Raw genomic sequence first — 72,089 nt, forward strand, 5'->3', positions numbered from 1 at the left:
AGAGAAATGGGGATATAGGTATACTATAGGTCATTCACTTTGTTATAAAGCAGAAACTAACACACCCCTGTAAAGCAATTATACTCCCATAAAGATGTTAAAAAGATAAACAAAACATAGATTAAGGATGTAAACAAAACAAAACATAAAGCTGTCAGTAACAGGTATATGTCAGGACCGGTTGCACTATACAATAATACCTTGTATTCTCCAGAGCTGCCCTCTGCTGAGACCATATCCAGCTTCGGTCCTTCTTCTGCTTTTTCATTTCCATCCTCTTTCTCTTCCTCAGCATTTGCATAATGATAGTCACTCTCTTCTTTAGTGTCGAATGATACGGACCTTGGCATCCCAAGGTGGTGGGAAACATTTCCCGATTTAAAATCAGCAGCAGAATCTAGTTCTCTGCTCTCAGGAGGATCTGGAGAAGAGAAATATGTCAGAAAATAAATAAATAAATAAGAAGACTAGCTGGTCATGTTCCCACTGGTTGATACAGCACTTCCTTGGCCCTCACACTTCTGCTGCTTGACAGTTTTCACAACATTTTCCCCCTCTTTCCAGGAGATCTCACACACACTGTGCTGCTGATTATTTCTGGCCCTTTGGAGAAGGGATCGAAATCATTTGATCCTGAGAGCAATTTTGTATGTTTCTGCCAGAACGTCACTGGAAAATGTTCACCCCATTTCAAGACAAATTCTACCGCGAACCTCATTGATTCCTCAACCACTGAAAAGTGCCCCTGTGCCATTTCATCATTTTCTCAGGTCATCCTACTAAGAATCTTAACATTTCTAGAAGCCCGTCAACCAAAAGTGAGGTATGCGATTCGTTTGCCCTTCAGTTCGTAGAAGGCAGCATACTTTTTCTCAAGATCCTAAAGTTCTTTAGAGAATTGGGCTTCTACGTGTGCATATCGTGCCTGAAGGTTTCTGAGAGCTTTGACCCGCTGCTTAACCGCCAGAGGCCAGCGCTGAGTGCACCCTGCCTTTGAGGCCGATGCCCAGTCAGGGGCTGCAAGGGACAGGGGACTGGGCCGCCCCTCGCCAGCCTCGGCCCCGTCGTCGGGTCCACACGCCCCAGCCTCCCAGGACTCGGAGGCATCAGCCAGGAACTCGCACGCCCAGAACTCGGCCCCCACTACCGCCGCCGCAGGTTCCTCTGCCTTCTGGGATGCCGCCCCCTCTGCAGGTTCCCGCAGCTCCCAGGGCGGGGGGCCCTCTGCCTGGTTCTCGCCTCCCCAGACCTCACCTGTCTCTCCCAGGGCTTCCTGACCCTGAGGAGGCGCGGCATCCTCTGCAGGGTCTGAGGGCCGTCGCGAGCAGCGACTGACCATCACGAATTCGCCGTGGGGCCCGGCCAGGAAACGGACGTGGTAGTTGTCCTGGGGCACAAGGCAATGGGCCACATCCCGGCACAGGGACTGAAACTGCGCCGCGGGTGCCCCATGGCCCGCGACCACTCCCGCGCCTCCCTGCCCATGCTCGTCCTCCTCTTCTGTCTCTTCCTCCTCCTCGACCTCTTCCTCAGTTTCCTGCCCCTCTTCTGACTGGTACTCAGCCTCCTCCTGGTCCTCGATGTCTAATTCAAGCTCTTCCTCCTCCTCCTCCTCCTCCACCAGCTCTGCATCCCAGTCTTCTTCCACTGCGGCCTGGGCAGCCTCCTGCCCACCATCCTCCCCGTGAAGGGCTCTGGAGAGCCCCAGGGACGCCAGAAGGGCCGCGTCCCCCTCGACTCCATCCATCCCTCCCGAAGGGGAGGCACGGACCCCGAGGGGACTGGGGTTGCCACCCGCCCCGCCTCCATCTCCATCCTGGCCACCTGGGATCGGCCCACGCTCCTCGGTGGCAGACATGGCAGGAGGGACACGCCAGACACGGATCGGGCTGCAGTGACCACCGCGGGGAAGATGGCGGCCACCGGGCTGGGTGTCGCTGAGGGAGGGGACGCTGTTGGCAGCGGGGTCTCTGGGACAGGGTGAGGGCTGCAGAGAAGCCGCCAGCCCAGGGCACCAGAGTCAGAGAAAATGCCTCTGGGAGCCCCGCTACGAGAAGAGCAGACAGCCTGCCCGCTGAGCGCCCCGGCGAGACTGGGCCGAGGCCGCTGCGCACAGGGCGGGAAAGAGCTTGATTGGCTGGTGACGGGACGTGAAACTTAGAAGGGCCAACGAGGGGCCACTTCCTCCAGCGCCGACTCTAAGCTCATTTGCCAGCAGCCAAGGATTGACAGCACCACCGTCCAATGAGTGATCAAGGTCTTCAGTTTCCCTGGAGGCCTTAAAGGCCCAGCTCACCCTCAGCCTCTGTGAGTGCACAGGAATCCCTTCCTTTTCATTCCACCACTGCAAGAGCAAAACTACAATGCGCCTAAAGGGCGGCGCCCTGGGGTATGGGAACCTGCATGTGTTCCCCAATTGCCACCCTGGGGCAGCTCACACTGATACAGACACACTTAGTTCAAAAACGAGAGAGAGAGAGAAGGTGCGTAGATCAAATCTCAGCAACGCTTAAAACCTCCCACAGGAGACAGCAAGAGAATTTGGACGTTTTAATGCTGTTAAGGCTCCTTAGAAAAGGACATACAGAGTCGATATGGATGCAGTGAGAATGGAGAGTGGAAGAAGCAGTAAGACAGGAGCTGGAGAGTGTTTCATCAGGGCTCCCCAATTCCGTTGCAGCCTCCAAGAAATGAAGACAGAGAGAGAGAGGGAAGAGAGACAGAGAGAGAGAGAGAGAGAGAGAGAAAGAGAGAGAGATATTTCTTTTAAAGACTGGGCTGAGCACCTGCTCTGCACTGGATTGTGCACACCCCTTGCCTCCCAAATTCATACGAGAAGCCCATCCCCAGCCCCACCCCACCCCCAGGAGATGGTATTTGGAGACTGGGTCTTTGGTAGGTCATTCAGTTTTGCTAAGGTCAGGAGGCTGGGGTCCACACATTGGGATTATTGCCCTTACAGGAAGAGACTATAGATGGTACTCTCCTCCCTCCACCCCAAAGTGAAGCCACAGGAAGAAGGCAGCTATCTTCAAGCCAAAACGAGGGCCGTCACCAAGAATTCCACCATGCTGGCACCCTGACTTTGGGGTTCCTAGCCTCCAGAACTGTGAGAGAATAAATTTCGGTTGTTTTAAGCCACCTGCTTTGTGGTAATTTGTTACGGTCAACCTAGGAAACTAACACCTCCCTCCGGGAGGTCTTTCTCTCAGGCCCCTGAGAATTCTAGTACCTTCCTCAGTCCAGATCTTACCATCCTGTTCAGTTTACCTGCAATAGTACCAAGTCAGTGAATTAAGGCTGGTTCTACTGTAGGTGTAGTTAAACGTTTCCCCCACTGCTCTAAAGCAGTGGTTCTCAAACTTTAGTGTGCTTCAGTAGCACTTGGAGGACTTGTAAAAACCTGATGGCTAGCAGCCTACCTTCAGAATATCCAATCCAGTAGGTCTGGAGCAGGGTCTGAGAATTTGCATTTCAAACAAGTTCCCAGCTGATGCTGATGCTGATGCTGATGCTGCTGCTCCATGGCAGGCCAATAGCACCATCTGGTCCCCAGGCAAGCTAGGTCATCCATCAGTTTCTTTCAATAACATATACTAGAGGCTGGGCCACCATCTCTATCATCACACAAGTTGTTTATAATCTAATATTTTAATTTATTTGAGGCTGCTATAAAAGGATGTCAAGCAGGCTTACCAAATACTTGAAAGAAATCCCTTTCAATGACAGTAAGGTGGGCCGAAATAAATAGAACAAAGATATATTGGAGTCAGTGTTATTTATGTTAAAAAAAAACCCTCTGCAGCTTATTCATGTCAAACAAGCTTTTATTTTCAATGTGAACAATACTGTCAAATTTATATGTAAAACGTAAGAATAAAGTCAGATAGCAGTTAATATCATTTTGGGATGTTGAACTTTGAAACAAAATCTGTGTTGTGGGCTAATGAAAACTAGAATCTCCGTGAAGAACAAATTCTTCTTTTCTTTCACTGTCCACTTCTTTTTATGTCTTCCAACTGTAGGATGGGATAAGAGTCAATTAACAATTGTACACCAATAACATGCACCAGGGACTTTCTAAATATGAGTCAATACTATGTACACCTCCTGGCTCTCCAAGGAGAAAACAAAATGTTTTCTTCTTGCAACCCAGACCCTTGGTTGTCAGGGTGCACATCATTTCATCACACCAACCACATCTCTCTCTTGCCAACCACTATATATGTTAGTTTTTTTTCTTGAAAGGCCACTCTGTGATTTAAATGTCTTTCCACCTTAAGAGCCTATGCTCCTTACCAAATCATAAATCCCTTATAATCCCCGACCTTCAGTTTCCGTATCTGTATAATGAGAAGGAGGCTGTTATCAAACATCCACAGGTGTGAAAATTAAGAAAGGGAGAAAGAAAGAGTGTGATACTGAGAGAGAGAGAGAGATGAGAGAGGGAAAGGAAAAGATGAATGGGTAGCGGAAAGAGAAACTAGGATTGAATTACCAACTCAGTGAGAGCCAATAATAATACTGTTGCTAATTTTCTTTCCTTTTGAATAAAACATCTAAATTGAACTAATATTTGTGAATTACTCATGAAATGCAGTCTTATTTGAAATCCTTAACTTTTTACTACTTTGTAAGGAGTCACCGTCTCAAAGGCATTGCTATAACAAGAGACTTCATTTCTGTGGCCAGGTGATGAAGGTATAGCTAGTGCACAGCTTAGTCGCTTTAGCTGCTTCTCCTGGTGACCAGTCTCTAAAACTATAGGTCTCTATATTTTAGACCTCTAAAAAAATATAGGTCTCTATATTTTAGACCTCTAAAAAAATATAGGTCTCTATTTCCAGGTCTGATAAATTTCCCATCTGCAGTAGACTTAAAGCTCCAGGACAATGGACTTGTGGCTGTAAATGAAATACATTTCAGAACACACTTCTTTCCATACCATCTAGAATACAAGTACATTATTAACATTAAACTGTTCTTCCAAAACTAAATTTCAACAATTTTTTCTTATTTACTTTACAAACAACATTAAAAACATGATAGATAGCTAGTGGGAAGCAACTGCGTAGCACAGGGAGATCAGCTCGGAGCTCTGTGACCACCTAGACGGGTGGGATAGGGAGGGTGGGAGGGAGACGCAAGTGGGAAGAGAAATGGGGATATAGGTATACTATAGGTCATTCACTTTGTTATAAAGCAGAAACTAACACACCCCTGTAAAGCAATTATACTCCCATAAAGATGTTAAAAAGATAAACAAAACATAGATTAAGGATGTAAACAAAACAAAACATAAAGCTGTCAGTAACAGGTATATGTCAGGACCGGTTGCACTATACAATAATACCTTGTATTCTCCAGAGCTGCCCTCTGCTGAGACCATATCCAGCTTCGGTCCTTCTTCTGCTTTTTCATTTCCATCCTCTTTCTCTTCCTCAGCATTTGCATAATGATAGTCACTCTCTTCTTTAGTGTCGAATGATACGGACCTTGGCATCCCAAGGTGGTGGGAAACATTTCCCGATTTAAAATCAGCAGCAGAATCTAGTTCTCTGCTCTCAGGAGGATCTGGAGAAGAGAAATATGTCAGAAAATAAATAAATAAATAAGAAGACTAGCTGGTCATGTTCCCACTGGTTGATACAGCACTTCCTTGGCCCTCACACTTCTGCTGCTTGACAGTTTTCACAACATTTTCCCCCTCTTTCCAGGAGATCTCACACACACTGTGCTGCTGATTATTTCTGGCCCTTTGGAGAAGGGATCGAAATCATTTGATCCTGAGAGCAATTTTGTATGTTTCTGCCAGAACGTCACTGGAAAATGTTCACCCCATTTCAAGACAAATTCTACCGCGAACCTCATTGATTCCTCAACCACTGAAAAGTGCCCCTGTGCCATTTCATCATTTTCTCAGGTCATCCTACTAAGAATCTTAACATTTCTAGAAGCCCGTCAACCAAAAGTGAGGTATGCGATTCGTTTGCCCTTCAGTTCGTAGAAGGCAGCATACTTTTTCTCAAGATCCTAAAGTTCTTTAGAGAATTGGGCTTCTACGTGTGCATATCGTGCCTGAAGGTTTCTGAGAGCTTTGACCCGCTGCTTAACCGCCAGAGGCCAGCGCTGAGTGCACCCTGCCTTTGAGGCCGATGCCCAGTCAGGGGCTGCAAGGGACAGGGGACTGGGCCGCCCCTCGCCAGCCTCGGCCCCGTCGTCGGGTCCACACGCCCCAGCCTCCCAGGACTCGGAGGCATCAGCCAGGAACTCGCACGCCCAGAACTCGGCCCCCACTACCGCCGCCGCAGGTTCCTCTGCCTTCTGGGATGCCGCCCCCTCTGCAGGTTCCCGCAGCTCCCAGGGCGGGGGGCCCTCTGCCTGGTTCTCGCCTCCCCAGACCTCACCTGTCTCTCCCAGGGCTTCCTGACCCTGAGGAGGCGCGGCATCCTCTGCAGGGTCTGAGGGCCGTCGCGAGCAGCGACTGACCATCACGAATTCGCCGTGGGGCCCGGCCAGGAAACGGACGTGGTAGTTGTCCTGGGGCACAAGGCAATGGGCCACATCCCGGCACAGGGACTGAAACTGCGCCGCGGGTGCCCCATGGCCCGCGACCACTCCCGCGCCTCCCTGCCCATGCTCGTCCTCCTCTTCTGTCTCTTCCTCCTCCTCGACCTCTTCCTCAGTTTCCTGCCCCTCTTCTGACTGGTACTCAGCCTCCTCCTGGTCCTCGATGTCTAATTCAAGCTCTTCCTCCTCCTCCTCCTCCTCCACCAGCTCTGCATCCCAGTCTTCTTCCACTGCGGCCTGGGCAGCCTCCTGCCCACCATCCTCCCCGTGAAGGGCTCTGGAGAGCCCCAGGGACGCCAGAAGGGCCGCGTCCCCCTCGACTCCATCCATCCCTCCCGAAGGGGAGGCACGGACCCCGAGGGGACTGGGGTTGCCACCCGCCCCGCCTCCATCTCCATCCTGGCCACCTGGGATCGGCCCACGCTCCTCGGTGGCAGACATGGCAGGAGGGACACGCCAGACACGGATCGGGCTGCAGTGACCACCGCGGGGAAGATGGCGGCCACCGGGCTGGGTGTCGCTGAGGGAGGGGACGCTGTTGGCAGCGGGGTCTCTGGGACAGGGTGAGGGCTGCAGAGAAGCCGCCAGCCCAGGGCACCAGAGTCAGAGAAAATGCCTCTGGGAGCCCCGCTACGAGAAGAGCAGACAGCCTGCCCGCTGAGCGCCCCGGCGAGACTGGGCCGAGGCCGCTGCGCACAGGGCGGGAAAGAGCTTGATTGGCTGGTGACGGGACACGAAACTTAGAAGGGCCAACGAGGGGCCACTTCCTCCAGCGCCGACTCTAAGCTCATTTGCCAGCAGCCAAGGATTGACAGCACCACCGTCCAATGAGTGATCAAGGTCTTCAGTTTCCCTGGAGGCCTTAAAGGCCCAGCTCACCCTCAGCCTCTGTGAGTGCACAGGAATCCCTTCCTTTTCATTCCACCACTGCAAGAGCAAAACTACATTGCGCCTAAAGGGCGGCGCCCTGGGGTATGGGAACCTGCATGTGTTCCCCAATTGCCACCCTGGGGCAGCTCACACTGATACAGACACACTTAGTTCAAAAACGAGAGAGAGAGAGAAGGTGTGTAGATCAAATCTCAGCAACGCTTAAAACCTCCCACAGGAGACAGCAAGAGAATTTGGAGGTTTTAATGCTGTTAAGGCTCCTTAGAAAAGGACATACAGAGTCGATATGGATGCAGTGAGAATGGAGAGTGGAAGAAGCAGTAAAAAAGGAGCTGGAGAGTGTTTCATCAGGGCACCCCAAATCCGTTGCAGCCTCCAAGAAATGAAGACAGAGAGAGAGAGGGAAGAGAGACAGAGAGAGAGAGAGAGAGAGACAGAGAGAGAGAGAGAGAGATTTCTTTTAAAGACTGGGCTGAGCACCTGCTCTGACACTGGATTGTGCACACCCCTTGCCTCCCAAATTCATACGAGAAGCCCAGCCCCAGCCCCACCCCACCCCCAGGAGATGGTATTTGGAGAATGGGTCTTTGGTAGGTCATTCAGTTTTGGTAAGGTCAGGAGGCTGGGGTCCACACATTGGGATTATTGCCCTTACAGGAAGAGACCATAGATGGTACTCTCCTCCCTCCACCCCAATGTGAAGCCACAGGAAGAAGGCGGCTATCTTCAAGCCAAAACGAGGGCCCTCACCAAGAACTCCACCATGCTGGCACCCTGACTTTGGGCTTCCTAGCCTCCAGAACTGTGAGAGAATAAATTTCGGTTGTTTTAAGCCACCTGCTTTGTGGTAATTTGTTACGGTCAACCTAGGAAACTAACACCTCCCTCCGGGAGGTCTTTGTGTCTCAGGGCCCTGAGAATTCTAGCACCTTCCTCAGTCCAGATCTTACCATCCTGTTCAGTTTACCTGCAATAGTACCAAGTCAGTGAATTAAGGCTGGTTCTACTGTAGGTGTAGTTAAACGTTTCCCCCACTGCTCTAAAGCAGTGGTTCTCAAACTTTAGTGTGCTTCAGTAGCACTTGGAGGACTTGTAAAAACCTGATGGCTAGCAGCCTACCTTCAGAATATCCAATCCAGTAGGTCTGGGGCAGGGTCTGAGAATTTGCATTTCAAACAAGTTCCCAGCTGATGCTGATGCTGATGCTGATGCTGCTGCTCCATGGCAGGCCAATAGCACCATCTGGTCCCCAGGCAAGCTAGGTCATCCATCAGTTTCTTTCAATAACATATACTAGAGGCTGGGCCACCATCTCTATCATCACACAAGTTGTTTATAATCTAATATTTTAATTTATTTGAGGCTGCTATAAAAGGATGTCAAGCAGGCTTACCAAATACTTGAAAGAAATCCCTTTCAATGACAGTAAGGTGGGCCGAAATAAATAGAACAAAGATATATTGGAGTCAGTGTTATTTATGTTAAAAAAAAAACCTCTGCAGCTTATTCATGTCAAACAAGCTTTTATTTTCAATGTGAACAATACTGTCAAATTTATATGTAAAACGTAAGAATAAAGTCAGATAGCAGTTAATATCATTTTGGGATGTTGAAGTTTGAAACAAAATCTGTGTTGTGGGCTAATGAAAACTAGAATCTCCGTGAAGGACACATTCTTCTTTTCTTTCGCTGTCCACTTCTTTTTATGTCTTCCAACTGTAGGATGGGATAAGAGTCAATTAACAATTGTACACCAATAACATGCACCAGGGACTTTCTAAATATGAGTCAATACTATGTACATCTCTTGGCTCTCCAAGGAGAAAACAAAATGTTTTCTTCTTGTAACCCAGACCCTTGGTTGTCAGGGTGCACATCATTTCATCACACCAGCCACATCTCTCTCTTGCCAACCACTATATATGTTAGTTTTTTTTCTTGAAAGGCCACTCTGTGATTTAAATGTCTTTCCACCTTAAGAGCCTATGCTCCTTACCAAATCATAAATCCCTTATAATCCCAAACCTTCAGTTTCCGTATCTGTATAATGAGAAGGAAGCTGTTATCAAACATCCACAGGTGTGAAAATTAAGAAAGGGAGAAAGAAAGAGTGTGATACTGAGAGAGAGACAGAGATGAGAGAGAGAAAGGAAAAGATGAATGGGTAGCGGGAAGAGAAACTAGGATTGAATTACCAACTCAGTGAGAGCCAATAATAATACTGTGGCTAATTTTCTTTCCTTTTGAATAAAACATCTAAATTGAACTAATATTTGTGAATTACTCATGAAATGCAGTCTTATTTGAAATCCTTAACTTTTTACTACTTTGTAAGGAGTCACCGTCTCAAAGGCATTGCTATTCCAAGAGACTTCATTTCTGTGGCCAGGTGATGAAGGTACAGCTAGTGCACAGCTTAGTCGCTTTAGCTGCTTCTCCTGGTGACCAGTCTCTAACACTATAGGTCTCTATATTTTAGACCTCTAAAAAATTATAGGTCTCTATTTCCAGGTCTGATAAATTTCCCATCTGCAGTAGACTTAAAGCTCCAGGACAATGGACTTGTGGCTGTAAATGAAATACATTTCAGAACACACTTCTTTCCATACCATCTAGAATACAAGCACATTATTAACATTAAACTGTTTTTCCAAAACTAAATTTCAACAATTTTTTCTTATTTACTTTACAAAAAAAATTAAAAACATGATAGATAGCTAGTGGGAAGCAACTGCGTAGCACAGGGAGATCAGCTCGGAGCTCTGTGACCACCTAGACGGGTGGGATAGGGAGGGTGGGAGGGAGACGCAAGTGGGAAGAGAAATGGGGATATAGGTATACTATAGGTCATTCACTTTGTTATAAAGCAGAAACTAACACACCCCTGTAAAGCAATTATACTCCCATAAAGATGTTAAAAAGATAAACATAAAATAGATTAAGGATGTAAACAAAACAAAACATAAAGCTGTCAGTAACAGGTATATGTCAGGACCGGTTGCACTATACATTAATACCTTGTGTTCTCCAGAGCTGCCCTCTGCTGAGACCATATCCAGCTTCGGTCCTTCTTCTGCTTTTTCATCTCCATCCTCTTTCTCTTCCTCAGCACTTTCATAATGATATTCACTCTCTTCTTTAGTGTCGAGTGATACGGACTTTGGCATCCCAAGGTGGTGGGAAACATTTCCCAATTTAAAATCAGCAGCAGAATCTAGTTCTCTGCTCTCAGAAGGATCTGGAGAAGAGAAATATGTCAGAAAATAAATAAATAAATAAGAAGACTAGCTGGTCATGTTCCCACTGGTTGATACAGCACTTCCTTGGCCCTCACACTTCTGCTGCTTGACAGTTTTCACAACATTTTCCCCCTCTTTCCAGGAGATCTCACACACACTGTGCTGCTGATTATTTCTGGCCCTTTGGAGAAGGGATCGAAATCATTTGATCCTGAGAGCAATTTTGTATGTTTCTGCCAGAACGTCACTGGAAAATGTTCACCCCATTTCAAGACAAATTCTACCGCGAACCTCATTGATTCCTCAACCACTGAAAAGTGCCCCTGTGCCATTTCATCATTTTCTCAGGTCATCGTACTGAGAATCTTTACATTTTTCAAAGCCCGTCAGCCAAAAGTGAGGTATGCCATTTGTTTGCCCCTAGGTTGGTAGAAGGCAGCATACTTTTTCTCAAGATCCTAAAGGTCTTTATTGAATTGAGCTTCTACTTGTGCATATCGTGCCTGAAGGTTTTTGAGAGCTTTGACCCGCTACTTAACCGCCAGAGGCCAGCGCTGAGTGCACCCTGCCTTTGAGGCCGATGCCCAGTCAGGGGCTGCAAGGGACAGGGGACTGGGCCGCGCCTCGCCAGCCTCGGCCCCTTCGACGGGTCCACAAGTCCCAGCCACCCAGGACTCGGAGGCATCAGCCAGGACCTCGCCCGCCCAGAACTCAGCCTCCCCTGCCCCCGCCACCGGTTCCTCTGCCTTCTGGGATGCCACCCCCTCTGCAGGCTCCCGCGGCTCCCAGGGCGGGGGGCCCTCTGCCTGGTACTCGCCCCCCCCAGACCTCACCTGCCTCTCCCAGGTCTTCCTGCCCGTGAGGAAGCGCGGCAGCCTCTGCAGGGTCCGAGGGCCGTCGGGAGCGGCGCCGGACCATCACGTGGCTGGCGTGGGGCCCGAGAAGGACACGGTCCTTGTAGTGGCTGCGGTGCAGAAGACAATGGGCCACATCCTGGAGCAGGGAATGAAACTGCACCGCGGGCGCCCCGCGGCCTGCAACCACTCCCGCGCCTCCCTGCCCATGCTCGTCCTCCTCTTCTGTCTCTTCCTCCTCCTCGACCTCTTCCTCAGTTTCCTCGCCCTCTTCTGACTGGTACTCAGCCTCCTCCCGGTCCTCGGTGTCTAATTCAAACTCTTCCGCCTCCTCCTCCACCATCTCTGCATCCCAGTCTTCTGCCACTGCGGCCTGGGCGGCCTCCTGCCCACCATCCTCCCCGTGAAGGGCTCTGGAGAGCCCCAGGGAAGGCAGAAGGGCCGCGGCCCCCTCGACTCCATCCATCCCTCCAGAAGGGGAGGCACGGACCCCGAGGGGACTGGGGTCACCACCCGCCCTGCCACCAGCTCTATCCTGGCCACCTGGGATCGGCCCACGCTCCTCGGTGGCAGACATGGCTGGAGGGACACGCCAGACACGGATCGGGCTGCAGTGACGACCGTGGGGAAGATGGCGGCCGCTGCGCTGAGTGCCGCTGAGGGAGGGGACGCTGTTGGCAGCTGGGCCACCGGGACGGGGTGGGGGCTGCGGAGAAGCCGCCTGCCCAGGGCACCAGAGTCGGAGAAGATTCCTCTGCGAGCCCCGCTACGGGAACTGCCCGCCGAGCGCCCCACCGAGACTGGGCCGCGGCTGCTGTGCACAAGGCGGGAAAGAGCTTGATTGGCTGGTGATGGGAGGCGGACCTTACAAGGGTCAACGAAGGGCCACTTCCTCCAGCGCCGACTCTAAGCTCATTTGCCAGCAGCCAAGGATTGACAGCACCACCGTCCAATGAGTGATCAAGGTCTTCACTTTCCCTGGAGGCCTTAAAGGGCCAGCTCACCCTCAGCCTCTGTGAGCGCACAGGAATCCCTTCTTTTCATTCCACAACTGCAAGAGCAAAACTACAATACCCCTAAAGGCGGCGCCCTGGGGTATGGGAACCTGCATGTTTTCCCTAATTGCCACCCTGGGGCAGCTCACGCTGATACAGACACACTTAGTTCAAAACCGAGAGAGAGAGAGAAGTTGTATAGATCAAATCTCAGCAACGCATAAAACCTCCCACAGGAGACAGCAAGCGAATTTGGAGGTTTTAACGGTGTTAAGGCTCCTTAGAAAAGGACATACAGAGTCGATATGGATGCAGTGAGAATGGAGAGTGGAAGAAGCAGTAAAGACAGGAGCTGGAGAGTGTTTCATCAGGGCTCCCCAATTCCGTTGCAGCCTCCAAGAAATGAAGACAGAGAGAGAGAGGGAAGAGAGACAGAGAGAGAGAGGGAAGAGAGACAGAGAGAGAGAGAGAGAGAGAGATTTCTTTTAAAGACTGGGCTGAGCACCTGCTCTGCACTGGATTGTGCACACCCCTTGCCTCCCAAATTCATACGAGAAGCCCATCCCCAGCCCCACCCCACCCCCCGGAGATGGTATTTGGAGACTGGGTCTTTGGTAGGTCATTCAGATTTGGTAAGGTCAGGAGGCTGGGGTCCACACATTGGGATTATTGCCCTTACAGGAAGAGACCATAGATGGTACTCTCCTCCCACCATCCCAACGTGAAGCCACAGGAAGAAGGTGGCTATCTTCAAGCCAAAACGAGGGCCCTCACCAAGAACTCCACCATCCTGACACCCTGACTTTGGGCTTCCTAGCCTCCAGAACTCTAGGAAATAAATAACTGTCTTGTTTAAGCCGCCCAGCCTATGGCATTTTATTAGGGCAGCCTGAGCAGACTAATACAGCATGGCAGATCTTAACAGCACAGGCTTCCTAGAGTCATTTCTCGGTCAACAGTCCGAGACTTTTTGTTGTACTCAGCCCCACTTAGCCGAGTGGTCAAGGGTAACGAATGCTGAAAACGAGGAAGAAATCAACAACTATTTTATGCTAATCCCAGTTACTACTGTTGATGGGCATAGAAGCTAGACTGGGTGTCAGCTGTAACTTCACGTTCAGGAGAACATAAGCTATGTCCCTTACTTCCAGTAAGCACACTGCCTTGGGATCCAGGACATCTAATTTGACACATCCTAACGCTTCACAGATGGGAAGCACACATTCTGCAGTGCGCTCCTGGGAAGGCTGAGGAGAAGAGCTGTTGTTGCCACCCTGAGTCACTATGGACTCCTCCTATCCCAAGTTGGGTTCAACGGTCAGTCAAGACTGGTGACACCACACACACACACACACACACACACACACACACTACAGAGACGCGATGCAAAGTGTATTCCTTACGTGAGGAGGCTTCTGGGGGGAGAGCAGGGCAGCCTTTTCAAGCTGCTCCAAAATAGACTTCAGAGAGTCAGGAATGGAAGAAATTGCTTTGGGAGTTCTACTGTGATTAGTGGATGGGGCCAGCATGACAGTTCCCTTGTGCTGGCAGTAGCTAGTGTCGTTTGATGCCCACTCCTCCTGCCCTCCACCCTACAACCGTGCCAAAGGAGAGAGTGGAGGGTGGGGCAATGAGGAAGAGGGAGGGTTGACGTTTAAAAGCCCTCAGCAGTCAAACACCAAAGGATGCAGTCAGACCCTATACTATAATTCACCTCTGGCGTGTTGCAAGCGACAGAAACGTGCCATTTTCGTGTAATGGAATCTGAACTTGTGGAAGTAAGCCACTCTGGAACTCTTGAGTCCTGCAGCCTAAGGCCAGGTAGGGAGGCATAAGGTCCACTGAAGGCTGTTCAAGAGCCCAGCGTGGTGTATCCTGTGAAGTAAAATGCATGCCTCGGTCACCATCAATAAGGCCCGGAACACCAAAGCCCATAAGGAGGGTCTTGGCGAAGCCCTGCGTAGTGGTTTTAGTATATGTAGAGACACGTGTGACCTGGATTTATAATTTGGGAGTCTGTGGGCCAAGAGATTCCCAAGGCTCTTTACCCCAAAGGGGACAGTTTTACACAAGGAAACGTCGCTGCCGCCATGGGCCGGACCAGACAGCCAGACCGACGACAACGGCCTGATTGTCTATGAAAATGTGCAGATGGTGCTAACTGTTGGCCAGAGCATCCAGCGCTAAGGTGACTGCCTGAAGTTCACTCACTGGTGCTGTCTTTTCGTTGAACAGTTTTATCTATGGTTATTGTATTGATTACTGACAAGGAAAGAGTTTTCCTGACATTTTCCTATTTATTTTCCACATGTCAGTCTTTTTTGTTCCTTCACTCCTCAATTACTCTACTTTCTGTTATTAATTACTTTTTATAGTGTACAAAGTGATCCTTTATCACTCCTTTTGCTGTACTTTTTTAGTTTTTTTTTAGTGCTGGAGCTTTTTGTGGGGTAGTGTCGGTGGTTACACTGGGAGTTACAATTAGTATCTTAGCTTTATAATAATCAAGTTTGTATTAATACGGAGATAGTTGCCATAGTATTCAAAACCTCTGCTTTTCCCTAGCTCTGCCACATTTCTTTATTTAATTATGGTGACACACGGCATGTTTGTATATTTGGTGCCCATTAACAGAGATTTATAGTTAATGCTTTATACATTTGTATTTTAAATCATATATGAGAACAAAAAGAGGAGACATAAACCAAAAGTGCAGCAATACTGGCTTCTGCGTTTACCTGTGTAGTTACCTTGGCCTTTGTGGTTTATTTCTTCATATTGCTTCCAATACGTGCCCAGCATTGTTTCAATTCAGCCTGAAGGACTCCTTTCAGTACTTTCCATAGGGCAAGCTTACTAGCTATGTACTCTCTCAGTTATTGTTGGTCTTGGAATGTCTTTAACTCCCCTTCATTTCCCCCACATATAGAATTCTTGGTTGAAAGGGTATTTTTGTTCATTTGTTCTACGCTTTTAATATGCCATTCCAATGCCACCTGTCCTCTGTGGTTTCTGTAGAGGAATGGGCACAAATCTTACCGACGATTACTTGTATATGAGGAGTTGTTTCTATTGCTGTTTTCAAGGTTCACTCTTTGTCTTTGACTTTTGATAATTTGATCATGATGTGCCTAGGTGGGGATCTCTGATTTTATCCTGCTTGGAGTTTGTAGAACTTACTGGGTGTGTAGATTCATGTCTTTCCTCCGAGTTTGGAGGTTTTCAGGCATCATTTCTTTAAAGATTTCCTGCCCCTTTCTCTCTCTCCTCTGCCTCTGCCACTGTCATTATGTGTACATTGATAAGCTTGCTGATGCATATAAGTCTCATAGGATTTGCTCATTATTCTTCATTCTTTGCTTTTTCTGCTCCTCTTTTCCTTTCCAGAGACTGGATATTTCAACTAACCTTTTAAACTTTGCTGATTCTTTTTCTCCTGTTCAAATTTGCTGTTGGACATCTTTTATTAATTTTTCATTTCACTTACTGTGCTTTTCAGCTGAAGAGCTTTTACTTTGTCCCTATTTATAATTTCTATCTCTTTGGGATACATCTTTCTCATTGTTTCCTAGTTCTTTGATCACTGTTTCCTTTCGCTCATTGAGTTTATTGAAGACAGCTGACTAAAAGTGTATTTTTCTAGTAACCCAAATACTGTGCTTCACCTCTGACAGTTTATAGTAATTAATTGTTTCCATGTGAACAGGATACACATTCCTCCCATCCCCTCCAACTATATGGAAGTATAATTTACAAATAAAATTTGTATATTGAAGGGGAACAATGTGATGCTTGATGTACGTACACATTGTTAAATGATTACCACAGTCAAACTAATTTATGCATCTATAACCTCACATAGCTAAAGGTTTTTTGGGGTGGTGCGTGGGATAAAACTAAGATCTACTCTCTCAGCAAGTCTCCAGCATACCATACAATATCTTAAATTAAATCTGCATGCTGTGCATTAGATCCCTAGAATGTATTCATCTTATAACTGATCATTTGTACCCTTTGATGAACCACCCCACAAATAACAAACCTGGAGGCATCATGGTTCCTGATTTCATTATATGACAAAGGTATAGTAATGAAAACAGTATGGTAGTGGCATAAGAACAGATATATATATATATAGACCAATGGATCAAAATATAGAGCCCAGAAATAAACCCACACATATATGTTCAACTATTTGACAAGAACTCCAAGAACACACAATGAGGACAGGATAGTCTCTTCAATAAATGCTGCTGGGAACACTGCATATCCACGTGCAAAGATACTATACTGGAGCCTTATCTTACACCATACCCCAAAATGAACTCAAAATGGATTAAAGACTTAAACGTAAGGCCTGAATCTGTGAAACTCCTAGAGGAAGACACAGGGGTAAGCTCCCTGACATAGGTTATGGCAATGATATTTTTTTGAAATGACACCAAAACAAAGGCAACAAAATCAAAAATAAACAAGTGGACTACATCAAACTCAAAAGCTTCTGCACAGCAAAGGAAACAATCAACGAAAAGAAAAGGCAACTGACCTATGAAGCAGAAGAAAATATTTGCAAATCATGTTATCTGTTGAGGGGATAATATGCTAAATATAAAAGGAATTCAATCAACTCAACAGCAAAAAAATAAAAAAATAAAAAAAACATCAACCAATAATTAATAAAAGGGCACACGGTTCGAATAAACATTTTCCCAAAGAAGACATACACCTGGCAAATAGGTATATGAAGAGGTGTTCAACATCACTAACCATCAGGGAAATGCAAATCAAAGCTGCAATTAAGACATCACACCTATTAGGATGGCTATTATCAAAAGGACAAGAGACAGCATGTGTTGGCAAGAGTGTGGTAAAAAGGGAACCCTCGTGCCCTGTTGGTGGGAAAGTAAAATGGTGCAGCCACTGTGGACAACTGCATGGAGGTTCCTCAAAAGACTGAAAGTAGAACTATCAGATCATCCAGCAATCCCACTCCTGAAAACAGATCCAAAGGAGGTGATTTCTGCTCTGCTCCCTTATGCTCACTGCAGCATTATTCACAAGAGCCAAGGAATGGAGACAAGCTAAGTGTTCTGGGCAGATGAAAGGATAAAGAACATATCACAATTATATAAAAGACATATCAAAGAATTCTTCTTAAAAATTCATCAGAGGGCTTCCCTGTGGCACAGTGATTAAGAATCCACCTGCCAACGCAGTGAACATGGGTTCAAGCCCTGGTCCGCGAAGATCCCACACGCTGCGGAGCAACTTAGCCTGTGAGCCACAACTACTGAGCCTGTGCTCTAGAGCCTGTGAGCTGCAACTTCTGAGCCCGCGTGCTACAACTACTGAAGCCCGCAAGTCTAGAGGCCGTGCTGCACAAGAGAAGCCACCGTAATGAGAAGCCCGCACACCACAACGAAGAGTAGTCCCCGCTCGCCGCACCTAGAGAAAGCCCATGCGCAGCAACGAAGACCTGACACGGCCAAAAATAATAAATAAATAAAAACAAAATAAATAAAGTAATAAAAGTTCATTTGCAAGACTATTCTTGTCTTTGGGGGTGATACAGAGAGGAACAGGAACAGAGACAAGACATGGTAGATTCTCCTTCCTTCAGAAGTCTTGTCTCTCTCAGGAAATCTCTACAGGCACAGCTTAATAGTGAGCCAGCTGGAAAGGCAAAATAGGGTTGACAGAGACCCAGAAACTTAGAACAGGTTATAGAATTTTGAGCTCAGATATTAAACAAATTTTACTTACCTCGCATCTACTTCCTCTTATACATCCTGACAAAGAATGCAAACAGTGTGCCTTCTGACACAAAATAAACACAGAAGTGACTATAACATCAGTAACACTCACTTCCAAAAACACAAAAACAAAATTTAAGACCTTTGTTAGGAAGTGTACTCATGTTTAGATAGTAAATAGGGAACCACTGACAGATTTTAATGAAATTTACATATATCATTAATTTTGATGTAGAAAATTTCACATAATGACTTCTCTTCTTTCTCCCATGGCCACCTAGGAAACTCAGAGATTAGGAAAAAAGCTTCCTTCCCCATATGTTGGTTTAATATCCTAGCCTCAGATATACTCAACACCTCTGCCTGCGCCCCTGATGGAACACCACTCTCAGGTGAGGCAGTGTTTCTACCTGAAGGATTTCAAAATACCCTTAAGATTTGGGAAGAATTGGGAGGTCTAAAGGTAAAATCTGTGCAAACACTATGTAAAAGCAAAAACCTTGTATGACTCAGAAATGTATCGGGAGGGTTGAGTGGGTGTGTGTGAGTGTATGGGTAAAGATTATTTCGGTTGAACTTTAGGCAAACTGTAAACATAAACTCTACACAGAAACACTTTCCAATCCCCTGTGTCTTTAAACTCATGAGATGAGCTGCCCTGCAGAGGCAGGACCTGGTGTCTTTGGGCAGCTGTGGCACTTAAAGGGTGTGAGCTCTCAAACCAGACTGCCTGGATAAAAGTTCCAGTTCACTTACAGGCTGTGAGATCTTGGGCTCAGGATTTAATATCTCAAATCCTGTCTTCTATAATAATTCTCAATTTCTCCATCAGTAAATGAGGTGAAAAATAGTCCCAACCTCACCGGATTGCTGTACAGATTTAATGAGCTAATACTTTACAAGGGCCTATTTGATGTCGAGCTTGGCACAGAGTAAGTGCAAATTAATGTCTGCATACATCACAAAATGAACACATTCCATGCTCACTGCTGTAGCTGCACAGATCATCTTTTACTCCTTCAAATATACTATGTTCTCTTTCTTCTAATGGATCTTTGCCCATCTTCATTCCTCTAACTAGACCTTATGCATAGCTTTGGCCCAAACTGACTTTCTAAGCCCTAATCATCCTTAACGTCCCAACTCAGGCTTTTTTTTTTTTTTTTTTACAAGAAGCCTCTTCTCTGTTAAGACGGGGTTGCACATTTCTTCCTTTATTATTTTTAAACTAAAGTGAAAATAAAATAACATAAAATTAATGATTTTAGTCACTGTAAAATGGACAAATCAAATAAAAAGTTTTAAAAATAAAATGTACAAATCAGTTCTTTTAGTACATTCACGATGCTGTGCAACCATCACCCCTATCTAGTTTCAGAGCATCTTCATCAACTCAAAAAGAAACCCTATACCCAGGAAGCGGTCATACCCCATTCCCTCCTATCCTCAAACACTGGCAACCACTAATCTCCTTTCTGCCACTATGGATTTGCCTAATCTGGACATTTCATAGAAATGGAATCATGCCATATGTGGCATTGTGTGTTTGTGTGTGTGTGTGTGTGTGTGTGTGTGATAGTTTGTAATTTTTGTTCATGGTAGTTGTTATCTTTTTTCATTATGAACTTTTTCTCATTCTAAAAAAAGATTCACTTCATGCATGATTGTGTATAATGATAGAAGAGAATCTTCCATATTGTATGAGTTTCTTGCCTGTTTGTACTTGCCTGTTTGGAACCCGTTTTGGACTCTCCCTGTAAACGACCTAGACTCCTTGGGTATAATGCCTGTAGCAGTCCAAGAACATACACAAAGATTGTATGCCCTGACCAAAGGATTTTTATCCCAGGAATATAATGTTGATTTGGATTTGTATCCCAGGAATATAATGTTGATTTAACATTAAGAAATCACAGTGTAGGGACTTCCCTGGTGGAGCAGTGGTTAAGAATCCACCCAAAAATGAAGGGGGCACAGGTTCGAGCCCTGGTCTGGGAAGATCCCACATGCCACGGAGCAACTAAGCCCATGTGCCACAAATACTGAGCCTGCGCTCTAGAGCCCATGTGCCACAACTACTGAAGCCTGCGTGCCTAGAGCCCATGCTTCGCAACAAGAGAGGCCACCGCAATGAGAAGACCGCACACCGCAACGAAGAGTAGCCTGCAGTCACTGCAACTAGAGAAAGCCCGCATGCAGCAACGAAGATGCAACAGCAGCAAAAAATAAAGAAAGAAAGAAAGAAAGAAAGAAAAAGAAAAGAAATCACAGTGTAGGGACTTCCCTGCTGGAGAAGTGGTTAACAATCCACCCGCCAATGCAGGGTACACGGGTCCGAGCCCTGGTCCGGGAAGATCCCACATGCCCCGGAGCAACTAAGCCCGTGTGTCACAACTACTGAGCCTGCGCTCTAGAGTCCTTGAGCCACAAATACTGAGCCAACGTGCCACAACTACTGAAGCCGGCACGCCTAGAGCCTGTGCTCTGCAACAAGAGAAGCCACTGCAAGGAGAAGCCCGCGTACTGCAATGAAGAATAGCCCCCGCTCAGCGCAACTAGAGAAAGCCCACGCACAGCAATGAAGACCCAACGCAGAGAAAAATAAAAATATATAAATTTATATTAAAAAAAGTACTCAAAGTGTACTACATCTAACAGAATACCAGAAAAATCCTCATGATCATCTTAAGAGACATTTATAAAGCCTTTAGCATAATTCAAGAAACTTCCATGATAAAAGCTCTCAAAAAAACTAGGATTAGAAGACATCTTCTTCAATGCTCAACATCACTAATTATTAGAGAAATGCAAATCAAAACTATAATGAGGTCTCACCTCACACCGGTCAGAATGGCCATCATCAAAAAGTTTACAAACAGGGACTTCCCTTGGTGGTCCAATGGTTTAGACTCCACACTCCCAATGCAGGGAGCCCAGGTTCAAACCCTCATCGAGGAACTAGATCCCACATGCCACAACTAAAGGACCCCGCATGCCACAAGTTAGAGCCCACATGCCACAACTAAAAGATCCCACATGTCACAACCAAAGATCCCACATGCCACGACTAAAGATCCTGCATGCAACAACTAAAAGATCCCACGTGCAATGAAGATCCTGCACGGGGCAACAAAGATCCCACGTGCCCCAACTAAGAACCAGCACAGCCAAATAAAGAAAGAAAATAAAATAAAATTTAAAAAAACGTTTACGAACACTAAATGCTGGAGAAAGTGAGGAGCAAAAGGAACCCTTCTACGCTGTTGGTGGGAAATTAAATTGGTGCAGCCACTATGGAAAACAGTGTGGAGGTTCCTTCAAAACCTAAAACTAGAGTTGCCATATGATCCAGCAATTCCACTCCTGGGCATATATCCAGAGAAAACTCTAATTCAAAAAGATAAATGCACTGCAATGTTCACAGCAGCACTATTTACGACAGCCAAGACACGGAAGAAACCTAAATGTCTATCGACAGATGAATGGATAAAGAAAACGTGGTACATATATACAATGGAATACCACTCAGCCATAAAGAATAATGAAATAATGCCATTTGCAGCAACATCGTTGGACCTAGAGATTATTATACTAAGTGAAGTATGTCAGACAGAGAAAGACAAGTATCATATGATATCACTTACATGTGGAATCTAATACAAAATGATACAAATGAACTTATTGATATTTACAAAACAGAAACAGACTCACAGACATAGAAAACAAACATATGGTTACCAAAGGGGAAAGGGGGTGGGGAAGGGATAAATTAGGAGTTTGGGATTTGCAGATATAAACTACTATACATAAAATATGTAAACAACAAGGTCCTACTGCATAGCACAGGAAGCTATATTCAATATCCTGTTGTTAACCATAATGGAAAAGAATATGCAAAAGAATGTGTGTCTTTGTGTACATATATATATGTATATATGTATATATATATTTATATATATAACTGAATCCCTTTGCTGTACACCAGAAACTAACATAACATTGTAAATCAACTGCACTTCAATAAAAATATATTAAAAAATGAAACGCAGCTATGAAGCCATAAAAAAGGTACAAACTCTTAGTTATAAAATAAATGTCATGGGGATGTAATGTACAGCGTGATGACTACAGTTAATACTACTATATTGTATATTTGAAAGTTGCTAAGACAAAACCCTCTTAGGTTTGCTCTTAATAAGAGATGATAATAGGTTTTTCCTTACCTTCTAAGTAATCTCCATAGAAAGCAGAGATTCTGTGTCTTATCAGAATAATTTCCTGTGCTTCTTGTTGATCTATCATGTCCTTTATTTGTAAGATAAATGAGTCTTCTTACTTCTAAAAGAGAGAAGGCTCTTTTTAATCACATTACTTCCAATATCTACTTTTGAAATCTTATATTAGTACTCTGGTTAAATAGGTGGCCAAATAGTTTCTTAGTGACCCATGATTCTATTTAGCCAAGTGTACAAATCTTTTGCCATTTCTCACAACTAGTGATATTTGGTCTTTCCAAATTCAAATCCTAAATGAAATCTGCTTGATCTCATACTGACACTGATATTTCCCAGAGGGCCTGCGGAAAATCCAGAGTTTGTTCTTTCACCTTGTAAATGAGAGATGTTACAATAAGTAGGTTTATTTGATAAGTTGAGTTGCACAGGAAACACTGCCAAATATGAAGGGATGCTTAACCTTCTCTAGTTTATATTTCTATGTGTAAAATGTTATTAATACAAATACTTCAGAAATGGTATTAATTCCTATAAATGTCAGTGCCCTTGCTGTCCATGACGTATCTTGGTGCTGCTTTGCCTTAGAATTAGACAACATCAGCATAATGTTATCAGCTGTCATGCCAGTTAGTGTCTTAAAATGTTGTATGCCACAGAAACAACCAAATGTCCTTGGCAATTGCATCATTTTTATAATGAACTTTCATCACGTCTTTTACCATGGCCATTTTCACTCTTTTGTCATCCACACTTGTTTTAGTTTGATACCTCCCTGAAAGCTCTTGCAATCAGCTACAGGCCACAGTAATTATCTTCAACAAAATGGGACTATCTTGGAGTCCCACAGAAAGGACTATGCCAGGTACTCTTGAGGCACAGAACTCCTAATGGCATTGCTTAAATAACTTTGAGACCGTACCACCGGCCTGAGTCAGGATTTCCACAATTCTCCTGGAGAAGCTGATAAGTTCATGAGATGGCTAACCCAAGATCAAGCAGAACAAGAATTACATAGGGCTGAATGAATTGGTCAAGGACGATTATGGCTTTTGCTTGGACTACTGCTGATGCTTTAATGTTCTGTTTTCTGGATATAAAGAACTGCCTACTTTTCTAACTTCAGCTATCTACAATTCATAACAGTTTAGTAGATCATACTTCTGTAAGCAGAAATGAAGTATTTATCTTTTTTTGCCTGCCTGATCACTCTAGAATTTGAATATTCTTACTAAGTATTCTTATTTTCACAGTAATACAATGAACTGCTTAGGTTCAATAAGAATCCTTCCTCCTGGGAACAGAACATAATTGATTTGACAATATGACCAAAGCTCTGAGTGGACTATCACGTTTTGAAAGAATACAGTGTTTTTAAAAATAGTGATGGATTGATTGACTTGGCTGCACCAGGTCTTAGTTGCGGCACGAGGGATCTTCGTTGCGGCATGCGGGAACTTCAGCTGTGGCATGTGGGGTCTTTTAGTCGCGGCATGTGGGATCCTTAGTTGTGGCATGCAAACTCGTAGTTGTGGCATGTGGGATCTAGTTCCCTGACCAGGGATCAAACCCGGGCCCCCTGCATTCAGAGCACACAGTCTTAGCCACTGGACCACCAGGGAAGTCCCAGACTATCATAGTTGAGAACAATATATATAATCAGATATGACCAGATAGTTTTAAGGAACTAAAGGTGACTTTATGGAGCCAATGCTTACGAAGTCTTCTTGGGAAAATGGGCCTGGCACCTGGTTCACAGCTTTCTCAGCCTTATAGGTGAGTGGGAGAGGTCACCTCATGGCAGGCCTAGGAAACTTAGGATATTTTGGGGGCCTTCAAGAAGAGATTAATTTACCCAGATCTATAGGTACTGCAGGGGAATTGTGGTGGTGAGATTTGGGCTTGGATTCCTAGCTTTGAGAGGCTTTTAAAAGTCCAATCGGAGTGAGACTCCTTATGAAAAGTTCCAGCAGAGTAAACTAAAAATGGCCTATGTGGTCAATTATCATTCTTGCTGCAATTGTGCAAATAAGCAAGCCAAATCTAATAAGACCAGACACTCTATAAGCAAGAATAATCTTACTTTGATTATCTTTGATCAAAAGGGAGGTGACGGGGCTTCCCTGGTGGTGCAGTGATTGAGAGTCTGCCTGCTGATGCAGGGGACACGGGTTCGTGCCCTGGCCCAGGAGGAACCCACATGCCGCGGAGTGGCCCGGAGCCTGTGCTCCGCAACAGCAGAGGCCACAACAGTGAGAGGCCCACGTACCGCAAAAGAAAAAAAAAAAAAAAAGGAAGTGACGGTTGAGTGAAATTTTATATTTCAATACAAAACACACCCTCGTGAGGGATGAGATTCTGGTCCCCTTCATTATCTTTCAGCTAATTTGCACTTCTTTGTAAACTACGTGTTTGTGTTACCTACATGTAAATTGGACTAGCTCCTGCTATCTCACACATTTTGTCAGTCCTTACCAAATTCTCAATTCTTCCAATTTCCTTCAACATCTGGCTACAACTCTTCAAACTAACGTTTCCAATTTTTCTCCAACCCTCCTGATTTGACATCGCAGAGAACTCAAAGCTGACCACCCAGATTCTTACTGGATCCTTAGGTTTTCTTCTAACTGGCTTTGTTTCACAGGATCTAAAGAAGCCCTGTGAGCTGAAGTTGGACAACTTGATGTAAACTTCAAAGGACTCTTCCCTGCAGCAGATCATGTATGATCCTCATGCCTGGAACTGCTGCCGTGTGGGCCACTCAGGAAATTCACTTTCTCTCCCATGCTCTGCTCCACGAAATAATCATGACTGTGGATGATCTTACCCAAACCTAACTGATGTCTAGGCCATCAGAAAACATCCACTGCAAACTAGGAAATCCATCAGATTGCCACTGCCATCCTCACTCCACCATCTAAACATGCTTCAAGCCCAGCATCTTCAATGGGCTGTCCTTCTGGACTCAGAAGCTGGCTTCAAATAGTCCACTACAAACATTAATCTTTCTTTTCCTTTTCTTAGAAATCCTCCTCATTAAATGCCTCATTCCTGGCATGATCCAGCAAATATCCTCTACTACCAAACATCAGCAGATGGCTCAGTTGTTCCTTAATGAACAAAAGGTGACTGAATGAGAAATGGACTTATATTGTTCACAGGAAAAAAGAATGCCTCTTCTTGCCTTGCACAAGAAGGGGAACTCAAAGTAACTCCCTTCTTAACCAAACTTGAGGCCATTCTGAGTCCTCTTCTTCACTAGGCCTCAAGCTTGATCCTATCTTTGGCCTGCCAAGCCCAGTTTTAGCAAAAATCCTCCTAGGCCAGTTTAGCAAGAATCCCCCCCTCCTTCGTATCTAAGTTCTTCATCCCTCCTCTTGAGGTCTAATCAAGTTCCACCCCCCAGCCTCCCTTCATCCTTGTGTTAGTCAGGGTTCTCCATAGAAACAGGACCAGTAAGAAACAGATAGGCATATAGATAGCTTATCTATCTATATCTACAGATCAATATCAATGGTAGGTATATATATCTAGATAGCTATGTCAGATATCTAATATCTGTATATTTATAGATATATCTTTATATTAATGCTATTTCTCTGTTGTATAGAGATATAGATGTTGATATAGATATAGATATAGATGAGGAGATTTATTATAGTAATTGGCTCATGAGATTATGGAGGCTGAGAAGTCCTACAATCTGCTGTCTGTAAGCTGGGAAACCAAGAAAGCCAGTGGTATAAACCACTCTAAGTCTGAAGGCCTGACAAACAGGAAAGTCCCAGATCAAGATTGAAGGCCCAAAAATCAGGGGACTGATGCTGCAAATCCTGGTCCAAGTCCAAAGGTCCCAGACTAGGAGTAGTGATGTCTAAGAGCAGAATAATATGGATGTCCCAGCTCAAGCAAAGAGAAAACTCATCCTTCCACTGCCTTTTAGTTCTATTCAGGCCCTCAAGAGATTGTGATAATGCCCACTTGCATTGATGAAGGCAATTTTCTTTACTAAGTCTGCCAGTTCACATGCTAATCTCTTCCGGAATCCTGCTCACAGACACACCAAGAAATGTTTCACCAACAATCTGGGCATCTTTTACTCAAATCAAATAGACACCTAAAATTAACCAACACAATACCTAAGTTCCCCTCAGTAATCTGCCATTCACTAACTCCCTCACCCTCCCTGTTGGCCATAAACTGTCATCTGTCTGTCTTGTATGTGGAGTTGAGTTTATTTTCCCTATGGCAATAGTCCCTGGCCCCTATTACAATGGTCCTGAAAAAAGCCTTCCATGCCTTAAACTCCATATGGCATACTTTTTTATTGACAATGCTGATGTTACTATGTTCCTGTGAGTGAGAGAATGTGTCCGGATCATTGCTGAGCTAGGTACTGTGTCTGCATATTCATGTGAGAGAATGTGAGAATGTGAGTCCATATGAGCGCATTTCTTCTGTGAGCTTATGGTGGAGCTATACGGTGGATGTGAGCATATCTGTGTGTACATCTATACGTAAGCATGTTCCTGATTTCAAGAATGTGCATGTGCAAGTGAAAGTGTGAGTAACAGCATTGGGAAGCACCTGAGTGTTTATACTCGGGTCCCCATGTGAGTAAACTTATGAGTATGGTCATGAAATTAACTGAATATATCAGCATGTTTATGTGAAGCCGTGAAAGTATAATTGGATGCATGTGAATGTACGTGTTTTTAAATTTCAATTTGTAGGCAATTCTGAGCATGTTTAGGGAGTGTGCAAACATGTGACTGTATGTAAGCATATCTCTGTGTGACATAAGTGTGAACATGTCCATGGGTGAGTGTTTTCGTAGGTTCAAATTTGTGTTTAAAATTAATATTTAAGTGTGTTCACTTGTACGAATGAATTTGTAAGCACGTGAAGGCAGATTAGCATAATTCTGAGTCGTTGGGGGTAAATGTGTTTTTTTTTTTTTTTTTTTTTGCAGTACGCGGGCCTCTCACTGCTGTGGCCTCTCCCATTGCGGAGCACAGGCTCCAGACGCACAGGCCCAGCGCCCATGGCTCATGGGCCCAGCCGCTCCACGGTACGCGGGATCCTCCCAGACCGGGGCACGAACCCACGTCCCCCGCATCGGCAGGCGGACTCCCAACCACTGCACCACCAGGGAAGCCCCCAAGTGAATGAATGAAATCATGAGCTTCTTGCTGACTGTGAGCGTGTTCCTGTGCAACTCAATATGTAAGCATGTTACTGTTGGTGACAAGGATATTTTATATGGGTAAGGGAATGGGTGTGTGCATGTGTAAATGAAATGAGTGTACCTGGAGTGTGAGTGAACTTGTAACCAAGTTTATGTTTTAAGTGCATGATTGATGATGATAATCTGAATGAGGTGGGGCTACTGTGTGTGTGTGAACTGTGAGCCACCAAGTGTGAATGTATGTTAGTATGTGTGAGTACATGTGCCAGTATATGTGTTTGAGTGAGTGATCTGTAAGCATGATAATGTGAGTGAACAAATGAGCATGTACGTGAGCTTGTGCATTTGTGAGAGTAAATGTGCGGCCTTGTAATCTCAAAGTGTGCTAGTATTTCAGTCTCTGAGGACTGCTGTAAATGTATGTTCAAGCGTACCCTTGACTTTGCAGCCATATGCATGGGGGTTAGCATGTTTGTATGAGTAAGTGAACGTGTATCAGGTTCACTGTGGTGAGCTAGTTCACAGGTGAGTATATTTGTGTAAGTGAAACCTGAATAAACATGAGTGGAAGTGCATGTGAGTGTATTTGCTTCTCTGAGTGGATATTCTGAGCTTCATGGAGGATGTGAGCATGTTTGTATGTGAATACCTATGTGAACATGTTCCTGATTTTAAGAGTGAACATGTGCGTGTGTAAGTGAATGTGTGAGTGGGAGCTCCTGAATGTATGCATTTGTGTCCCTGTGTGAATGAATCTCTTGGCATGGTCATGTGATTGAGTGTTTGAGCACGTTCGTGTGAAGGAGTGAATGTCAGTATGTACGTGTAAATGTATGTGTGTCTGTGAGTGGGAGTGAATTGGTGGGCAAGTTTGAGAATGAGTGTTTAAGTGTTTTGTCAGTGAGTGAATGTGTGAGTGTATGTATGTGAGCCCATCTGTCTGTGACAGTGTGTAGGTGAGCCTGTTCGTGGGTGAGAGTGATCTCTTGCATCTACATTGGCACGCTTAAAGTGAACACTTTTGTATGCTCATCTGTATAAATGAACTTGTAAGCCTGCGAATCATGTAAGCATATTCACGTATAGTGGATGAGCAAGTATGTTTTCTTGTGACCTTGTTAATATGTGACTACAGTAGTTGCAGACTATTCACGGGGGACTCATTCCAGCACCCACCAAGGATACCAAAATCTGAGAGTGTCCAAGTCCCATAGTCAGCCCTCTCTATCCCCGTAGTCTGCATTCGCGGACTCAACCGACTGTGGATCATAAACATAGCACGTGATATGCAGCTGGTTAAATCTGTGAAAGCAAAACCCATTGACACAGAGGGCTAGCCGTATATTTATTGAAAAAAATCCGCATATAAGTGGACCCACACAGGTGACACTCTTGTTGTTCAAGGGTCAGCTGTATATTCGAATGAGGTCATTCATGCCCATATGTGTGAGTCAATGTAAGCGTTTTTATATAAATGAGTGAATTTGTGAGCTTCTAAGTCAGTGTGAGCATGTTTGTGTGCAATTATATCTGTGACTATGTTAATATTTATGACCAAAAATTTGCATGAGTAAATGAATGTGTAGGACTGTGCATATACACACAATGAGCATGTCTGGAATGTGTGCGAATTTGTAATCACTCTTGTGTGTATAAGTGAATGTGTGCATTTGCTCACAAGGGTGATGTGGGAAATTTTGGGTAGGTATATGAATGCCTGAGTGTCTGAAGGGGTATATATGTGTATATGTGTAAGTAAATTTGTCACTTCACGTGTCTGAGTAGTGAATTTTAAGCATGTTAATATTAGTGAATGAATGTTTGAAAGTATGCGTATATCTGAGCTGGTCCACTCACAACACTGAATATATGAACATGTAGATCTGAGACAATATTTGTGTTGATGTACATGTTTGTGCGTGTTAAAGTGCATCTTTTAATTTGTGACCATGTGTATGGATGTTAGCACGTTAGGGAATAAGTATCAGATTCACTGTTTTCAGCTAGTTAAGGTAGTGTGAGCATTCGTGTAAATTATGGGTGTGTACATGGAAGGACATGTGAGTGTGTTTTCTTCTGTGAGCAAATGTTTGAGCTCCAAGTTGGATGTGAGCATGTTTGTTTTCATGCATCCGTGTGAGCATACTCTGGAGGTTAGGACTGTGAATGACATGTGTAAGTGAAGGTGTGGATTGGGAGCATCTGACTGTATATATTTGTATCCCAGTTCCAGAGAATGTGTGAGCATGGTCGTTTGATTGAATGCACGTTGGAGCATGTTTGTGTGAAAGAGTGAATGTGTCAGTGTGTGAGTGTAAATGCATATGTGTTGTTGAATGTGAGTCAATTTTTGTGTTTGAGTTTGTGAATATTTGGTGTGCTTTCTGAGTGAATGTGTACCTCTATGTAAGTCAGGATATCTGTGTGCAACAGTCTATGTGTGAGACGGTTTAGGGGCAAGAGTAATTTCCTGGCTGTAAATCTGCACACTTACAGTGAACATGTATGTGTGCTCATTTGTATAAATAAATTTATAAGCATGTGAATGTAGGTTAGTGTAATGCTGAGTTCTCAGTCAGTGAGTTTGTTTTTCAAGTGATCTCATAAATGAGTGAATATATTTGAATAAAGTAATTTGTGAGCATGTGAGTGAGTGAATGCAACTATTCTTAAGTAGTGTAATTGAGTGAATTTGTGAGCTTGGTGTGACCATATTTGTGTGCAAGTGAATATATGAGCTTGTTACTCTTAGTGACAATAATAATGTGCATGCGTGAATGGGTGTTTATAACTGCAATGAGCATATCTGCAAGTGAGTTAATTTGTAATCACTTTCATGAGTGAATGAATACGTAATTCAGCTCATGAAAGTGAGTGAGGTGTGGGATACTTTTTGTGAGTGTGTGAAAGTATGAACATTTCGGTGTGAATGTACGTTAGTTACCATGTGTATGGATGTGGGCAAGTTGTCACTATATGCATTTGCATAGTGAATGCAAGTGGTAATGTGAGTGAATGTGTAACCACGTGCTTCTATGCGAGCATTTATCTTCTTTAGAGTGAATATGTGAACCTGTACATCTGTGTATGCTGACATGTTTGTGTGTTCAACTGTATGTTTAAATTTGTGACCATGTGTACAGCTGTTATCATGTTTCTCTGAGTTAGTGAATATGTATAGTTTATTACCGTGACTTGAATCGTTCAGTGTATTTCTGCGAGTGAAATACAAACATGAGTGTAAGTGCATGTGAGTGTATTTTCTTCTGTGAGTGACTACTGGACCTTCACCTAGAAGTGAGCACACTTATGTGTAAGTGTCCATGGGAGCATGTTCCTGATTTTCACAGTATTAATGTGCATGTATAAGTGAATGTGTTAGTGGGAGCATCTTAGTATGTATCTTTGAGTCCCCGTGTGAATGAATTTGTGGGTACGCTCATGTGATTGAGTGACCGTTTGAGTAGGTTTGTGCGAAGGAGTGAATGTGTCGGTATGCATGAATGTTTCTATGTCTTTGAATGTGAGCAACTTTGTGGGCATATTTGAATGAGTATTTGAGTGTGTTTTGTGAGTGACTGTGTGAGCATGTTTATGTACGCAAGCATGTCTTCTATGACGGTTTAAGTGAGAGCCTGCTCATGGGTGATTGTGTTCTTAAGTGTAAATTTGTGTTTACAAAGTGAATATTTGTGTTCCCATCTCTACGCGTCCATTTGTTAGCATGTGCAATCCTATTAGCATATTAGCGGGTATGAGCAGGTGGTTCTCATGTGATCTTGATGACGTACAACTATATTTGAATAACCTACTCTGAGAGCATGTGTGAGTGAATGTGATTTTATGTAATTGAGCGAATGGGTGAGATTCTTAGTGTATGTTCTTGAGCAAGTGAGTCTGTAAGCATGCTGTGTTTGTGACAATGATAATTTGCGTGGAAAAGTGAATGTGTGAGTGTGTGCATATACATGCAATGAATGTGTCTAGAATGTGAGGGAATTTGTAATCACTTTCGTGTGTATAAGTGAGTATGTGATTATGCTTATGCGAGTGTGGTACGAGCTACTTTGTGGGAATGTTTGAGGATCTGAGTGTGCATATGTTAGTATGGGTATGTGTGTGAGCCAGTTTGTATGTGCATTTGAGTGAGTGAACTATAAGCATGTTAACAGGACTGAGGGAATGTTTGAGCGTGTGAACATATGTAAGCATGTACACTCGTGAGAATGAATGTGTAAACTTATACATGTGACAGTGTGTTAGGATGGCATTGGAAATTTGACATATGTGTGTTTTAAACTGTATGTTTCATAGTGGATGTGAGCATGTTTTTGTGTGAGGGTTCTTACAAGCATGATCCTGATCTTCTCAATGTTAATCTGCATGTGTAAGTGAATGTCTCAGTGGGAGCCTCTGTGTGAATGAATGTGGGCATGGTCATGTGGCTGAGTGAATGTCACCACGTTGTGTGACTGAATGTGTCAGTCCACGTGTGTGAATGCATGTCTTTAAATATGAGTGACTCTGTGGGCATATTTCGATGCTTGAATGCTTAAACTTTTTGCTGAGTGATGAATGTGTGAGTGTGTGTATATATGTATGTCTCTGTGTAAGTGTATGTGTGAGCCTGCTCATGCCCCTTCATTGTGAGCAAGCATTTTTCAAGTGATGTTTCATTGCACTCATTGTATGTATGGATGGTGAGCATGTACAGACACATTAGCATGTTTCTGTGTAGTGACTATATGGTGGGTTTCTTTTTTATCTTGTTTATGTGGGAGTACATCTGAGTAAGGTCATGTGTGAAAGTGTGTTGTAAGGGAAAGTGTTTTACGTGTTGTAAGAATTTGTGAGATTCTTGGTGACTGTAAGAAGATTTCTGTGCAAGTGAATGTGTAAGCATGTCTCCGTTTGAGACAATGAGAATTTGCATAAAATTGAAAGTGAATGTGTGATTGTGGAACTCTAAACCTAATATGTATGGCGTATGAATGAATTTTTCATCATATTCATTTGTGTGAATGTGTGATAATGCTTCTGTGACTCACTGAGTTGTCGACATGATTGTGTGAGTGAAGGGAAGTGTGTGTGTGAGTGCGAATGTATGCATGTTTACATATGTGAGGAACTCGTCAGGATGTTCACTGCAATAAGTAAACTATACTCATCTTAATGTTGGTCAGTCAGTGTGTGATCCTGTGCGTATATGTGAGGATGCACATTTTTGAAAGTGATTATGTGAATTTGTACGTGTCTTGGAGTATGCTCACGGAAGAACATTTGATTGGTCAAGTAAATGTTTGTTGGTGTTCATGTGTATGCATTACCTTGTGACCAAATGCTTGGATGAAAGCATGTTCATGGGCGTGTATGAATGTATTTTATGCTCATATTCATGCATGTATACTGTGTGGGTGAACTGTGAACACATGACGAGTTCACTTGAGCGTATGGATTAATGAATGCGTGAGCTTTGTGGTGAGCACGAGCATATTTGTGTGCAAGGGCATACGTGAGCATGTTCCTCATGGTGAGCATGTTAATGTGGGTAGCTAAATGGGAGCACTGGAGAGTATATTTTTGGGTATCCCTGTGAGAGAAACGGTAATCATGGTATGCGACTGAGTGAAGGTGTCAGCTCATTTTTATGGAGTGAATGTATCAGTGTGTTTGTATGAGCAGCTCTGAGTATGTACATCAGTGAAATTGTGAGCATGTTCAAGTGAGGGAGTCAATGTCTGACCACGCTCATGGAAATGAGTGAAGTTGTGAGCATACCTGAGTAAACATGCGAGCATATGGTGCGAATGTGAATGAGTAGTATTGAGTTTTTAGTCAGTATGTTCATTGGGATGAGTCAACACTACGTGTGTTAATGCAATTGAGTCTCTATAGGTGAGCATGCACACTGTGAGCATGAATATATGAACTTTTACATGTCTTCAAGTGTGATTATATTTGAAATGTTTGAATTTATTGAAAAAGCATTTGTGTGTGCATGTGAATTTGTAAGCATGTTCATGAATGATAGCATATTCATGTAGGTGTGAGGGTTTATTGTGTTTATTTATGTGAGCTTGTTAAAGTGTGAGTACACTGTATGAGTGGAATGTGAGCATGGGAGTATGTTTGTGAGTTTATGTGAGTGAATGCTGGGGCTTCATGACGAGTGTGATCATGTTTATGTGCAAGTGTATATGTAGGTTCCTGATTGTGAGCATGTTCAGGTGCATGAAAAGTGAATGGGTGTGTTGGGAAATGAATATAGGTCTCTATGTGCATGAAACGGTCAGCATGCTCATGTGATTGAATGACTGCTTGAGTAGGTTTATGTGCAGTGAATGTGTCAGTGTGTGTATGCGTGCATCTGAGAGTGTTTATGTATGAGGGAATTCATCAGCATGTTCTTAGGAGTTCATGTGTGAAAGCGTCTTGTTACTAGGTGAGTGTACGTTACTGGGTATATGCAAGCCTTTCCACGGCTGAGAGTGCCTTATTGTGAAGGAGTCTGTATGTTTAAGTGAATATTTTGTGTGTACTCATCTATATGAGTGAATTGGTGAGCATCTGAGTGCATGTCAGCATATTCTTATGTGATGATTGTGTATGTGTGTTTTTCTGTGATATGTGAATGTAAGTATACTTGTATAAGGGAATGTATGGAAGTATGTGTGTGAGGGTACTTTTTTCTGAGTTTGAGATAATTTGTGAGCTTCTTGGGAGGTGTGAGCATGTTTGTTTTGACGTGCCTACGTGAGTTAATTCCTCTTTGTGACAATATGGGTAAGTGAATGTGTTATTGTTTGCATATAAATGTAATAAGTATGTTGTGACAGCACTGTGGCAATGGCGACCTACAAGAATGTCCTGGGCTTCCCTGGTGGCACAGTGGTTGAGCGTCTGCCTGCCGATGCAGGGGACACGGGCTCGTGCCCCAGTCCGGGAAGATCCCACATGCCGCGCAGTGGCTGGGTACGTGAGCCATGGCCGCAGAGCCTGCACGTCCGGAGCCTGTGCTCCGCAACGGGAGAGGCCACAACAGTGAGAGGCCCACGAACCGAAAAAAAAAAGAAGAATCCGCCTGCCAATGGAGGGGACACGGGTTTGAACCCTGGTCCGGGAAGATCCCGCATGCCATGGGGCAACTAAGCCGTGCGCCACAACTACTGAGCCTGAGCTCTAGAGCCCACGAACCACCACTACTAAGCCCACATGCGGCAACTACTGAAGCCCGGGCACCTAGAGCCCGTGCCCCACAACAAGAGAAGCCACTGCAGTGAGAAGCCGGTGTATCTCAACGAAGAGAAGCCCCCACTCACGGGAACTAGAGAAAACCCGTGCACAGCAACAAACACCCAACAGACAAAAGTAAAAAAAAAAAAAAAAAAAAAAAAAAAAAAACCATGTTATGGACTGAATTCTGTTCCCCCAAAATTCGTTAGTTGAAGCCCTAACCCCAGTGTGACTATATTTGGAGATATGGCCTTAATGTTAATCTAGGTGATAACCTTGGAGCTCTAATCCAACAGGGGGGTATCCCTATAAAAAGAGGAACAGATGCCACAGGGCTCTCTCTCTCCCCACACTGAACAAAGTAAAGGCCATGTGAGGACACAGTGAGAAGCCAGCTGTCTGCCAAGGACAAAGGTCTCACCAGGGTATAAATTCTTTTAGCAAATTCTAGACTTCCAAGTGGATTGAATTGTGGACCTTTGTATCAATTTAAATTGTTTCCTCCCTCTGCATTCAAGTTTTCTGATTTCTTTCTGTCTGATTCTTTTTGTTGTTTGTTTGTCACTGGATGTACTTTGTGTGTGGGGGTGAGGGGGTGTCCTCTCTAATCTGCTCATATTTATAGATTTCTTCCTTCAGAGAGCATCAAACCAGTTTCATTAGGGATAGAAGCCACCCCTATGGCAATGGTTGCTTACTAAGTCTTAAGGACTCTGGCTTAAGTTGGGGTTAATTTCATCACTGTGTCACAAAAGTGCCATGGTTGCTTTTCCCTATCATTAGGATGATCAGGATTTTTACTGCAACAGAGGCATACGCAAAGGAGTGGCACAGCAGAAGATTGCTGGGCCCCCAAGCCAGAGGTGGGTGGACTGAAACCATCTTCTGCTATGGTGCTGCCACTTGCGCTGCATGGAATTATTATTATTATTATTTTGTCTTTTCTCTCTATACAAATTCCCTCAGAATATTTTAGATTTCTAGCAGGGCAAATTTACAGCTTTGGGTTTTATCTCCATTTAATCATGAGTGGTCCAGACCTTTTCGGTGCTTATGGGGACAGGTTCGGAGGCCCACTGACCCACCTCTTGGGCAGCCCAGGAGAGGAGGACATCGCAGGCCATGCAGGACACGTGGGGGTTGCATTCTGGAACAGCGTGAACCAGAAGGCTCTGTGGCAGGCGGGCTTTGCAGTGCTAAGAGGGTGAGGTACGCCCTGGTGCCTAAGCAAGGATGTGATTGGCTTGTTTGAATCGTTCTGCTGGCTGACAAGTAAACACTATTCAGGGGTAAGAAGCAGGAAAGCATCCGGTGCATTTAATAAGAAGGGTTGTTGCTAGAGGACCCTATCTGGTGGAGCAGAGTGGGGAGCGGAATCTGGGATTAGGCCGTTCGAGGCCCTCCCAGTTTTACCAGCCGTCAACTCAGCACGGAATACTAACTTTAGCCCTCACCGCACCATCACCCCCTCCCCCCGCGCACACACACACACAGGGGCCAGTATACCTGGCTGAGGAGAACTCAGTCCCTGGAGATGGAGGGGTGGACCCTGGGGCGGTAGCTCCCCGACCCCCGCCATTTCAGCGCTATTAGGTACCACAGCAACACAGGGGCTGAAACAAGGGGGCTCCATCGCAGCTGCACGTGCCCAGCCCCACCACCAACTCCTCTACGGACTGGCCAGCAGGCAGCGCGCGTGGGCAGCGGTTCAAAAGCCCAGACCCACGTCTGCTCCAGCCGCCTCCTTCTAAGAGGTCGCCCACTCACCCTCTGCCCGCCCAGCTCATGGCAGCCTGGCGACCCCGCTCACCAATCAAAGAAGTCCAGAACGACGTCAGGAACATCAGGCGAGGAGAGGTCAGAAGCCAAAGTGCAATTTCCACCTGGGATTGGGGTCGTCGCCCGCCAAGGGCCGGGTCCTGATGAGGAGTAGGCGCACAGGGGCCCGCCGCATGTCGGGACGCCATAGCTCCGAACATCTGAGAACCCTGGAGACCGCTGCGGAGTGGGAGGCCGATAGACGAGGGGGGGCGCGGGATAACCAAGAGGAGCGGGGCGAGGAGGTCGTGCTTCTGCAAAGAGCCGCCTGTAAGGTGACAACATCGAGGCCAAGGGGAGCGCGGAGGGTGCGGGTCGACCAGCGGCCCTGAGCCAGGGAGCGGCAAGAAGAGCAGCAGCCCAGCAACTTCACTCCACGAAGCACCCCGACCACGAACCCAGCCGCTGCACACAGCGCGGGCTCTGACGCACTTCTGGCAGCCGCTGGGCGGGCCTGAGGCCCGGCGCACAACTGGCTCCGCCCACCCCGATGGCAAGCGAGCTTCGCCAATCAGGCAGGCGCCGGGAGCCTTTCAACGAGATGCATGGTCCCGCCTCCTACCACAGCCTGTGTGCGGCCAGCCCTCTGCTCCTTCTGGCGTCTGCAGTCATTCCCGGGTCAGCAAGCAGTTCCAGCTCCCTGGCAGCTGGAGAGCTGTGCCGGGGGTCGGCGGCGTGGGGCACCCCGCCCTGCACCTCCCCTCTGCAAAAACGCAAAATGTGCTTTTCACTTGGAACAGCGTATGCCCAAGAGTTTGCTTTTTGTGGTGAAAGTAGTAATTTGACCACCCAGGCTCAATCTGCGTTTTGAAAATACTGGACACCTTTGAGGAATCAGGACCTAGTTGACTGGTGTTCATTCCCTGACCCTCGGGCCTCCAGTGAACAAGACTGCCTGTCCTCTGGAAGGCATAGAGGAGGTTCAACCAGTGCGTTGTGTGACACGGTTCTGGCCCATCATCAGGACCGAAATTGGGCTCCAGGAGCCCCCCTCCCATAGCTAAGGGATGCACAGTTGAAGTGAGGGTTCCTGGCTGACAGCATTGAAGGGGAAGAGAAGGCAACGGTCAGTGTATCAGATCTTCAAGGCAGTGAGCCCCCGGAGAGCAGGCCACTCTAATGCTCCAGCATTCTGGTCCCACATGTGGGGAAAAAAAAGCCTTACATTTTTGCTAGAGGGCTTCTATTCTTTCCGCTACCCTGAACATTGCCACATAGAGTAGAAATATCTCAGAGAAAGAGGAAATGCTTCCACTCATTCACTACCCTTCATCCTTCCCATCTCAGGTACCTTGATGAAGCAAGGTCAGAAAGAGGCTTCTTCAGAGCACATAAGCCACATGGGCAATGAACAGATAGACCTCAGTCATATTCACCAGCGCTGGACCTCGTGAGGCATGCCATGTAAAAGTGTTGAAATCAAAATGGATTTCAGGTTCACTCTTGGTCAACTAGAATATTCAAACAAACATTCCCCCCCCCTTCCCCTTTCCTTCAGTATTAGGTGAAAAGAGCTGGGACTGCTTGTGTCCAGCATATTGCACAGCTTTATTTGCATGGAACTCTCTGGGGTGGCTGAGTGTTTTGTACAGCTAAAAATTTAACTCTTTACCCCACCTCGACCTCTTCTCAAGCACCCTCTTTCTTCTTCTGTCTTTCTTTTAAACGATTTTAGAATCACATGTGTTTAAAATGTGTCTCTTAATTTCCTTCCTTCTCTTCACCAGCAGAGCATCTTCACACGTTCGTTTTCCCTCTCCTTTCCCCCTGTTTTGACTTCTATTGCAGTAAGTGCTCTCTTCTCACTTACGGGGCAGATCCGCATAGAACTAACCCACTAACTTAGGTGGGGGATCCCTCTATAATGAACCATTCACAACAGCAGTGGGTCAGTTGAGCCCAGCCCTACTGCTCTTAATCCTGCACCCCTTGTCTCTGGTCACCCAGGCATCCTCGAACAGACAATGCTTGCTGGTTAAAAATGAAAAGGCCATTTCAGATCAGTTTGTCCGAGCATCTGAATTGTATATGGGCGAGGAGGTGTGGGGACTGCCTAGAGAAGGAGAGTCGATGGGCCCAAGGTTACACAGTGGCAAAGAGCGAAACTAGAACCCTATTTCCAGGTTGGCCTACTTCTAGAAAAGTGTGTTTTTCTAGTGAAACTCAGCTTTGACTGCTATTTCAGGCAGCCACAGGCGTGTGGTAATTGTTTTGTTTGAAAGCAGGTTATTCCTATTCCTGGAATCAAATTCTTCAATCAGTGTCTCAACTGACACGAAAAGCAAGCCTCAATGTTTTCTCCTAGGCATCCTTGTGACTATGGATACGGCCAAAATCTTGATGGCAAGAATGAATTTACTTCCAGAGCTTATGTCCCACACTCACATGACAAAGACCCGAGAAGGCAGCAAGGAATATGAAAAAGCCAGTATAATTTATACTTGTTGAGTTTTTGTCTAGTTCATTTATTAGAATGTACATCAATATCCAGATTGAATGCACTTAAAAATGAATATGGGATCATGGTGTAGAGGACATAGCACTGACCTAGGAGTTAGCCCATCTGTGTTCTGACCCAGCTCTGACCCATGACTGCGAGTATTCCACTTTGTCTAGAGTATGAGGTGGGTTGGGAGGTAAGGCAAGAGGTAAAACACGTAAGAAGAAAAAGAATAGGTAGTACCTGGCCTAGTGAGGGCCACACATTCAGTGCACAGAAAATAGCTACTCAGTGAATATGTGAAGCTAAGAAAGAGAATTTTATTTTATTTTTTTTTTTTACTTATAAACAGCTAACAGTTATTTTTCAGAGTCCTAGAAGCTGGTTAATCCAAGATCAAGGTACCAGCAGCTTTGGTGTCTGGTGAAGGCCACTTCCTGGATCATAGGTGGCAACTTTTCACTATGTACTCACTGGTGGAAGGGTCAAAGTATCTCTCTGGACCCCCTTAAATAAGGACCTAATCTCATTCATGAGGGCTCCACCCTTATGACCTAGCCACCTCCCAGAGAGAACACCTTCTAATACTGTTATTTTGGGGTTTAGGATTTCAACACATAGATTTGGGGGAGATGCAAACATTCTATTTAGGATACCTACCCAATTTCCACACTGCCCACAAAGTGCCATGTCGAAACCCAAATAAAATCACATCATTTTCTTGCTTTAAAAAGTCCAAAGTCTTCTGATTGACTGGCAGAGAACTTTTCTTCTTCAACCTTTCTCTCCATAACCTATTCCACATACTCCATTTTTCATCTGCATCTCCTCTATTTTTCTTTTATGTTTTCTTTCTGTCTTTTCTTTTTTTTTGTGGTATGCAGGCCTCTCACTGTTGTGGCCTCTCCCGCTGCAGAGCACAGGCTCCGGATGCGCAGGCTCAGCGGCCATGGCTAAGGGGCATAGCTGCTCCACGGCATGTGGGATCTTCCCGGACCGGGGCACGGACCCGAGTCCCCTGCATCGGCAGGCAGACTCTCAACCACTGTGCCACCAGGGAAGCCCTCTACTTTTTCTTAAAGTTAATTTTTATTGAAGTGTAGTTGCTTTACAATGTTGTTTTAGTTTCTGCTTTAAAGCAAAGTGAATCATTTTTATGTATATGTATATCCCCTCTTTTTCAGATTTCCTTAGCATTTAGGTCACCACAGAGTACTGAGTAGAGTTCCCTGTGCTATATACTAGTTTCTCAGAAAGAGAGTTTTAGATCTGATTGTCCAAACAAAGGAATTTGAATTTCATCTTACATTCAACAGTAAGCTTTTGGAGGATTTGTGAAGGAAAATGACACCATCAGGAAGAAACTTCCAGTTACTTTCTGGAGGAAGAACTAGAAGAAAGAGAGACTGGGGACAAGGAGAGAAGTTAGGAGGGTGGTGCACACCTCTGCTTCCAGTCATGGCAGGCTAAGTCATTTGCACTCACCATCCCAGTGAGGACAACTAAAAAGTACTGGGTGAAATGTGAAAAAGAAATTATCTTCATTAAGCGCTAAGAAACTCTGAGGCTAAAATCTAGAAGAAAGCAAAAACCCAAATAGGAAAGCCCAGCACTCAAAGCCACTTTTGCCTGAGGGCATTAGCAAATCCAGAAGAAAGAATTGTGACACTGAGCTGTGGTTTTGGTGGCCTCATGGAAAAGAGATGAAAAGTTGAAGTTCTCATCCCAAGTGAGTAGATCTGATAAGCCCTCCAGCCACTCTAAAATAAGTGGCTAACCTTTTGGGATAATGGTGAACTAGAAGCAACAAGCCCTGGCATGGAATTTCAGTCTAGATATCCATCACCAGAGTGATCCAAGGAACTTCAAGCCCTGAACTTGGATTAAAGTGGTCTTGGACAGGTAGTGACCGAGGCATTTAGCAGCAGCAAGTAAAAATGCTCTCTGCAGGAAGGTTCTGTCTTCCTACGCCTGAAATCAGTCTGATAAATAATTTTTCAATAATATATTGGCACATAGTCAAAGATAAGTGGACACATATGCAAAAAAATACATTGTAATTGACAGCTGAAATAAAAATTAGACAATGAAAACAAATTCACAAATATTTCAGATATCAGAATAATGAGACACAGACTATAATCACTATGGCCTACTATAGTTCAAAAAATTTTTAAAAAGCTTTAAAATATTTTCAGGGAACAGAAAATCCTAAAAAGTGGCATAGGCAATTTGAAAAAGAATCAAATAGGACATCTAGGACTAAACAATATAACGATTGAGGGTTTAATGGATGAGTTTAACAGAAGGCTATACATAATCATTAGATGATGATAAATGCAATGAAGAGAAATAAACCTAAGAGAGAATTACTGAATTCGAAGATAGACCAAAGAAATCATCCAGAATTTTGCCTGGAGAAATGAATTATATGAAAAAAAAAAGTAGGATAAGAGACACAATGAATAGAGTGAAGAAGTCTAATATACATTTAATTTAAAGCCTAGAAGGACAGAAGTGAGAAATGGGAGAGAAGATGATGGCCAGAAATTTTCCAGAGCAGATGAAATGCACCAATCCACAGATTCTAGAAGCCCAGTAAATTCTCAGCAGGGTAAAAACAGATATTCACTCCTAGACACATCATAATGAAAGTGCAGGAAATCAGAAAGAATGAAGGCTATATTAATGATCCAAGTTAGAGATAATGAATCTTGACCCTGGGCAGCAGCAAAAGAAATAAAGACAAGGGGATGGGCCTCTACACGCTTGCCTTTAGAATACCTTTTCCTCAGACTTACCATGAACGACTATTTTATAAACATTCTCCATTTCATTCTTCATTAATAAAATACATTTGCTAACAAATCTATTTGTTAGAGCAACCTGACACCTAGGAGCTGTTCAAATTTTCTTAGTCATACATGAAAGGTCGTCATCTTATAAGTATGTCATCTCATGGGCTATGAAAGGGGTGAGTATTCTCCATAGGAATTATGACAGTTAATTTTATGTGTCACCTTGATTGGGCTAAGGAAGAATTTCAAGTGCATAAACCTATTCCAGGAGCTATTAGGTCTGGAAAAGCTTCTGTGTGGATCTGCAGATCCTATTTAGGAGTGAGCTATGGAAATGAAGTCAGAGTGACCTTTCTTGTGTTCCATTTAATGCAAACATATTAAGAGAGCATCTTTACACTGAAATGCATTATTATGGCAACTTGCTTATACAGAACTTCACTTTGAATTTATTAAAAATAAATGGAAATGCTTATTTCACCTTGAGGATTATGTGTGGACCTTAATTGACAAAATGTACTCTCTACCCCAACCCACTGATCAGAAAATGGCCACCCTCCTCCAGAGGACGAATAATAATCATTTAATCTGCACTTCAGCTCTGTAAGGTAGGTATAATTCTTCCCATTTTCCAGCCAGGAGGGGAGATGATATAGTAGATGTCAGAGGTTAGACTCTGAAGCCAGACTGCCTGGGTTGCAATTTCACCTGTGCTACCCACTAGCCGTGGAATCTTAAGCAAGTTACATAGCTTCTCTGTGCCTCAGTTTCCTCATCTCTAGAGTAAGATAATAATAGGAGTTCTTTAGAAGCTGCAATGAGTTAATTCATGGAAAGCACCTAAATTATTATGGCCAATCATACAATCAGTGCTCAAAATATGGAAAATCTACTTGTTCTAGAGTTACGAGGCCATTTTTTTGTGGCCACTTAATAGCACGAATGAGAAGCAAAAATATGCATCACTGAAGCCGACTAGAAGAAGAAACATGGGTCATGGGAGCAGCCTGGCCTTATTATCCATAGTTCCTGAAATGAGCTGTGTGACCCTGACTGGGGGCAGGGGGAGGTGTTTACAAGGGTTGGAGAATGCACTCCAGGGGGAGCCAGTGCCTAAGATACGTCCCAAATGTGTCTGCCCAGCCAGAAGCTCCTGGAATCCCGGAGATGAGAAAAGGCCCTTTCCCACACAGGCTCCAGGAAGCGTTTAGAACCCCAAGGTATATACAAATTACTAAGCTCAATGAATTACAATAAATTCACTTTAAATGTACTAGTTTAACCTCTTGATTTACAAGTGGCAATGTATGAAGCAACTGATTGTTCATCATAGTTTTTCTTTGGGAGACCTGAAGCAGTTTCTGGCTTACCCAGTAGGGATGTCAAACCCGAGTGACACGCAACCAACTTATCACCTTACCTTATAATTTCTAATGGCTGGATTTCGTGTTCTGTTGTCATCACAGAATGTAAATGGTTTCAACTATAACTTTGTTCAAAGCCCTTAGTCCATATCAAACAACCTTCCCATTGACTTTTCAGTTAGTACTCTTAAGTAGTTCCTAGAGCAGCTTCAGCATTTATACCTTTCTGTCAGCAGCTTTGTCTCAGATATTCATGTGGATACAGCCTTGTTCACAATGGAGCCCAGGGCAAAATGCAGAAAGTCTTTGTGTTTCTGATTTACTATAATGAGGGATAAGTCTGCTTAGGGCAATCACTCCCATGGAGAGCAAAGGGGAAATTTAGCAGAACATAATGTGTGTTGACTTGAGTAAGTCTCAGTCCCGTGCCCCTCCCTTGGGGTTGGATTCCAGTTTCTGACTACCCAAATGTGTTCACAATGCACACTAGAAGATGTAGCCCCATCTGGCAACACTGGAAATAAGCAAGGAGTCATAGGGCCCCTTAATACAGAGGAATTCCCCAGGTCACTGAGTTGGTGAACTCAAGGTGATGCGGTATTCCTCCATTCCTCATGATAGCAGTATTTACTGAGAGAGAGCCATATGCCAGGTATTATGCCATGCACAGCCACACACACGGTCTGCCCCCAGGGAAACAGCTCTTTAGTAGAAATATAGATGATGAGCCAAGGAATTTCAAAACACATGGTGCAGCGATATACATAAGAGGGGCTCCTGAACCAGGCTTGAGGGTTTGCAGAGAAAACTGGATGTCTGGGGCAGGAGTGAAAGGAAGTATTAATCTTCACACTTTTATGTCTTTCCCTCAACCCTGCCATAATTTATAGACAAGTCCTATTTTCTGAGTAAAATATAAATCCAACCACTTTATAACACCTTGCTTTTGTCACTCTGGTCTAAGCTCCCATCGTCTCTCAGGTGGACTACTCCAATAGCCTCCTAATTGGCTTCCCCACTTCCAGTTTTATATCCTGTGGCAAATATCGTAGGTTAGCTCACTTGACTCCATTACAATTCCAATCACAGCAGGTAAGGCTTGGTCGAGGTTGCAGACCAAGTCTACATTTCCTGAACTCCCGCCCTTATGGCCTGGATTCCACACATAGCTTAGCCTCTGCCAAGCAGATAATAAACCCCCATGAGACTTGGTGGGAGCAGGAAGGTGCAGTCTATGCTGCTTCTTCTGTGGTTTCTGATTTCTCTTAGTGAGCATGGGCTCAGAAACTGTTGCTTCTCCTGCAGCAGTAATAATAGAGGTCCCAGGGTACAGTTCCTAGTTTTGTGGGTATCAAAAGGCAAGGCATGGGACATCAACTTTGTATAGATGGAGGAGGAGGCAATGTGGTCTCAAAGCCAAAATTTGTGATGCTCTCAGCAGAAACAGAGTGGTCCAATGTCTTCTTCACTTTCCACCCTCCTGATTGTCCCAGTTCTGGGGTATTATTCAAGAAAACAATTCTGGAAATTATAACTACTGCTTGAGTTAAAACAAACATGACCACCCCCCCGTGCAAAATTCTCTCGTGCTTTTCCCTCATACACCCAGGTATTTTGTAGGCTCTTGTAATTTATTTATGCATGCCTGTTTTTGTACTTTGTAAAAATGGCCTCCTATAGAATGTTTTCTTGTGTGTGTGTGTTCTTTTTCTTTTTCTGGCTTGATATCTTGATTCATAAGATTCATCTAACTTGTATGTAGCCAAGATTGTTCATTTTCTTTGCTGTATGACACTCCATTGATGCATATATCACTTCATATACCTACCCAACTAGTATTTGAATTTGGGTTGTGTCCAGTTCTGGACAATTACAAACAATGCAGCTCTGTGCATCCTTGGCCTTGTCATCTGCTTTGCATGGGCATGGGGTTCTCTAGTCGAAGCACCTAGTGGTAGTATTAGTGGGTCCAGGGTAAATATATCTTAAACTTTGAGGGATACTGAATATTCCCATTATTCAGTTCTACATATTTCTTGATTTCCTCCAATCCAAGGATTAGTTAGTAGTATGCTATTTTGTTTCCAAACATTTGGGTGTTTTAAAGCTATCTCTGTGTTATTAACCTCTGCGTTAAGCATTATCTTCAGAGAGCCTAGATTTCATGCCAGTGATCCTTTGCAGTTTATTGAGGCTTCCTTTTTCTTAGTAAGGTCTATTTCTGTAAACGGTCAATATGCTCAACAGAATTTATGTTCTCTGCTTGTTGGGTATAAAGTTTTATAGTATCTAATAGCTCAAATGTATTATTGTGTTTAGGCCTTTGATATCACTGCTTATTTCTGTTTGCTTGGACGTTCATGTTCTAAGAGTGGTGGGTTAAAATCTCCAGCTCTCATTGTTAACGTATCTATCAGTCCCTACAGTCCTAAAATTTATCATTGAGGTTTAAGCTATCCTGCTATGCCACCTTCTATAACTCCCTCACGCTATCATCCACTGACCCTAGCCATCCACTGCTCTCTGCCCCATCCTACCACCTTCTACATGACTCCAACTTCCACATCAATCACTCAACAATTTGACGCTCTCATTTCCAATGAACATCTTTACAACATACTAGCCAACCCCTCTCACAGAGACACTCTGGTTTATTCTTCACCCTAAACTACTCTACCTCTCACATCTAAAAGGAAAATATCCCAGTGTTGGACCGCAAGCCCCTGGCCATGCTGCTCTCTCATTCTTCCACTCTATCTACACGTGTTCTTTTATCTCACTGAGCCCTCCTATTCTTTGGCCTCTCTATTTTCTGCCCATCTGCACTCTCCCTCTTCTGTCTCTCCATCCTGTCACTATTGATTTTATTTGGGGTTCTCCCTATTTTTTTTTTCTGGCCATGCTGCACAGCTTGCTGAGATCATAGTTCCCCGACCCAGGATCGAAACCTGGCCCCCAGCCACTGCCGAGTCCGAACCACTGGACTGCCAGCGATTCCCTGGCGTTTCTCCTCTTTTCCTTCTTTTCCTGCTCCCACTCTGGCATACTAAGTTCTCAATACATCTACCAGAGCTTATTCTTCTACGCTTATAACACCGTCTCTATCTCCACATCCAGTTATCACCCACAGCCAATCACTGTTGACTTTCAGTTCTATACACTTCTTCATGTGCTTTCAATACCCCTACCTTAGTCTAGGACTTCAGCATCTCTCACATAAATCACTGCTACAATGAGCACTCCATTCTTGCTCCTCTCTGATCCTTTCTTCACATTGCTTTCAGAGTGACATTTCTAAAACACAAATTATTTCCCAAAGTAGAGCCCCTTGATGGCTTCTTGTAGCCTTAAGAATGAAGTCTCCACTGCTGTCTCTGGGGAAATGCAGATGGCCAACAGGCACATGCATACATGTTCAACATCACTAATCATCAGGGAAATGCAAACCAAAACCACAATGAGACACCACCTCACAAAAGGACACACGTAACAAATTTTGGCGAGGATGTGGAGAAAAGGGAACCATCCTACACAGTTTCGCGGAAGTGTAAACTGTTGCAGCCACTGTGGAAAACAGTATGGATATTTCTCAGAAAACTAAAAATAGAACTACCATACGACCCAACAATTCCACTGCTGGGCATCCATCTGTAAAACACAAAAACACGAATTCAAAAAGATGCATGCATCCCAATGTTCATAGCAGTGTCATTTACAATTGCCAGTGTATGGAAGCAATCTGTGTCTTTCAACAGATGAATGGACAAAGAAGATGTCAGGTATATATACAAAGAAATACTAATCAGCCATAAAAAAAGAATTTTGCCATTGGCAGCAACATGGATGGACTTGGAGGGTATTATGTTAAGAGAAATGAGTGAGACAGAGAAAGACAAATACTCAGTAAATTAAAAAGAATTAATAACTGGCTGAATTAACGGACATAGAAATGAAGGTAGAACAGACTTAAGAAAGGGTAAGTCTTCAACAACACACATGCTGCAGAGGGCAGAGAAAGGGCAGGGCTTATTTGAAAACCACCTAATAAGTTGGTATTACTAGCACTACAGAGCTAGTGGGCCCTTTTGTGTGCGTCTTAAATGCCAAGTTTATTGTGTATGCAGTAGAGTCATCAAATTTTTCTTACAGGAATTTGGCATGGCCAGAGTTGGGTTTTAGGAAGGTTAACTTAGCAAGTATATGAAGCATGTATCTGTGGGGAAAGACAGGGAGGTAGGAGAAGGTTAGGAGTCTAGGGCAAAGTTCAGGCAAGAAGTAATGAAGGTAATGATACTAAGAGTTGGCAAGAATGTGGAGCAAATAGAAATCTCATCCTCTGCTCTTGGGAATATGAACTAGTACAACCGTTTTGAAAGATAATTGGTGTTACCTAGTAAACTGAACTTGGACAGAACCTAAGACCCAGAAATTTCATGTCTAGGCCTATACTGTAGATCAGGGTTTCTCAACTGCTGACATGTTGGAAAGATAATTCTGGGTTGTAGAGGACTGTCCTGTGCATTGTAGGACATTTAGCAGTATCCTTGGCCTCCACCCACTAGATGCCAGTAGCACACCCTCAATTATGTCACCCAAAATGCTTCCAGACGTTATCAAATATCACCCTGGCTGGGGCGGATGGGGAAGTGCGGAGAATTGCTCTCAACTGAGAAACTAAAGAAGCTGTTGTATAAGGGCACAGTGGGATATGAATGAGAAAGTTCATCGCAAAATAATTTGCAAAAGCCTAAAGCTGGAAACAAGCCACATGTCCATCAACAGGAAATAGACATATTGTGGAATTTTCATATGATGGATAACTATAGAGCAGTGAATAATGATGACTACAGTTGCACACATCAGCATGGATAAATACCACAAACACAAAATTGCGGGGGTAGAGAAAGAGCAAGACAAGTAATACATCTAGTATAGTTAGATTTACATAAACTCCAAAATGGAAAAGAAATAACATTATTTAAGGGAACATTCCTCTGCAGTGAATGTATAAAAATGTGAATTATTATCCCAGTTCAGGATCATGGTTACCTCTGGGAAGGAATGAGGGGGTGAATCAGGAAGGGCACAGCGGGGGCTTCCAAGGCATTAGCCGTGTTCTAGTTCTCAAGCTTGGTGGTGAGTACACAGGTTTACATATTATTAAGATATACCTTACATATATTCTGTATTATCTTCTGTATACATGAAACAGTTCATAAAATTTGTCAGGAAGTGACGCGGTCTAAAATAATGCAGGAAAACGGAGAGAAAGGCAACAGTGTAAATAACTAATTGGATGAGAGACAGAGACAGACAGAGAGAGAGAGGGAGGAGCCAACCTTTAGGTGCCTCTTTGAATCATTTTAAATTCATTTTCTTCATAGAATTGGGGATGAAATCAATTCCTTATCTATAAACACACATAATTCATTGCTCAGACTTCTACGAAATGTACATTTTATGCCTCAACACGGATCCTACTATATGACGTGATTCACAGGACTGGATAATACTACATTTCACAAAACACCATTGTCTGAGAATCCTGCCCTGTTAGACTTGTAAACCTGTACCCATTTGTATTCCTTGGAGTTATAAGCATCTGAAAATAGGTGGCTTAAGAGTAAAAGTGATTCTTCATCACTAACTTTAGTGTCATTAGCATACACCTAACTGGTACAGAAAACTGTTTCCAACTTCGGCACCCACCCTACCCCTCTGCTTTTCTCCCAATGGTCACCTCTCAGGTAGTGGAATAACAGGAGAACTTTTGGATCAAATCCTTTCAGAAGACGGAGCCATAACCAAGGAAAATATCAGAACATCCTAACCTTTCCTGGACCAGGCAGGGAGGGACAAGACAGGTCTCTTCCTAGAAAAAGCACAGAGTTTTCAAGGCTGAAGGACTCACTGAAAACACATTTTATACATGTGGATACAGACAAATCCACAAACACCCAGAGAGATAGGAAACACAGGATTTGTCCCTGACCTGATTTAGGGACCGTCTCTCAGAGACTCAGAGAAGCCTGATATGTTAGACCTACAGCAAACCCTCAGAGCAGCAAGCCTGAGCTTCCTCCCTCAACATGAGAGGCTTCAGGTGCATACATGTGGATAACGTAGCCCACTTTTCCTGTTACCTGTATACGTGGCCATCACCTCGTAGATACCTCTCAGTCCTGAGAGTATAACACTGACAGTGCAACTCACCCCACAGAAGCACAGACCCAGTGAAGAGGAACACACATGCCCCTTGGGGCTTGGGACATGGGGCCACCTGGGGAGTAAATTCAGGGCCCTAGGTAACTGGAGCTCGGTAAGGGGCAGGGATAAGGACTCCGAGCATGCACCAAAAAAGGCTTATCTCAAAAAGAGGTATGCATGCGTTTGTTTAAACTGAAACTCCCGGGACTTCCCTGGCAGTCCAGTGGTTAAGACTCTGTGCTCCCAATGCAGGGGGCACGGGTTCGAAACCTGGTCGGTGATCTGATATCCTGCATGCCACATGACATGGCCAAAAATATAAAAAAATAAACAAATAAACCAATAAATATATAAATAAAGTGAACCTCCGAAAATTTTTAAGCGCAGGTAAAGGCCTTTAATATTAACGATAGTTAATACACTAACTATATAACACAGAAATACACACACACACACACACACCCTGCTGGCATGGCATGAACCATATGGAACCAAACCAATTTGAGGTCTTTCGAGGGACCGTACATGGATAAATTTCTACTTGGACTGTTCTTTCATTAAACAATGGTGACAAAAGGCCTCGTGCCTTTTGTTGTTGTTGTTCTAGCCATGAGGAATACTCTGTGTTACTACATGACAATGCATTTTTAAATGTCAACCCCACTGACAGGGGAAAGGGTTGTGGATACATTACACTCACTTCACTTTAACAGAACTTTATCAAGCATCTATGAAGAAGAAAACACAGTGCTTTAGAAGAGAGAAATCAATAAAAGCCTTTACGTTCTGAACAAGTCAGAAGCTCACATTTTAGGGAGCTGGGGCGATACACACATAAATAACGTTAATCTACTCTAGGATACGAGAGGAACTAGCATGGAAAACAGAAAATGTATTGATGCTAACCAGGAAGCTCTCAAGCAGCCTTAACTAAATGTAGAAATAAGGCTTTGTACCCTCAAACCCCTGGTCCTCCCCTTCTCTGATCATCTGCTCTGCTCAAGGACCACTTCACTCTTTTCCCTTAAAGAAGTTCCAGATACTACGCCCATTTCCTCTTTTAATTTTCTTTAAATTAGGACATATTTCAGACCTCGACAAAGGTACAGAGAATGCTACACCCATGCAACCATCAGCCGTCTTAAGAAACGTAAGCTTACAAATAAAATTGAAACCCACTATTCCCCTCCCTAACTGAATTCTCCCTTTCTTTCCATACATTTAACCACTGTCTTAAATAAGTTTATTGTTCTCATACACACCTTTCTGCATTCTACATATGCATGCATTACTCCTATGTATGCCTTTTACTACAAATAGATGTATGTATAATCAATCTAATAATTTTGAATGCCTTTAAACTTCATATGTGCATGGTATCATAATGCTTTTATCGTGTTGGAACTAGGTTCTTCCTTTATCTATTTGTCCCTTCCACTACTGAATCTTTGCCCCTTGTTATAAGCTGAATTGTATCCCCGCAAAAGATATGGTGAAGTCTTGACCCCCGGAACCTGTAAATGTGACCTTATTTGGAAATAGGGTATTTGCAGGTGTAATAAAGATCAGATGAGGTCATACTGGATTAGGGTGGGCCCTTCATCCAATATGACTGGTGTCCTTATAAGAAGAGAAAGAACACAGAAACAGAGACAGGGGAAAACACTATGTAAAGATGAAGAACGACACTGGAAATCTGCATGTACAAGCCGAGTGATGCCAAGGATTCACAGCAACCACCAGAAACTAGGAGAGAGGCATGGAACGGATGCTTCCTCTAAGCCTCCAGAAGGAACCAGTCCTGCCGACACTTTAACCTCAGACTTCTGGCCTCCAGAACTGTGAGAGAATAAATTTCGGTTGTTTTAAGCCACCTGCTTTGTGGTAATTTGTTACGGTCAACCTAGGAAACTAACACCTCCCCCCGGGAGGTCTTTGTGTCTCAGGCCCCTGAGAATTCTAGTACCTTCCTCAGTCCAGATCTTACCATCCTGTTCAGTTTACCTGCAATAGTACCAAGTCAGTGAATTAAGGCTGGTTCTACTGTAGGTGTAGTTATACGTTTCCCCCACTGCTCTAAAGCAGTGGTTCTCAAACTTTAGTGTGCTTCAGTAGCACTTGGAGGACTTGTAAAAACCTGATGGCTAGCAGCCTACCTTCAGAATATCCAATCCAGTAGGTCTGGGGCAGGGTCTGAGAATTTGCATTTCAAACAAGTTCCCACCTGATGCTGATGCTGATGCTGATGCTGCTGCTCCATGGCAGGCCAATAGCACCATCTGGTCCCCAGGCAAGCTAGGTCATCCATCAGTTTCTTTCAATAACATATACTAGAGGCTGGGCCACCATCTCTATCATCACACAAGTTGTTTATAATCTAATATTTTAATTTATTTGAGGCTGCTATAAAAGGATGTCAAACAGGCTTACCAAATACTTGAAAGAAATCCCTTTCAATGACAGTAAGGTGGGCCGAAATAAATAGAACAAAGATACATTGGAGTCAGTGTTATTTATGTTAAAAAAAAATCTGCAGCTTATTCGTGTCAAACAAGCTTTTATTTTCAATGTGAACAATACTGTCAAATTTATATGTAAAACGTAAGAATAAAGTCAGATAGCAGTTATTATCATTTTGGGATGTTGAACTTTGAAACAAAATCTGTGTTGTGGGCTAATGAAAACTAGAATCTCCGTGAAGGACACATTTTTCTTTTCTTTCGCTTTCCACTTCTTTTTATGTCTTCCAACTGTAGGATGGGATAAGAGTCAATTAACAATTGTACACCAATAACATGCACCAGGGACTTTCTAAATATGAGTCAATACTATGTACATCTCCTGGCTCTCCAAGGAGAAAACAAAATGTTTTCTTCTTGTAACCCGGACCCTTGGTTGTCAGGGTGCACATCATTTCATCACACCAACCACATCTCTCTCTTGCCAACCACTATATATGTTAGTTTTTTTTCTTGAAAGGCCACTCTGTGATTTAAATGTCTTTCCACCTTAAGAGCCTATGCTCCTTACCAAATCATAAATCCCTTATAATCCCAGACCTTCAGTTTCCGTATCTGTATAATGAGAAGGAGGCTGTTATCAAACATCCACAGGTGTGAAAATTAAGAAAGGGAGAAAGAAAGAGTGTGATACTGAGAGAGAGAGAGAGATGAGAGAGAGAAAGGAAAAGATGAATGGGTAGCGGGAAGAGAAACTAGAATTGAATTACCAACTCAGTGATAGCCAATAATAATACTGTGGCTAATTTTCTTTCCTTTTGAATAAAACATCTAAATTGAACTAATATTTGTGAATTACTCATGAAATGCAGTCTTATTTGAAATCCTTAACTTTTTACTACTTTGTAAGGAGTCACCGTCTCAAAGGCATTGCTATTCCAAGAGACTTCATTTCTGTGGCCAGGTGATGAAGGTACAGCTAGGGCACAGCTTAGTCGCTTTAGCTGCTTCACCTGGTGACCAGTCTCTAACACTATAGGTCTCTATATTTTAGACCTCTAAAAAAATATAGGTCTCTATTTCCAGGTCTGATAAATTTCCCATCTGCAGTAGACTTAAAGCTCCAGGACAATGGACTTGTGGCTGTAAATGAAATACATTTCAGAACACACTTCCTTCTAAACCATCTAGAATACAAGTACATTATTATCATTAAACTGTTCTTCCAAAACTAAATTTGAACAATTTTTTCTTATTATTTTACAAAAACAATTAAAAACATGATAGATGGCTAAAGGGAAGCAGCTGCATAGCACAGGGAGATCAGCTCGGAGCTCTGTGACCACCTAGACGGGTGGGATAGGGAGGGTGGGAGGGAGACGCAAGTGGGAAGAGAAATGGGGATATAGGTATACTATAGGTCATTCACTTTGTTATAAAGCAGAAACTAACACAACCCTGTAAAGCAATTATACTCCCATAAAGATGTTAAAAAGATAAACAAAAAGTAGATTAAGGATGTAAACAAAACAAACATAAAGCTGTCAGTAACAGGTATATGTCAGGACCGGTTGCACTATACAATAATACCTTGTGTTCTCCAGAGCTGCCCTCTGCTGAGACCATATCCAGCTTCGGTCCTTCTTCTGCTTTTTCATCTCCATCCTCTTTCTCTTCCTCAGCACTTTCATAATGATATTCACTCTCTTCTTTAGTGTCGAGTGATACGGACTTTGGCATCCCAAGGTGGTGGGAAACATTTGCCGATTTAAAATCAGCAGCAGAATCTAGTTCTCTGCTCTCAGGAGGATCTGGAGAAGAGAAATATGTCAGAAAATAAATAAATAAATAAGAAGACTAGCTGGTCATGTTCCCACTGGTTGATACAGCACTTCCTTGGCCCTCACACTTCTGCTGCTTGACAGTTTTCACAACATTTTCCCCCTCTTTCCAGGAGATCTCACACACACTGTGCTGCTGATTATTTCTGGCCCTTTGGAGAAGGGATCGAAATCATTTGATCCTGAGAGCAATTTTGTATGTTTCTGCCAGAACGTCACTGGAAAATGTTCACCCCATTTCAAGACAAATTCTACCGTGAACCTCATCGATTCCTCAACCACTGAAAAGTGCCCCTGTGCCATTTCATCATTTTCTCAGGTCATCCTACGAAGAATCTTAACATTTTTAGAAGCCCGTCAACCAAAAGTGAGGTATGCCATTCGTTTGCCCTTCAGTTCGTAGAAGGCAGCATACTTTTTCTCAAGATCCTAAAGTTCTTTAGAGAATTGGGCTTCTACTTGTGCATATCGTGCCGGAAGGTTTTTGAGAGCTTTGACCCGCTGCTTAACCGCCACAGGCCAGCGCTGAGTGCACCCTGCCTTTGAGGCCGATGCCCAGTCAGGGGCTGCAAGGGACAGGGGACTGGGCCGCCCCTCGCCAGCCTCGGCCCCGTCGTCGGGTCCACATGCCCTAGCCTCCCAGGACTCGGAGGCATCAGCCAGGACCTCGCACGCCCAGAACTCGGCCTCCACTACCACCGGCGCCAGTTCCTCTGCCTTCTGGGATGCCGCCCCCTCTGCAGGTTCCCGCAGCTCCCAGGGCGGGGGGCCCTCTGCCTGGTACTCGCCCCCCCACACCTCACCTGTCTCTCCCAGGTCTTCCTGACCCTGAGGAGGCGCGGCATCCTCTGCAGGGTCCGAGGGCCGTCGCGAGCAGCGGCTGACCATCACGAATTCGGCGTGGGGCCCGGCCACGACACAGACGTGGTAGTGGTCCTGGGGCACAAGGCAATGGGCCAACATCCCGGCGCAGGGACTGAAACTGCGCCGCGGGCGCACCATGGCCCGCGACCACTCCCGTGCCTCCCTGCCCATGCTCGTCCTCCTCTTCTGTCTCTTCCTCCTCCTCGACCTCTTCCTCAGTTTACTCCTCCTCTTCTGACTGGTACTCAGCCTCCTCCTGGTCCTCGATGTCTAATTCAAGCTCTTCCTCCTCCTCCTCCTCCTCCTCCACCAGCTCTGCATCCCAGTCTTCTTCCACTGTGGCCTGGGCGGCCTCCTGCCCACCATCCTCCCCGTGAAGGGCTCCGGAGAGCCCCAGGGAAGCCAGAAGGGCCGTGTCCCCCTCGACTCCATCCATCCCTCCCGAAGGGGAGGCACGGACCCCGAGGGGACTGGGGTCGCCACCCGCCCCGCCTACAGCTCCGTCCTGGCCACCTGGGATCGGCCCACGCTCCTCGGTGGCAGACATGGCAGGAGGGACAGGCCAAACACGGATCGGGCTACAGTGATGACCGCGGGGAAGATGGCGGCAACCGGGCTGGGTGTCGCTGAGGGAGGGGACGCTGTTGGCAGCGGGGCATCCGGGACGGGGTGGGGGCTGCAGAGAAGCCGCCTGCTCAGGGCACCAGAGTCGGAGAAAATGCCTCTGCGAGCCTCGCTACGGGAAGTGCAGACTTCCTGCCCGCCGAGCGCCCCGGCGAGACTGGGCCGAGGCTGCTGCACACAGGGCGGGAAAGAGCTTCATTGGCTGGTGACGGGAGGCGAAACTTAGAAGGGCCAGTGAGGGGCCACTTCCTCCAGCGCCGACTCTAAGCTCATTTGCCAGCAGCCAAGGATTGACAGCACCACCGTCCAATGAGTGATCAAGGTCTTCAGTTTCCCTGGAGGCCTTAAACGCCCAGCTCACCCTCAGCCTCTGTGAGTGCACAGGAATCCCTTCCTTTTCATTCCACCACTGCAAGAGCAAAACTACAATGCGCCTAAAGGGCGGCGCCCTGGGGTATGGGAACCTGCATGTGTTCCCCAATTGCCACCCTGGGGCAGCTCACGCTGATACAGACACACTTAGTTCAAAAACGAGAGAGAGAGAAAAGGTGTATAGATCAAATCTCAGCAACGCTTAAAACCTCCCACAGGAGACAGCAAGAGAATTTGGACGTTTTAATGCTGTTAAGGCTCCTTAGAAAAGGACATACAGAGTCGATATGGATGCAGTGAGAATGGAGAGTGGAAGAAGCAGTAAAGACAGGAGCTGGAGAGTGTTTCATCAGGGCTCCCCAATTCCGTTGCAGCCTCCAAGAAATGAAGACAGAGAGAGAGAGGGAAGAGAGACAGAGAGAGAGAGAGAGAGAGAGAGAGAGAGAGACAGAGAGACAGAGAGACAGAGAGAGAGATATTTCTTTTAAAGACTGGGCTGAGCACCTGCTCTGCACTGGATTGTGCACACCCCTTGCCTCCCAAATTCATACGAGAAGCCCAGCCCCAGCCCCACCCCACCCCCAGGAGATGGTATTTGGAGACTGGGTCTTTGGTAGGTCATTCAGTTTTGGTAAGGTCAGGAGGCTGGGGTCCACACCTTGGGATTATTGCCCTTACAGGAAGAGACCATAGATGGTACTCTCCTCCCACCACCCCAATGTGAAGCCACAGGAAGAAGGCGGCTATCTTCAAGCCAAAACGAGGGCCCTCACCAAGAACTCCACCATGCTGGCACCCTGACTTTGGGCTTCCTAGCCTCCAGAACTGTGAGAGAATAAATTTCGGTTGTTTTAAGCCACCTGCTTTGTGGTAATTTGTTACGGTCAACCTAGGAAACTAACACCTCCCTCCGGGAGGTCTTTGTGTCTCAGGCCCCTGAGAATTCTAGTACCTTCCTCAGTCCAGATCTTACCATCCTGTTCAGTTTACCTGCAATAGTACCAAGTCAGTGAATTAAGGCTGGTTCTACTGTAGGTGTAGTTAAACGTTTCCCCCACTGCTCTAAAGCAGTGGTTCTCAAACTTTAGTGTGCTTCAGTAGCACTTGGAGGACTTGTAAAAACCTGATGGCTAGCAGCCTACCTTCAGAATATCCAATCCAGTAGGTCTGGGGCAGGGTCTGAGAATTTGCATTTCAAACAAGTTCCCAGCTGATGCTGATGCTGATGCTGATGCTGCTGCTCCATGGCAGGCCAATAGCACCATCTGGTCCCCAGGCAAGCTAGGTCATCCATCAGTTTCTTTCAATAACATATACTAGAGGCTGGGCCACCATCTCTATCATCACACAAGTTGTTTATAATCTAATATTTTAATTTATTTGAGGCTGCTATAAAAGGATGTCAAGCAGGCTTACCAAATACTTGAAAGAAATCCCTTTCAATGACAGTAAGGTGGGCCGAAATAAATAGAACAAAGATATATTGGAGTCAGTGTTATTTATGTTAAAAAAAAACCTCTGCAGCTTATTCATGTCAAACAAGCTTTTATTTTCAATGTGAACAATACTGTCAAATTTATATGTAAAATGTAAGAATAAAGTCAGATAGCAGTTAATATCATTTTGGGATGTTGAACTTTGAAACAAAATCTGTGTTGTGGGCTAATGAAAACTAGAATCTCCGTGAAGAACAAACTCTTCTTTTCTTTCACTGTCCACTTCTTTTTATGTCTTCCAACTGTAGGATGGGATAAGAGTCAATTAACAATTGTACACCAATAACATGCACCAGGGACTTTCTAAATATGAGTCAATACTATGTACACCTCCTGGCTCTCCAAGGAGAAAACAAAATGTTTTCTTCTTGCAACCCAGACCCTTGGTTGTCAGGGTGCACATCATTTCATCACACCAACCACATCTCTCTCTTGCCAACCACTAAATATGTTAGTTTTTTTTCTTGAAAGGCCACTCTGTGATTTAAATGTCTTTCCACCTTAAGAGCCTATGCTCCTTACCAAATCATAAATCCCTTATAATCCCCGACCTTCAGTTTCCGTATCTGTATAATGAGAAGGAGGCTGTTATCAAACATCCACAGGTGTGAAAATTAAGAAAGGGAGAAAGAAAGAGTGTGATACTGAGAGAGAGAGAGAGATGAGAGAGAGAAAGGAAAAGATGAATGGGTAGCGGAAATAGAAACTAGGATTGAATTACCAACTCAGTTAGAGCCAATAATAATACTGTGGCTAATTTCCTTTCCTTTTGAATAAAACATCTAAATTGAACTAATATTTGTGAATTACTCATGAAATGCAGTCTTATTTGAAATCCTTAACTTTTTACTACTTTGTAAGGAGTCACCGTCTCAAAGGCATTGCTATTCCAAGAGACTTCATTTCTGTGGCCAGGTGATGAAGGTACAGCTAGTGCACAGCTTAGTCGCTTTAGCTGCTTCTCCTGGTGACCAGTCTCTAACACTATAGGTCTCTATATTTTAGACCTCTAAAAAAATATAGGTCTCTATTTCCAGGTCTGATAAATTTCCCATCTGCAGTAGACTTAAAGCTCCAGGACAATGGACTTGTGGCTGTAAATGAAATACATTTCAGAACACACTTCTTTCCATACCATCTAGAATACAAGCACATTATTAACATTAAACTGTTTTTCCAAAACTAAATTTCAACAATTTTTTCTTATTTACTTTACAAAAAAAATTAAAAACATGATAGATAGCTAGTGGGAAGCAACTGCGTAGCACAGGGAGATCAGCTCGGAGCTCTGTGACCACCTAGACGGGTGGGATAGGGAGGGTGGGAGGGAGACGCAAGTGGGAAGAGAAATGGGGATATAGGTATACTATAGGTCATTCACTTTGTTATAAAGCAGAAACTAACACACCCCTGTAAAGCAATTATACTCCCATAAAGATGTTAAAAAGATAAACAAAACATAGATTAAGGATGTAAACAAAACAAAACATAAAGCTGTCAGTAACAGGTATATGTCAGGACCGGTTGCACTATACAATAATACCTTGTATTCTCCAGAGCTGCCCTCTGCTGAGACCATATCCAGCTTCGGTCCTTCTTCTGCTTTTTCATTTCCATCCTCTTTCTCTTCCTCAGCATTTTCATAATGATATTCACTCTCTTCTTTAGTGTCGAATGATACGGACTTTGGCATCCCAAGGTGGTGGGAAACATTTCCCGATTTAAAATCAGCAGCAGAATCTAGTTCTCTGCTCTCAGGAGGATCTGGAGAAGAGAAATATGTCAGAAAATAAATAAATAAATAAGAAGACTAGCTGGTCATGTTCCCACTGGTTGATACAGCACTTCCTTGGCCCTCACACTTCTGCTGCTTGACAGTTTTCACAACATTTTCCCCCTCTTTCCAGGAGATCGCACACACACTGTGCTGCTGATTATTTCTGGCCCTTTGGAGAAGGGATCGAAATCATTTGATCCTGAGAGCAATTTTGTATGTTTCTGCCAGAACGTCACTGGAAAATGTTCACCCCATTTCAAGACAAATTCTACCGCGAAACTCATTGATTCCTCAACCACTGAAAAGCGCCCCTGTGCCATTTCATCATTTTCTCAGGTCATCCTACTAAGAATCTTAACATTTTTAGAAGCCCGTCAACCAAAAGTGAGGTATGCCATTCGTTTGCCCTTCAGTTCATAGAAGGCAGCATACTTTTTCTCAAGATCCTAAAGTTCTTTAGAGAATTGGGCTTCTACTTGTGCATATCGTGCATGAAGGTTTCTGAGAGCTTTGACCCGCTGCTTAACCGCCAGAGGCCAGCGCTGAGTGCACCCTGCCTTTGAGGCCGATGCCCAGTCAGGGGCTGCAAGGGACAGGGGACTGGGCCGCCCCTCGCCAGCCTCGGCCCCGTCGTCGGGTCCACACGCCCCAGCCTCCCAGGACTCGGAGGCATCAGCCAGGACCTCGCACGCCCAGAACTCGGCCCCCACTACCACCGCCGCAGGTTCCTCTGCCTTCTGGGATGCCACCCCCTCTGCAGGTTCCCGCAGCTCCCAGGGTGGGGGGCCCTCTGCCTGGTACTCGCCCCCCCAGATCTCACCTGTCTCTCCCAGGGCTTCCTGACCCTGAGGAGGCGCGGCATCCTCTGCAGGGTCCGAGGGCCGTCGCGAGCAGCGACTGACCATCACGAATTTGCCGTGGGGCCCGGCCACGACACAGACGTGGTAGTGGTCCGGGGGCACAAGGCAATGGGCCACATCCCGGCACAGGGACTGAAACTGCGCCGCGGGCGCCCCATGGCCTGCGACCACTCCCGCGCCTCCCTGCCCATGCTCGTCCTCCTCTTCTGTCTCTTCCTCCTCCTCGACCTCTTCCTCAGTTTCCTGCCCCTCTTCTGACTGGTACTCAGCCTCCTCCTGGTCCTCAATGTCTAATTCAAGCTCTTCCTCCTCCTCCTCCTCCTCCACCAGCTCTGCATCCCAGTCTTCTTCCACTGCGGCCTGGGCGGCCTCCTGCCCACCATCCTCCCCGTGAAGGGCTCTGGAGAGCCCCAGGGACGCCAGAAGGGCCGCGTCCCCCTCGACTCCATCCATCCCTCCCGAAGGGGAGGCACGGACCCCGAGGGGACTGGGGTTGCCACCCGCCCCACCTCCATCTCCATCCTGGCCACCTGGGATCAGCCCACACTCCTCGGTGGCAGACATGGCAGGAGGGACACGCCAGACACGGATCGGGCTGCAGTGACCACCGCGGGGAAGATGGCGGCCACCGGGCTGGGTGTCGCTGAGGGACGGGACACTGTTGGCAGCGGGGTCTCCGGGACGGGGTGGGGGCTGCAGAGAAGCCGCCTGCCCAGGGCACCAGAGTCAGAGAAAATGCCTCTGGGAGCCCCGCTACGAGAAGGGCAGACAGCCTGCCCGCTGAGCGCCCCGGCGAGACTGGGCCGAGGCCGCTGCGCACAGGGCGGGAAAGAGCTTGATTGCCTGGTGACGGGACACGAAACTTAGAAGGGCCAACGAGGGGCCACTTCCTCCAGCGCCGACTCTAAGCTCATTTGCCAGCAGCCAAGGATTGACAGCACCACCGTCCAATGAGTGATCAAGGTCTTCAGTTTCCCTGGAGGCCTTAAAGGCCCAGCTCACCCTCAGCCTCTGTGAGTGCACAGGAATCCCTTCCTTTTCATTCCACCACTGCAAGAGCAAAACTACAATGCGCCAAAAGGGCGGCGCCCTGGGGTATGGGAACCTGCATGTGTTCCCCAATTGCCACCCTGGGGCAGCTCACACTGATACAGACACACTTAGTTCAAAAACGAGAGAGAGAGAGAAGGTGTGTAGATCAAATCTCAGCAACGCTTAAAACCTCCCACAGGAGACAGCAAGAGAATTTGGAGGTTTTAATGCTGTTAAGGCTCCTTAGAAAAGGACATACAGAGTCGATATGGATGCAGTGAGAATGGAGAGTGGAAGAAGCAGTAAGACAGGAGCTGGAGAGTGTTTCATCAGGACTCCCCAATTCCGTTGCAGCCTCCAAGAAATGAAGACAGAGAGAGAGAGGGAAGAGAGACAGAGTGAGAGAGAGAGAGAGAGAAAGAGAGAGAGAGATTTCTTTTAAAGACTGGGCTGAGCACCTGCTCTGCACTGGATTGTGCACACCCCTTGCCTCCCAAATTCATACGAGAAGCCCAGCCCCAGCCCCACCCCACCCCCAGGAGATGGTATTTGGAGACTGGGTCTTTGGTAGGTCATTCAGTTTTGGTAAGGTCAGGAGGCTGGGGTCCACACCTTGGGATTATTGCCCTTACAGGAAGAGACCATAGATGGTACTCTCCTCCCACCACCCCAATGTGAAACCACAGGAAGAAGGCGGCTATCTTCAAGCCAAAACGAGGGCCCTCACCAAGAACTCCACCATGCTGGCACCCTGACTTTGGGCTTCCTAGCCTCCAGAACTGTGAGAGAATAAATTTCGGTTGTTTTAAGCCACCTGCTTTGTGGTAATTTGTTACGGTCAACCTAGGAAACTAACACCTCCCTCCGGGAGGTCTTTGTGTCTCAGGCCCCTGAGAATTCTAGTACCTTCCTCAGTCCAGATCTTACCATCCTGTTCAGTTTACCTGCAATAGTACCAAGTCAGTGAATTAAGGCTGGTTCTACTGTAGGTGTAGTTATACGTTTCCCCCACTGCTCTAAAGCAGTGGTTCTCAAACTTTAGTGTGCTTCAGTAGCACTTGGAGGACTTGTAAAAACCTGATGGCTAGCAGCCTACCTTCAGAATATCCAATCCAGTAGGTCTGGGGCAGGGTCTGAGAATTTGCATTTCAAACAAGTTCCCAGCTGATGCTGATGCTGATGCTGATGCTGCTGCTCCATGGCAGGCCAATAGCACCATCTGGTCCCCAGTCAAGCTAGGTCATCCATCAGTTTCTTTCAATAACATATACTAGAGGCTGGGCCACCATCTCTATCATCACACAAGTTGTTTATAATCTAATATTTTAATTTATTTGAGGCTGCTATAAAAGGATGTCAAACAGGCTTACCAAATTCTTGAAAGAAATCCCTTTCAATGACAGTAAGGTGGGCCAAAATAAATACAGCAAAGATAAATTGGAGTCAGTGTTATTTATGTTAAAAAAAAAACCCTCTGCAGCTTATTCATGTCAAACAAGCTTTTATTTTCAATGTGAACAATACTGTCAAATTTATATGTAAAAGGTAAGAATAAAGTCAGATAGCAGTTAATATCATTTTGGGATGTTGAACATTGAAACAAAATCTGTGTTGTGGGCTAATGAAAACTAGAATCTCCGTGAAGGACACATTCTTCTTTTCTTTCGCTTTCCACTTCTTTTTATGTCTTCCAACTGTAGGATGGGATAAGAGTCAATTAACAATTGTACACCAATAACATGCACCAGGGACTTTCTAAATATGAGTCAATACTATGTACATCTCCTGGCTCTCCAAGGAGAAAACAAAATGTTTTCTTCTTGTAACCCAGACCCTTGGTTGTCAGGGTGCACATCATTTCATCACACCAACCACATCTCTCTCTTGCCAACCACTATATATGTTAGTTTTTTTTTCTTGAAAGGCCACTCTGTGATTTAAATGTCTTTCCACCTTAAGAGCCTATGCTCCTTACCAAATCATAAATCCCTTATAATCCCCGACCTTCAGTTTCCGTATCTGTATAATGAGAAGGAGGCTGTTATCAAACATCCACAGGTGTGAAAATTAAGAAAGGGAGAAAGAAAGAGTGTGATACTGAGAGAGAGAGAGAGATGAGAGAGAGAAAGGAAAAGATGAATGGGTAGCGGGAAGAGAAACTAGGATTGAATTACCAACTCAGTGAGAGCCAATAATAATACTGTGGCTAATTTTCTTTCCTTTTGAATAAAACATCTAAATTGAACTAATATTTGTGAATTACTCATGAAATGCAGTCTTATTTGAAATCCTTAACTTTTTACTACTTTGTAAGGAGTCACCGTCTCAAAGGCATTGCTATTCCAAGAGACTTCATTTCTGTGGCCAGGTGATGAAGGTATAGCTAGTGCACAGCTTAGTCGCTTTAGCTGCTTCTCCTGGTGACCAGTCTCTAAAAATATAGGTCTCTATATTTTAGACCTCTAAAAAAATATAGGTCTCTATTTCCAGGTCTGATAAATTTCCCATCTGCAGTAGACTTAAAGCTCCAGGACAATGGACTTGTGGCTGTAAATGAAATACATTTCAGAACACACTTCTTTCCATACCATCTAGAATACAAGTACATTATTAACATTAAACTGTTCTTCCAAAACTAAATTTCAACAATTTTTTCTTATTTACTTTACAAACAACATTAAAAACATGATAGATAGCTAGTGGGAAGCAGCTGCGTAGCAAAGGGAAATCAGCTCGGAGCTCTGTGACCACCTAGACGGGTGGGATGGGGAGGGTGGGAGGGAGACGCAAGTGGGAAGAGAAATGGGGATATTGGTATACTATAGGTGATTCACTTTGTTATAAAGCAGAAACTAACACACCCCTGTAAAGCAATTATACTCCCATAAAGATGTTAAAAAGATAAACATAAAATAGATTAAGGATGTAAACAAAACAAAACATAAAGCTGTCAGTAACAGGTATATGTCAGGACCGGTTGCACTATACCATAATACCTTGTATTCTCCAGAGCTGCCCTCTGCTGAGACCATATCCAGCTTCGGTCCTTCTTCTGCTTTTTCATTTCCATCCTCTTTCTCTTCCTCAGCATTTTCATAATGATAGTCACTCTCTTCTTTAGTGTCGAATGATACGGACTTTGGCATCCCAAGGTGGTGGGAAACATTTCCCGATTTAAAATCAGCAGCAGAATCTAGTTCTCTGCTCTCAGGAGGATCTGGAGAAGAGAAATATGTCAGAAAATAAATAAATAAATAAGAAGACTAGCTGGCCATGTTCCTACTGGTTGATACAGCACTTCCTTGGCCCTCACACTTCTGCTGCTTGACAGTTTTCACAACATCTTCCCCCTCTTTCCAGGAGATCGCACACACACTGTGCTGCTGATTATTTCTGGCCCTTTGGAGAAGGGATCGAAATCATTTGATCCTGAGAGCAATTTTGTATGTTTCTGCCAGAACGTCACTGGAAAATGTTCACCCCATTTCAAGACAAATTCTACCGTGAGCCTCATTGATTCCTCAACCACTGAAAAGTGCCCCTGTGCCATTTCATCATCTTCTCAGGTCATCCTACTAAGAATCTTAACATTTCTAGAAGCCCGTCAACCAAAAGTGAGGTATGCCATTCGTTTGCCCTTCAGTTCATAGAAGGCAGCATACTTTTTCTCAAGATCCTAAAGTTCTTTAGAGAATTGGGCTTCTACTTGTGCATATCGTGCCTGAAGGTTTTTGAGAGCTTTGACCCGCTGCTTAACCGCCAGAGGCCAGCGCTGAGTGCACCCTGCCTTTGAGGCCGATGCCCAGTCAGGGGCTGCAAGGGACAGGGGACTGGGCCGCCCCTCACCAGCCTCGGCCCCGTCGTCGGGTCCACACGTCCCAGCCTCCCAGGACACGGAGGCATCAGCCAGGATCTCGCACGCCCAGATCTCGGCCTCCACTACCACCGCCGCAGGTTCCTCTGCCTTCTGGGATGCCGCCCCCTCTGCAGGTTCCCGCAGCTCCCAGGGCGGGGGCCCCTCTGCCTGGTACTCGCCCTCCCAGACCTCACCTGTCTCTCCCAGGGCTTCCTGACCCTGAGGAGGCGCGGCATCCTCTGCAGGGTCCGAGGGCCGTCGTGAGCAGCGGCTGACCATCACGAATTCGCCGTGGGGCCTGGCCACGACACGGACGCGGTAGTGGCCGTGGGGCACAAGGCAATGGGCCACATCCCGGCGCAGGGACTGAAACTGCGCCGCGGGCGCCCCATGGCCCGCGACCACTCCCGCGCCTCCCTGCCCATGCTCGTCCTCCTCTTCTGTCTCTTCCTCCTCCTCGACCTCTTCCTCAGTTTCCTCCCCCTCTTCTGACTGGTACTCAGCCTCCTCCTGGTCCTCGATGTCTAATTCAAGCTCTTCCTCCTCCTCCTCCTCCTCCTCCTCCACCAGCTCTGCATCCCAGTCTTCTTCCACTGCGGCCTGGGCGGCCTCCTGCCCACCATCCTCCCCGTGAAGGGCTCTGGAGAGCCCCAGGGAAGCCAGAAGGGCCGCGTCCCCCTCGACTCCATCCATCCCTCCCGAAGGGGAGGCACGGACCCCGAGGGGACTGGGGTCGCCACCCGACCCGCCTCCAGCTCCGTCCTGGCCACCTGGGATCGGCCCACGCTCCTCGGTGGCAGACATGGCAGGAGGGACACGCCAAACACGGATCGGGCTGCAGTGATGACCGCGGGGAAGATGGCGGCCACCGGGCTGGGTGTCGCTGAGGGAGGGGACGCTGTTGGCAGCGGGGCCTCCGGGACGGGGTGGGGGCTGCAGAGAAGCCGGCTGCCCAGGGCACCAGAGTCGGAGAAAATGCCTCGGGGAGCCCCGCTACGGGAAGAGCAGACAGCCTGCCCGCCGAGCGCCCCGGCGAGACTGGGCCGAGGCCGCTGCGCACAGGGCGGGAAAGAGCTTCATTGGCTGGTGACGGGACACGAAACTTAGAAGGGCCAACGAGGGGCCACTTCCTCCAGCGCCGACTCTAAGCTCATTTGCCAGCAGCCAAGGATTGACAGCACCACCGTCCAATGAGTGATCAAGGTCTTCAGTTTCCCTGGAGGCCTTAAACGCCCAGCTCACCCTCAGCCTCTGTGAGTGCACAGGAATCCCTTCCTTTTCATTCCACCACTGCAAGAGCAAAACTACAATGCGCCTAAAGGGCGGCGCCCTGGGGTATGGGAACCTGCATGTGTTCCCCAATTGCCACCCTGGGGCAGCTCACACTGATACAGACACACTTAGTTCAAAAACGAGAGAGAGAGAGAAGGTGTGTAGATCAAATCTCAGCAACGCTTAAAACCTCCCACAGGAGACAGCAAGAGAATTTGGAGGTTTTAATGCTGTTAAGGCTCCTTAGAAAAGGACATACAGAGTCGATATGGATGCAGTGAGAATGGAGAGTGGAAGAAGCAGTAAGACAGGAGCTGGAGAGTGTTTCATCAGGGCTCCCCAATTCCGTTGCAGCCTCCAAGAAATGAAGACAGAGAGAGAGAGGGAAGAGAGACAGAGTGAGAGAGAGACAGAGAGAGAGAGAGAGAGATTTCTTTTAAAGACTGGGCTGAGCACCTGCTCTGCACTGGATTGTGCACACCCCTTGCCTCCCAAATTCATACGAGAAGCCCAGCCCCAGCCCCACCCCACCCCCAGGAGATGGTATTTGGAGACTGGGTCTTTGGTAGGTCATTCAGTTTTGGTAAGGTCAGGAGGCTGGGGTCCACACATTGGGATTATTGCCCTTACAGGAAGAGACCATAGATGGTACTCTCCTCCCACCACCCCAATGTGAAGCCACAGGAAGAAGGCGGCTATCTTCAAGCCAAAACGAGGGCCCTCACCAAGAACTCCACCATGCTGGCACCCTGACTTTGGGCTTCCTAGCCTCCAGAACTGTGAGAGAATAAATTTCGGTTGTTTTAAGCCACCTGCTTTGTGGTAATTTGTTACGGTCAACCTAGGAAACTAACACCTCCCTCCGGGAGGTCTTTGTGTCTCAGGCCCCTGAGAATTCTAGTACCTTCCTCAGTCCAGATCTTACCATCCTGTTCAGTTTACCTGCAATAGTACCAAGTCAGTGAATTAAGGCTGGTTCTACTGTAGGTGTAGTTAAACGTTTCCCCCACTGCTCTAAAGCAGTGGTTCTCAAACTTTAGTGTGCTTCAGTAGCACTTGGAGGACTTGTAAAAACCTGATGGCTAGCAGCCTACCTTCAGAATATCCAATCCAGTAGGTCTGGGGCAGGGTCTGAGAATTTGCATTTCAAACAAGTTCCCAGCTGATGCTGATGCTGATGCTGATGCTGCTGCTCCATGGCAGGCCAATAGCACCATCTGGTCCCCAGGCAAGCTAGGTCATCCATCAGTTTCTTTCAATAACATATACTAGAGGCTGGGCCACCATCTCTATCATCACACAAGTTGTTTATAATCTAATATTTTAATTTATTTGAGGCTGCTATAAAAGGATGTCAAGCAGGCTTACCAAATACTTGAAAGAAATCCCTTTCAATGACAGTAAGGTGGGCCGAAATAAATAGAACAAAGATATATTGGAGTCAGTGTTATTTATGTTAAAAAAAAAACCTCTGCAGCTTATTCATGTCAAACAAGCTTTTATTTTCAATGTGAACAATACTGTCAAATTTATATGTAAAACGTAAGAATAAAGTCAGATAGCAGTTAATATCATTTTGGGATGTTGAACTTTGAAACAAAATCTGTGTTGTGGGCTAATGAAAACTAGAATCTCCGTGAAGAACAAATTCTTCTTTTCTTTCACTGTCCACTTCTTTTTATGTCTTCCAACTGTAGGATGGGATAAGAGTCAATTAACAATTGTACACCAATAACATGCACCAGGGACTTTCTAAATATGAGTCAATACTATGTACACCTCCTGGCTCTCCAAGGAGAAAACAAAATGTTTTCTTCTTGCAACCCAGACCCTTGGTTGTCAGGGTGCACATCATTTCATCACACCAACCACATCTCTCTCTTGCCAACCACTATATATGTTAGTTTTTTTTCTTGAAAGGCCACTCTGTGATTTAAATGTCTTTCCACCTTAAGAGCCTATGCTCCTTACCAAATCATAAATCCCTTATAATCCCCGACCTTCAGTTTCCGTATCTGTATAATGAGAAGGAGGCTGTTATCAAACATCCACAGGTGTGAAAATTAAGAAAGGGAGAAAGAAAGAGTGTGATACTGAGAGAGAGAGAGAGATGAGAGAGAGAAAGGAAAAGATGAATGGGTAGCGGAAAGAGAAACTAGGATTGAATTACCAACTCAGTGAGAGCCAATAATAATACTGTGGCTAATTTTCTTTCCTTTTGAATAAAACATCTAAATTGAACTAATATTTGTGAATTACTCATGAAATGCAGTCTTATTTGAAATCCTTAACTTTTTACTACTTTGTAAGGAGTCACCGTCTCAAAGGCATTGCTATTCCAAGAGACTTCATTTCTGTGGCCAGGTGATGAAGGTACAGCTAGTGCACAGCTTAGTCGCTTTAGCTGCTTCTCCTGGTGACCAGTCTCTAACACTATAGGTCTCTATATTTTAGACCTCTAAAAAAATATAGGTCTCTATTTCCAGGTCTGATAAATTTCCCATCTGCAGTAGACTTAAAGCTCCAGGACAATGGACTTGTGGCTGTAAATGAAATACATTTCAGAACACACTTCTTTCCATACCATCTAGAATACAAGTACATTATTAACATTAAACTGCTCTTCCAAAACTAAATTTCAACAATTTTTTCTTATTTACTTTACAAACAACATTAAAAACATGATAGATAGCTAGTGGGAAGCAGCTGCGTAGCACAGGGAGATCAGCTCGGAGCTCTGTGACCACCTAGACGGGTGGGATGGGGAGGGTGGGAGGGAGACGCAAGTGGGAAGAGAAATGGTGATATTGGTATACTATAGGTCATTCACTTTGTTATAAAGCAGAAACTAACACACCCCTGTAAAGCAATTATACTCCCATAAAGATGTTAAAAACATAAACAAAACATAGATTAAGGATGTAAACAAAACAAAACATAAAGCTGTCAGTAACAGGTATATGTCAGGACCGGTTGCACTATACCATAATACCTTGTATTCTCCAGAGCTGCCCTCTGCTGAGACCATATCCAGCTTCGGTCCTTCTTCTGTTTTTTCATTTCCATCCTCTTTCTCTTCCTCAGCATTTTCGTAATGATATTCACTGTCTTCTTTAGTGTCGAATGATACGGACTTTGGCATCCCAAGGTGGTGGGAAACATTTCCCAATTTAAAATCAGCAGCAGAATCTAGTTCTCTGCTCTCAGAAGGATCTGGAGAAGAGAAATATGTCAGAAAATAAATAAATAAATAAGAAGACTAGCTGGTCATGTTCCCACTGGTTGATACAGCACTTCCTTGGCCCTCACACTTCTGCTGCTTGACAGTTTTCACAACATTTTCCCCCTCTTTCCAGGAGATCTCACACACACTGTGCTGCTGATTATTTCTGGCCCTTTGGAGAAGGGATCGAAATCATTTGATCCTGAGAGCAATTTTGTATGTTTCTGCCAGAACGTCACTGGAAAATGTTCACCCCATTTCAAGACAAATTCTACCGCGAACCTCATTGATTCCTCAACCACTGAAAAGTGCCCCTGTGCCATTTCATCATTTTCTCAGGTCATCCTACTAAGAATCTTAACATTTCTAGAAGCCCGTCAACCAAAAGTGAGGTATGCCATTCGTTTGCCCTTCAGTTCGTAGAAGGCAGCATACTTTTTCTCAAGATCCTAAAGTTCTTTAGAGAATTGGGCTTCTACGTGTGCATATCGTGCCTGAAGGTTTCTGAGAGCTTTGACCCGCTGCTTAACCGCCAGAGGCCAGCGCTGAGTGCACCCTGCCTTTGAGGCCGATGCCCAGTCAGGGGCTGCAAGGGACAGGGGACTGGGCCGCCCCTCACCAGCCTCGGCCCCGTCGTCGGGTCCACACGCCCCAGCCTCCCAGGACTCGGAGGCATCAGCCAGGACCTCGCACGCCCAGAACTCGGCCCCCACTACCGCCGCCGCAGGTTCCTCTGCCTTCTGGGATGCCGCCCCCTCTGCAGGTTCCCGCAGCTCCCAGGGCGGGGGGCCCTCTGCCTGGTACTCGCCCCCCCAGATCTCACCTGTCTCTCCCAGGGCTTCCTGACCCTGAGCAGGCGCGGCATCCTCTGCAGGGTCTGAGGGCCGTCGCGAGCAGCGACTGACCATCACGAATTCGCCGTGGGGCCCGGCCACGAAACGGACGTGGTAGTGGTCCTGGGGCACAAGGCAATGGGCCACATCCCGGCACAGGGACTGAAACTGCGCCGCGGGCGCCCCATGGCCCGCGACCACTCCCGCGCCTCCCTGCCCATGCTCGTCCTCCTCTTCTGTCTCTTCCTCCTCCTCGACCTCTTCCTCAGTTTCCTGCCCCTCTTCTGACTGGTACTCAGCCTCCTCCTGGTCCTCGATGTCTAATTCAAGCTCTTCCTCCTCCTCCTCCTCCTCCACCAGCTCTGCATCCCAGTCTTCTTCCACTGCGGCCTGGGCGGCCTCCTGCCCACCATCTTCCCCGTGAAGGGCTCTGGAGAGCCCCAGGGACGCCAGAAGGGCCGCGTCCCCCTCGACTCCATCCATCCCTCCCGAAGGGGAGGCACGGACCCCGAGGGGACTGGGGTTGCCACCCGCCCCACCTCCATCTCCATCCTGGCCACCTGGGATCAGCCCACACTCCTCGGTGGCAGACATGGCAGGAGGGACACGCCAGACACGGATCGGGCTGCAGTGACCACCGCGGGGAAGATGGCGGCCACCGGGCTGGGTGTCGCTGAGGGACGGGACACTGTTGGCAGCGGGGTCTCCGGGACGGGGTGGGGGCTGCAGAGAAGCCGCCTGCCCAGGGCACCAGAGTCAGAGAAAATGCCTCTGGGAGCCCCGCTACGAGAAGGGCAGACAGCCTGCCCGCTGAGCGCCCCGGCGAGACTGGGCCGAGGCCGCTGCGCACAGGGCGGGAAAGAGCTTGATTGGCTGGTGACGGGACACGAAACTTAGAAGGGCCAACGAGGGGCCACTTCCTCCAGCGCCGACTCTAAGCTCATTTGCCAGCAGCCAAGGATTGACAGCACCACCGTCCAATGAGTGATCAAGGTCTTCAGTTTCCCTGGAGGCCTTAAAGGCCCAGCTCACCCTCAGCCTCTGTGAGTGCACAGGAATCCCTTCCTTTTCATTCCACCACTGCAAGAGCAAAACTACAATGCGCCTAAAGGGCGGCGCCCTGGGGTATGGGAACCTGCATGTGTTCCCCAATTGCCACCCTGGGGCAGCTCATACTGATACAGACACACTTAGTTCAAAAACGAGAGAGAGAGAGAAGGTGTGTAGATCAAATCTCAGCAACGCTTAAAACCTCCCACAGGAGACAGCAAGAGAATTTGGAGGTTTTAATGCTGTTAAGGCTCCTTAGAAAAGGACATACAGAGTCGATATGGATGCAGTGAGAATGGAGAGTGGAAGAAGCAGTAAGACAGGAGCTGGAGAGTGTTTCATCAGGACTCCCCAATTCCGTTGCAGCCTCCAAGAAATGAAGACAGAGAGAGAGAGGGAAGAGAGACAGAGTGAGAGAGAGAGAGAGAGAAAGAGAGAGAGAGATTTCTTTTAAAGACTGGGCTGAGCACCTGCTCTGCACTGGATTGTGCACACCCCTTGCCTCCCAAATTCATACGAGAAGCCCAGCCCCAGCCCCACCCCACCCCCAGGAGATGGTATTTGGAGACTGGGTCTTTGGTAGGTCATTCAGTTTTGGTAAGGTCAGGAGGCTGGGGTCCACACCTTGGGATTATTGCCCTTACAGGAAGAGACCATAGATGGTACTCTCCTCCCACCACCCCAATGTGAAACCACAGGAAGAAGGCGGCTATCTTCAAGCCAAAACGAGGGCCCTCACCAAGAACTCCACCATGCTGGCACCCTGACTTTGGGCTTCCTAGCCTCCAGAACTGTGAGAGAATAAATTTCGGTTGTTTTAAGCCACCTGCTTTGTGGTAATTTGTTACGGTCAACCTAGGAAACTAACACCTCCCTCCGGGAGGTCTTTGTGTCTCAGGCCCCTGAGAATTCTAGTACCTTCCTCAGTCCAGATCTTACCATCCTGTT

At 45.5% G+C, this 72,089-nt stretch overlaps 1 protein-coding gene across 5 annotated transcripts; it reads right to left on the minus strand.

The window, feature by feature from the left end:
• Positions 1-3,820: 3,820 nt before the first annotated feature.
• LOC309797302 (uncharacterized protein) lies at positions 3,821-37,187 on the minus strand. Of its 5 annotated transcripts, none has more exons than XR_014292575.1 (5): positions 36,766-37,187; positions 22,526-22,637; positions 11,534-11,664; positions 5,354-5,574; positions 3,821-4,019 (listed from the first exon to the last, which is right to left on the minus strand). XR_014292575.1 is itself a non-coding variant. In XM_082610904.1 (4 exons), exons 1-4 carry the CDS (start codon positions 37,056-37,058, stop codon positions 3,990-3,992), a joined length of 675 nt encoding a protein of 224 aa, XP_082467030.1. In that variant the 5' UTR covers positions 37,059-37,187; the 3' UTR covers positions 3,821-3,989. The 5 variants fall into 5 exon arrangements, 1 of the variants encoding a protein (XP_082467030.1); XR_014292576.1 differs by having other exon boundaries at positions 22,526-22,640; XM_082610904.1 differs by lacking the exon at positions 22,526-22,637.
• Between the last annotated feature and the right edge of the window lie 34,902 nt (positions 37,188-72,089).

Source organism: Mesoplodon mirus, assembly GCF_964341445.2.
Source record: "Mesoplodon mirus genome assembly, chromosome: X".
Classification (NCBI taxonomy): domain Eukaryota; kingdom Metazoa; phylum Chordata; class Mammalia; order Artiodactyla; family Ziphiidae; genus Mesoplodon; species Mesoplodon mirus.

Coding starts and splice junctions, on each gene's coding strand:
- LOC309797302 (XM_082610904.1), bottom strand. CDS start 37,058: ATGTTGTCACCTTACAGGCGGCTCTTTGCAGAAGCACGACCTCCTCGC. Junction 11,665..36,765: donor GTTCTGGACTTCTTTGATTG/GTGAGCGGGGTC, acceptor TCTGCACCGCAG/CCACTACAAGGACCGTGTCC. Junction 4,020..5,353: donor GCAGCTCTGGAGAATACAAG/GTATTATTGTAT, acceptor CCCATCCTACAG/TTGGAAGACATAAAAAGAAG.